The sequence below is a fragment of the Hordeum vulgare genome, chromosome 5H (genome assembly GCF_904849725.1).
Source record: "Hordeum vulgare subsp. vulgare chromosome 5H, MorexV3_pseudomolecules_assembly, whole genome shotgun sequence".
NCBI lineage: Eukaryota > Viridiplantae > Streptophyta > Magnoliopsida > Poales > Poaceae > Hordeum > Hordeum vulgare.
In genome coordinates, this window is record NC_058522.1 from 516,922,286 (window position 1) to 516,992,816 (window position 70,531).

Genomic DNA, 70,531 nt, shown 5'->3' on the forward strand with positions numbered 1-70,531 from the left:
GTCATTCCCTTTGTCCTTCGGTATGTTACTTGCCCGAGATTTGATCGTTAGTATCCGCATACCTATTTCAATCTCGTTTACCGGAAAGTCTCTTTACTCGTTCCGTAATACAAGATCCCGTAACTTACACTAAGTCACATTGCTTGCAAGGCTTTTGTGTGATGTTGTATTACCGAGTGGGCCCCGAGATACCTCTCCGTCACACGGAGTGACAAATCCCAGTCTCGATCCATACTAACTCAACGAACACCTTCGGAGATACCTGTAGAGCATCTTTATAGTCACCCAGTTACGTTGCGACGTTTGATACACACAAAGCATTCCTCCGGTGTCCGTGAGTTATATGATCTCATGGTCATAGGAACAAATACTTGACACGCAGAAAACAGTAGCAACAAAATGACACGATCAACATGTTACGTCTATTAGTTTGGGTCTAGTCCATCACATGATTCTCCTAATGATGTGATCCCGTTATCAAGTGATAACACTTGCCTATGGCCAGGAAACCTTGACCATCTTTGATCAACGAGCTAGTCAACTAGAGGCTTACTAGGGAGAGTGTTTTGTCTATGTATCCACACAAGTATTGTGTTTCCAATCAATACAATTATAGCATGGATAATAAACGATTATCATGAACTAAGAAATATAATAATAACTAATTTATTATTGCCTCTAGGGCATATTTCCAACACACCTCCCAATACCAGTCGGGCGGAGCCCAGTCCCGGACAGGGCCTCTCTGATCAAGCAGGTGTCCTCCGCCGAGTCGACGACGAGGATGCGGGATAGGCATCGTAAAATGAACTAAAAAAATAAACTAGTTCTATTAATTTTCTTGCTAAAAATAAACTATTAACACTTAAGCATATACAATAGAAAAATTAAACTATTAACACTTAAGCATATACAAAAGCAAAATTAAGCAATAATCTAAGAAACACTATTAACACTTAAGCATATACACTATACAATAGCAAAATTAAATGATAAAAAATATATTTCTTCTTCTTGTAACCCTAAACTAATTTTTCCTCTTCTTCTATTTCTCCTCTTCTTCTACTTCTTCTTCTACTTCTACTTCTCCTCTTCTTCTACTACTTCTCCTCTTCTCTTCTTCTACTTCTCCTCTCCTCCTCTTCTAATTTTTTCTCTTCTTCTACTTCTCCTCTTCTTCTATTTTTCCTCTTCTTCTCCTCTCCTCCTCTTCTTATTCTCCTTTTTCTTCTTTTCTTCTCCTTTTTCTTCTTTTCTTCTCCTTTTTCTTATTTTCTTCTCCTTTTTCTTCCTTTCTTCTCCTTTTTCTTCTTCTCTTCTCCTTTTTCTTCTTTTCTTCTATACTGGCCGGAGTGTTGGGGAGGAGGGGCGGGGGGCTTACCGGCCGGAGGTGTCGACGGCGCGGCGGCGAGGAGGACAGTGCGACGGCGAGGAGGACGGCCGGCGGCAAGGAGGACGGCAGGCGGCGGCGAGCAGGACGGCGGGCAGCCTGACGGCGTCGGTTAGTTCGTCGCTGTGTCGCGCCGGGCAGAAGAACAAGAGGAAGAAGAAGAGAAATGGATGAATTGGGTTGGAAATTTTCGAAGTCCCGCTTATATAGGTGGATCTATAGTCCCGGTGCGTGGCTCGAGCCGGGACTAAAGACCCCCTTTAGTCCCAGGTGGAGCCACGACCCGGGACTAAAGGCCTCTTTTCGGGCAAACCATGAGGCGGGAAGCAGGGGGTCTTTAGTCCCGGTGCATGGCTCCAGCCGGGACTAAAGGGTGTCTTTAGTCCCGGGGCGTGGCTCCACCCGGGACTAAAGCCCCTCCTCGGCTGCACGATAAGTTTAGTCCCACCTCGCCCAGCGAGAGGGACTAACACTTGTTTATAAGCCCCGTCGCAGCTTGTCCATCGAGCTCCTCTCTAAAGCAGGCTTACGGGCCTAAACTTACTGAAAATTGAAACTATATTCGAAATTGTGGAGAAAATTCAATCTGAATTCAAAGTGAATTCAGGTTGAATTTTGTCTATGATTTCTCATATAGTTTCAATTTTTTTCTATTTTCAAAAGTGTTTCAAATTGAATAAATAATGCAAAACTATTTTCTATTTTCATAATTAATAATTTTGACTGTCCAAACTATTATCTATTTTGTTATTTTCTATTAAAAACTATGTTTATTAAAAATTCTTTTTGCATATTTGAGAATTTAACAAAACTATGATAATGAAAAGTGTTTCAAATTGAATAAATAATTCAAAACTATTTTCTATTTTCATAATTAATAATTTTGATTATCCAAACTATTATCTATTTTGTTATTTTCAATTAAAAACTATGTTTATTAAAAAAAATTGCATATTTGAGAATTTGACAAAACTATGATAATGAAAAGTGTTTCAAATTGAATAAATAATGCAAAACTATTTTCTATTTTCATAATTAATAATTTTGACTATCCAAACTATTATCTATTTTGTTATTTTCAATTAAAAACTATGTTTATTAAAAATTCTTTTTGCATATTTGAGAATTTGACAAAACTATGATAATGAAAAGTGTTTCAAATTGAATAAATAATGCAAAACTATTTTTTATTTTCATAATTAATAATTTCGACTATCCAAACTGTTATCTATTTTGTTATTTTCAATTAAAAACTATGTTTATTAAAAATTCTTTTTGCATATTTGAGAATTTGACAAAACTATGATAATGAAAAGTGTTTCAAATTGAATAAATAATGCAAAACTATTTTTTATTTTCATAATTAATAATTTTGACTATCCAAACTATTATATATTTTGTTATTTTCAATTAAAAACTATGTTTATTAAAAATTCTTTTTGCATATTTGAGAATTTGATAAAAATATGATAATGAAAAGTGTTTCAAATTGAATAAATAATGCAAAACTATTTTTTATTTTCATAATTAATAATTTTGACTATCCAAACTATTATCTATTTTGTTATTTTCAATTAAAAACTATGTTTATTAAAAATTCTTTTTGCATATTTGAGAATTTGACAAAACTATGATAATGAAAAGTGTTTCAAATTGAATAAATAATGCAAAACTATTTTTTATTTCCATTTTTGTGTGTTCAAAATGCACCATTCTAAGGCACATCACAAAATTTCAACAATTTCTGACTTCATTTGGTATATTTCGTGCATTTACTTATTTTTTTGAGCTAGTTGATTCTGAAATTGAAAAGCACTACAAATGAACTCTGAAAATGTTGAAAGTTGGCATGCTATCATCATTTCACCCACATAGCATGTGTTAAAAAGTTGGGAGGGTTACGACAAAAACTGGATGCAGTTCGTGTACAAAACGGACAATCTCTCTCGAAGTAGCAGCGTTTCGAAGAAGGAGAAGCGACCCCCACAACAAAAGTGGTTCCGCTGCACGCCACGTGGTTCCGCTGCACGCCACGTGGCACTAATGGTCTTTCATTTTTAAATGACTGTTTTAATCAAAAACAGATCTGTTACAAAAGGGATTTCATTTTTTGAACTTATTTGAACTGAAGACTTTTTGTATATATATGTGGTCGAAATGCATGATACCATGAAGTTAGAAAGGGCTAAACCATTCAAAAGTAGCAAATGAAGTTAGAAAGGGCTAAACCATTCAAAAGTAGCAAATGAAGTTAGAAAGGGCTAAACCATTCAAAAGTAGCAAATGAAGTTAGAAAGGGCTAAACCATTCAAATTTGGAAACTATAATGGCACAAACAGAAACTAGACATATATAAATTGGTCCAAGAAGTACATGATACTAGTCCAAACAGTACATAATAATAGCTACCATATATATATATACAAGTGTTCGACGTTCAGAACACTACTCGTCTGAATCATCTGAATCAGAATGTCCACCTTCCTCGAGGTGACGCTGGCCATAGTGGACGACTCGAATCTTGCGGTACAACTCGTATGAAACGTATGCATCTTTTGTTGCATACTCAATGTTGATATCATCAAGTGGGCCCTTCTCCCAAAGCCTGTGCTAAGACTTTGGGAAACTGGTCTTCATATCACCATATGACTCGTCGATCAAGGCAACTGCCATATGAGCCATCGAAGTCCTGTCATGTCGAAGCCTGAATACCGTTTGGAGATCAACGAGGCAACCAGCTGGTATCTCAATACCGAAGCTGTGCCTCATCTTCAGCTTGTCGTTCCTTATGTCAACGGAATCAAAAGTGATGCCGCTGCGAAGGAACTCCATGAGTTCTGGACAATGCTTGTCACTCCTGCAACAGAAACAAATAAAAATGGAACAAATGTTACATACTGCTGCAATAAGGAAACATGTTTCACTACAACTAAAGAGAAACTTATCTTTACGATTCAAATAGAACATATGCAATGGAACCTAGAGAGATCACTATAGCTATCCAATGGAACCTAGAGAGATCACTAGCTATATGCAATTTTCATGACTATGACATATCATATTGCTATCCAATGGAACCTAGAGAGATCACTAGCTATATTCAATTTTCATAACCTTGGATCAAAGAACACCGCATAAAATTGTATCACTACAACTATGATTTCAATTGAACATATTGAACCAATCAGATTTTTCAGATTGTGGAACACTATTCCAATCAGATTGTGTTCCCTTCAACTAATCAAAATTGTTTCACTACAACTATTTGAAGCGAACCAACTATGATTCCAATGGAACATATTAAACACTAGTTGATTCTAATACGATTTTTCAGATTGTGGAACACTATTCCAATCAGATTGTGTTCCCCTTCAACTAATCAAAATTGTTTCACTACAACTATTTGAAGGGAACCAACTATGATTCCAATGGAACATATTAAACACTAGTTGATTCTAATACGATTTTTCAGATTATGGAACACTATTCCAATTAGATTGTGCTCCCCTTCAACTAATCAAAATTGTTTCACTACAACTATTTGAAGGGAACCAACTATGATTCCAATGAAACATATTAAACACTAGTTGATTCTAATACGATTTTTCAGATTATGGAACACTATTCCAATTAGATTGTGCTCCCCTTCAACTAATCAAAATTGTTTCACTACAACTATTCGAAGGGAACCAACTATGATTGAAACAAATAAACTTACAATGTCATTATCTTGGATCAAAGAAAACCTCAAAACTTACCTCGCCCATTGGAAGATCAAGACATGGCGTGCGAAGCATAGTTGGATGACGGCAACACCGCGTTGATCGGCCGTGTACTCCAGATCAAGCCCCAAGAACTTCTCATGATCCGCTGCGTGGTCAAACCATCGTTCCTTCAACTGTTGAAGAAAAAACGACACCTCCCTGCTCAGGTTCGTGTACAAGACACGGAGCTTGGTCGTGCCATGCGCGAGCACCTCATGAAAGCTAGTTGGCATGGTGGAGAAGAGAAGGGAAGAAGAGAGGAGAAGAACAAAGAGGGCGACGCGAAAGAGAAGAAGAACAGAGAAATGGCGACTGTACGCTTCGGTTCGTGCTTTTCATCGCCCGAAACGACGCAGGATGCAAACCGTTTGGGCCTTTAGTCCCGGGTTGAGCCACCAACCGGGACTAAAGAGGTATACCAAACGGTTGCCACCACTACGGCAGGCCACGTGTTAGGCCTTTAGTCCCGGGTTGAGCCACCAACCGGGATTAAAGAGGTATACCAACGGTCGCCACCACTACGGCAGGCCACGTGTTAGTCCTTTAGTCCCGGGTTGAGCCACCAACCGGGATTAAAGGGGGATATGAACGGTTGCCACCACCACTGCCCGCCGTGTAGCCCATTAGTCCCGGTTTGGGACACGAACCGGGACTAAAGGCTCCTTACGGGCCGGAACTAAAGCCTCGAGGGAGGCATTGAGAATTGGGGCGACGTGGCCGGGCCTTTAGTCCCGGCCCAAAGGCAGGCCGGGACTAAATGGTCCAGGCCAAAGACCCGTTTTCCACTAATGGTAGTTTTTTATCAGAACATTCAGGAAGATGGTGCTGTGCTGATTTTGATACTTTCCTGCTCGAAACTGCATCTGTGTAGTTTTTTATATCTAGTCTACACTAATAAGTACATACCAAGGTTATCTCAAATATTGTCCATCGCCAAGTGGGTGGTGTGGTAAGTGTAAGGTTTCCTTTAATACAAAGTCATTAGCAAATACTATCACCTGTTGCTACCTAATATTGTATTAGTTACTGATACAAAACGGTTTGCTTACACTATTTTAAAATGATTTTTTTAGCTTTCTTACAATTCATATAACATGTGGTCAGTATTATGGTACAATCCGCATAACATGTTTGCTTGTTTTTTTAAACAAAAAATTGATATAGATCTATTATCAAAGTTTACCGAAAATACAAAGCATCTCAAACATAATAAAAATTACATCGAGATTCCAAGATCATCGAACGACCACTGCAACTGCCATAACAAGACATTGTCGCCGCTCCCTTACCAGAGCCGACTTGACATTGTCAATGACGGCCGAGAAGTCATCATGCACATGCCTCTAAGGACCAGCACACTGGAGTCGCCGTCGTCATCGTTAAACCCTTGAATAGATCTGAAACACCTGACACCGAATCTTACCACATAACGAGAAACCCTAACCTCACCATCCCAAGGAAAAAAGCAGGAATCTACACGAAAGCTCCGTCGACTACGTCTAGTGAACAACCTCAAAGTGGACCTGTGCCCGAAAGACAAATTCAAAAAAAAAGTACCACAGCACCGCACCTGTAGGACTAAAAATCCTAATCTAAACTATACCATATTCGTTTGGTGTAGCATCTCAACGTAACTTATTTTCTTTGGGATATAAAAATATATAGCCTGGCAATATGATTGGTCATTAATCTTAGCTTATATCTTATCTTCTATTCTTAAATAGTTAGAACCCACTATCCATTTTTTCTCTCCATGCAACAATGCCACATCACCAAGTAATGCATGTAGTTATAAGTTACTTTTTTTATTAATCTCTTCATGTAAAACATATCCCCATGCATGAATCTTTTCTAGGTAATTAAGCAAGACATTTTTATAATGATTTTTTGCATTACCATTAGTTTTTTAGCATTTATCCATATATTTTTTAACAAGTTTTCGCAGCAACGCGCGGGGCATCGTCTAGTATTTTTAAAAAATTGATCACAATTTTCTCAACATGCAAAGTGTCCACCTCAACGTCCTCATTAAGCCATGTATTTAAGTTTTCTCTCCCACTAAGCCATGCAAAATCTGCCACATAAGCAAACTTACAACTTACAACTATTTTTTGCATTAGCCTATGCATGTAACGCTGCTATATCATATATGCATGTTAGTCATCCTTCACATCTTTGTTTGAAATGATATTTTTAACAGTAATTCAAAAGTTTTTATTCAATTTTTAGACACTTCCTTTTATTGATTTACAAGCTTATATGTTTTTTCATTAGATTTATTATTTTTAGCAATTATTTACGCATTTTTAACAAAGTTTCCATAGCAACGCGCGGGGGTCATCTGGTGTATTAAGTTATTCTTTCATTACGTCATCACCTGAGGGTGAACATTTTGGTGGGGCACACACACCATGCCTCTGTAAGAAGCATAGTTGTGCATCAATACGTAAAGGAAATTGGATAATTATTGGTTCGAAAACAAAGTAACTTTAGTTTTCAAGAAGTAAAATGTGGCCTTGTTTTGATGAAAAACGGTTTGCAAACTGTAGGCATGAGAGAAGTAGGCCGGTCGGAAAGAGAGTCAGGAGAGCGGTGTACAACACATCATCCCACCCATAGTCGCGGATGGGGTCGGACCCAAGGAATAATTATAAAGCGCAGACCCATTCTTGTTGTCACAAGTTACAGAAAGAAGCTGTGTCCTGGTACCCCTATATCTCGCTTAAAGCGAGACCTATGGAGAACTCGTGTCATGGGAAGCACAAGATTGGTCGGCCCAGGTGCGTTGGAGGCCACAGCATTGTTTTTTCCTTCTTTTATTTCCTTTATTTCTTCTTTACTTTTGTTTATAGTTCCAAATATTCTAAATAAAATATTTTACAAAAACAAATTCCATAAAACAATTGAAAAAACTATTAACCATGCATTTAAAAACTATTAATTGTGTACAGAGCAAATATTTCTCATGTATACAAAAACAAATATATATTAAAAAATACAATGTGCATGAAAAAATCTGGTCACATCTGAAAAAAATCTTAATCAACCATTTAAGAAAATTGTGTTAAAAATTATTTGAAAAATAATAATCAAGCATTTGAAAAATGCTAAACCTGTATAAAAAAATGCTGACCATGGTATTTAAAAAAATTAATCTTGTATTTAAAATTAATTAACAAGCATTTGTATGATATTAAATGTGCATAGAAAATTGTTGACCAATTATTCAAAAAGTGGGTAACCTTGTATCTGTATTAATCGAGGATTTGAAAAATATGAGATGTGTTTAGAAAAATATTAACAATGTATTAAAAAATATTAATCTTGTATTTAAAAATGTTAATCAAATTTTATGAAATTCTTAAAAATGCGAGTGATAAAATGTTGACTATGTATTAAAAAATGTTATTTCTATATTCAGAAAATATTAAGTGTTTATTAAAATTTTATTAGATATATATCCAAAGTATATAATGTGTATGAAAAATGTAGACATAATATCATATAAGTTTTTAAAAATTGTTAATAATATATTTAAGAAGTTTTAAGCATGTATATAAAAATGTTTCTAATGTATACAGTAAATATTGGATGTGTACTACAAAAAGTTAACATGTGGTGAACAAAAAAGAAAACAATTAAAATCGACAAAAACATAGAAGAAAAGAAGAAACACAATAAAAAGTTGAAAAACCAAATAAAATAGTGCAAAACAATGCAAATGGAGAAAACAAAGAGAGAAACCAATATAAGAAAGAAAACCATATTCTTAAAAAGTGGATCCCAATTCTCTCAACATGCAAAGTGTCCACCTCAACGTCCCTACTAACTGATGTGTTTAAGTCTTCTCTTCCACTAAGCCATGCAAAATCTACCACATAAATGGACTTATAAATTACAATTATTTACAAATCCCTACTAAGTGATGCGTTTAAGTCTATGCAAATAAGTATGCCACATCATAGATGCATGTCAGTCATCCTTCACATGTTTGTTCAAAATGATATTTTTAACATCAATTCAAAAGTTTTCAATCCATTTTTAGACACCTTTTATTGATTTTCAAGCTTATATTTAGTTATTTCCTTTTAATTATATTTAGTTAGTATTAGCAACTATTTACATATTTTTTGTTGAAAGTTACAGCAGTAACGCGCGAGGCATCATCTGGTGCATTAAATTATTCTTTCATTACATGACCGCATGAGGATGAATATTTTGGTGGGATGCAAACACCATGCCTCTATTAGAAGCATAGTTGTGCATCAATACTTCAAAAAAATATTCCAAAAAAAAGTAACCTCGGGTTTCAAGATGAAAAATGTAACCTTGTTTTGATGAAAAACAGTTTGCAAACTGCATGCCTTAGAGGTGTCGGTAATATAATAGTTAGTGGCAATCCAGATGGGTGTGGCACCGAGGAAAGCAGGCCGGAGGTGAAAATCAAGTAGGACAGAGAGTCAGGAAAACGATGTATAAAACATCATCCCATCCATAGTCACGGATGGGTATGGACCCAAAGGAAAATAATGCAGCCCAGACCCATTCTTGTCGACCCAAGTTACAGACAGAAGGTGTGTCCATGCACCCCTATATCTCGCCTATAGGAAGGCATAGGGACCCCTCGCGCTAGGGGGAGCGCTGGAGGCCACATCAAAGTTTCTTTGTTATTTTTTATTTTCTTTCTTTCTTTCTTTATTACTTACTTACTTTTTTTTACACTTTCAAATATTATAAATAAAATATCTTACAAAACACTTTACATAAAATATTAAAAAGTGTTAACAAAGTGTTTGAAAAATGTTAAATGTGTATAGGGGATATCATGTATACAAAAAATGTATACTAAAAGAGTATAATGTGTATGGAAAAAATTGGTCATATATTTAAAAGATATTAATCAAGCATTTGAAAAACAATGTTAAATAAGTATTCAAAAATGTTAATCGAGCATTTGGACAAATATTAGATGTGTATAGAAACAATGTTGACCATGTACTCCCACCGCTCCTTTATATAAAGTGTATTTATTTATTTATTTATTTAAATGGCATAATATAAGGTGCATTTTTTCTAATTTCTCCTAATTCTGCCGTTAGCCCTTTAAAAAAGAAAGTATATTTCCCCTGATTGCATGCATCTCTTCTTTTAAAGAAAAAAAGGAAGGCCTCTCTCTCCTAATTGTGTGTATCACTTAATTTACTATCCTAAATGATTTAGTTGTCTCTAATTAATGATTTAGCCAAGGTTAATTTCGTTTTAATATGTGTCTAATTATGTATCTTGATCACCATGCTAAAAATAATACACCTCACATAAAGGAATGAGGGACTATTAAACAATATTAATCTTGTATGTGTAAAATGTTAAGAGCATCTTTAACAGGCCCGTTATATCGCGGGCCCTTATAGTGCGTATACAGTTTGTGAAAAATCAATTTTGCGGGCTGTCGCGGGTTTGAAATATTCTGTTTTACAGTTCCGCTATGCGGGATCTATTCGGCCGCAGCCCGCGCTAGCCCGCAAAACGTGTGGTATTTTCTAAATTTGACACATATTACACAGAATTATAAATTCAACATAAGGTAAAATGTGAATATTATAATATAGCAATCATCCAAATTACAATAATTATTCAAATCACCGAATTAAACTAATAGTTCAATACAAGAAATCTCCCGAATATAACAATGATACAAATGACACATGAGTTAAATGAAATGAATGTAAAAATTGCAGGTTTTACCGCTCATGCCTTTGCCAATGGTGCCCAATGAGATCTTCCTGAAGCTGATACTGGATTCTTCATGATTCTACCATCTCCAATGATTCTGAAAAATCATGATTGTAATTTTGATGATAGTTTGACGAAGTATACAAAAAAACTTTTCATCATTGAGAATTCACATAGCAAAATGCAAACTTGTGGCCTAATTTTGATTATGTTGGCATCGAAAAACGCCAGTTCACTCGACCGCCGCCAACAGTCGTAGGCGACCGAGGTTCCATGGTGAGTCCATTGGTACTCCCAACACCAAGCTGTACTTTTAAATGTAGCAGAATGTAAGGGTAACTGCAAGGAGGCGATGGGGGAAACTTCTTGATTGTCTCCATATATTCAAGTGTGTTACTCTAGGTACTCTATTTCTTTACCTCCATAAAATAGATCTTTTGTCTTCCTTTCTCCTCAAGGTCAAGGTTATGCCTGTAAATTAATTAGTTCTATTTGAGCCTGTGCTCATGTGTTTTATGTCTTTTTAGTAAATTAGTTTTTTGTTTCCGTGAGATAGACAAAAGTTGTGAGTTGACTCCCTCTAATCCTAACAACCAATGATATAGAATATTAAAGTCGTAGTTCATGGTGAAAGAAGATGATTTGGCCTGGTTATGCTCATTTTCATGTTTAAATTAATTAGGAAAGTTTGGAGAGTCCAAAAAACATGAGTTGTCTTCATAATAATTTTTTTATGTTGGTGTGAACACTTCAGGATCCGGGAGAGGGTGTGGCACTGTGATTATGATACTTTAATGCTCGCTTTGCATCTATGCAGTTATTTCTATATATCTTAATAATAATCTCTCGCGGGTTCTTAGTCAAAAAATAAAAGATTTACCCAAAAGTGGGTAGAAAGGGGCGTGCAATATTTTTTAGGCAAAGACTCGTTCAAATGTTTCTTGTTACTATAGAATATTACAATGGAAGCAGTAGGAGAGGCTACTACAAATATTTAGTTAATATAATGCCAAGCAGGTTTTATTGCACCATTATACAATGAATTATTTCACCTACTATAGCAATTCGTATAACATGTGGTTTTTATTAATGCACAATAGGTATAGCATATTTTTTGGGTGTAGTACCTCGATCTAACTCTTTTTGAGAAAAAAAAATATTGCATGCCAATATGGTTGGTCACTAGTGAATTTAGTTCTTTTTATTACGACGCCTCATGGCATAGAGAGTGAACAATTTGGTGGGACGCACACAACATGTCTTTATAAGAAGCATAGTTGTGAATCAGTATGTCAAGCTTATTTGACAAACAACTAGTGGCCTGAACAACAAAGAAACCTTGTTTTCCTGAAAAAATATATGCTATGTAAAATGTAGGGATGAGAAGTGTCAGGATTTTAGCAATGAATCCCAATACAATTGGCTTTCCTACTATTTGTTCCAACTCCATCGTTGTATCCGTTTATGCACACACCGCTGGCGTGGAGAGCGCCTGAGATTTGTTGATGCGCGGTCTCTTTGCTCCTCATGTAATACCAGCTCCTTAGACTACTCGCTACTCAACGAGATTCTGCACTTTGGAGTAGCTCGATGCCACTGCAGAAAGAAGTCAGGGTAGAGAATGCCCGCAAATGGTACCTGCCGCTCGCTGTGTGCATTAAACACCGATGTACACGTCCCCATTGTATATGGGATTGGCCCATTTTAGTTGTTCCTTCTATTATCATTTGTTGCATGTCTAAAAAGTGAAATAAAATTATACTTCCTTTGTACCAAAATGTAAGACCATTTCTTACACTATCATGATATAAAAAAGATCTTATATTTTGGGATGGAGGAAGTATGTGTCGCCAGCTCTAGTGCTTCCTCTGCATGTACGTTGCAAAATTGCCTTTTCTAGGTTTGTATTTTTTAATCTATTTTTTCATTATTTTATTTCGGTTTTATTTTTGGTGCTTTTAGGATCATTTTTTGTATTTTTATTGTATATGTTATTTTACTTCTTTTTTAATACATGAATATTTTGAGAAGACAAAAGATAGCTAAATATGCAAAAAAATATTTGAAAGTTATGAATTGTTTTTAAAATATTTCAATATTCTGCAGACAACATATTTTGTGATACTTTGGTGGCATTGTTCATAGCTATTATCCACATTTTATTTTGTATGCATAAAGAACTCTTACAGGCCGTATTACAAATTTTAGAAACAGGAACACCATATTTTTGCTTAATCTATAAAACTTGCTTATGAATATTGTTTTTATCTCAGTACAAATGTTTTTACCAAAGTGTTGTTTTACTTAGAATTTTATTTTCCCAATGAAGGTTTACATTTGAACATTTTTTAAGGTAAAAATGTGGATATTCGCTAACTAGACCAAGATGAAAAAAAATGCAAGGAAGCGATCAGTGATGATGGAAGAGAAAAAAGAGATGTGAATTCGCACGGTAAAGATGGAAGGACATGAACTAGTAGTCTCATCCTAAATGAGCCAAATTATATTCCTGTCGGTGGTATGAGTATCTGCCGTGAGGGGCTCTTATTCCTTCCAAAACCCTGTCCGGCGCCTCAGTGTCAGTTACAGTGCATCCGATTAACCGGCGCACCCCCCTCCCTCGAGCTTGGGCTCGGTGGGCCATTCAACATAAGCGACATTGGTTTTTATCGAAAGCGTCCCGGCAAGTTTTCTGAAGGTTATGGAAGCTTACAACATTTTTTTGTTTTATTTTTTGTTCATTTGTTATTTTCCTTTTCCTTTTTTAGGTTTCACAAATATTTTTCGAATTGTGTGAACTTCTTTCCAAATTCATTAACTTTTTTGCAAATTTGTGAAAATTTTCAAATTCACAAACTTTCCTCAACTGCATGAACTTACATCAAATCAAACAAATCTTTTTTGAACTCGTGAGCTTTTTTCAGATCTACAATCGTTTTTTCAAATCCTGCATTTTTTTATCTCTTGAAAGTTTTGTCAAATTGGAATATCTTTTGAATCCCATGAACTTTTTTTTGAACTCGTGATTTCTTTTATATCAGTGAACTCTTTCTTGAACCTCTGATTTCCTTTTTGTATTCATGAAAACAAACTGTCTTAAAAATATTCCCATCTCGAGAAGTCGATGGTCAACTAGTCAATGGTGGACGGGTTAACCGGGATCACTCAACTATGAACGAGCAGCAGGTGAAACGGAGAAAACCCGTTGTGTCGTGAGAGAACGCGTGAGCCCTAACTCTCTTCCCTGGCGCTTAAGGCGCTAGGGAGGAGTTATTCCTCTCATTTCATTCTTTCCATATGTTTTCACCGTACCAATGGAATGATCGAGCACGTCTTTGCCTTGTCTCTGTTCATATGTGGAGGATTCGTTGCCACAAGTGTAGCAAGAATTCATCCCTCAAATGCATGAGTGGGTTACTGAGACCAAGACTGGTGAATATGACATGCCCAACTCCTCAATGAAAGAGCATGCAACCAACGTATGAAGCGAGTCTTCAGGTGCATGCCAGCAAAGCTGATAGAAGAGATTGTGGAGCCAACCATGTTTGGCAACATCGTCAACGGTTTAGCATTCCTTGAGCAGCAACCATACAAACAATTGGCATTTGAGTGAGGAATCGGACTTTCAAGTCAACGTGGAGAAATACGGCTGAATATAAGTGGTGAACAACAATGCATATGCTGAAGCAACACTAAAAAACCATCATCTCTCCAATGCCAATTAATAGAATCTTGCATATCCGGGGATAGCTGGAGCTGTGCTACCTCGTTCCTCGTATTAAGAAATTGAGCGATCTGAGTTGGCCGAGAGGTTTTCTTTGCAGTGAGTTAACTATTTATTTCCTTACAAAGCCGCTTGAATGCTGATATTTCCTAAAGTGCATTGCCGATGTGGAATTCCACATGCTAAAGGAGTACAAAAGGGGTCGATGTCATATATTTTCCTATGTCCATCGTTTGTTGAATGCTCTAACTCAATCCTTGAGAATTTGTTTGGTAGAAGTGGATTTGGGAGGTTTGGGGAGGAGAGGATTTGAAGGGATTTGATGAATCTCTTTCTTTCACCCAATCATCTTAAATCTTCGGGGCTTTGCTTTTACTAATCCCTCGAGGAGGGTTCTGAAACACATGAATAGGAAGGAATTGAAGAGGAACGGAGGGGATTCGGCTAAGCAAACCCCTTTTACCAAATGGGCGCCCGAGGTTTTGTGGGGTTTCTGACCCTTTCGAAGATTTTCCTCTCAAAACCTCTTGAATCCCCCGTACCAAACGAGGACTGAAGGATCTCTAGCAAGCATCATCACTTGCTGTTATCAGGTATTTACCTATGATGTCGAACAATTTCTTTTTCACTCATTTCATTATGTATTCTTTCAGTTACGTTCACAATTGGTACTTTCGCTAGCCACAAGGAAGTGTGCGACATATTTTTTGGGAGCGCCTATATATCCCTTGATGCGAGACTAAAGGAGGCTTCGCCTCAAGGCGTCCTCCTGTCACTACTATTGGGCCGGCCAAAGTAGTTCCCTGTATTAGTGCGGTCTAGTCCATATTTTTGAAAGAAAATATTCTAAATACATATATTCCAAAATCATAAAACTGATTAGAAATCAAATAATTAATTTGAAAAAAATTAATGCAGTGTAAAAACTTTGTTTACATAGTCTAAGAAAATATTGATATTATTAGAAACTGTTCATAGTATTAAACAAATGTACACACATTTAAAAACAATCCACATAAAATTCTAAAAAACAATTATACAACAAATTTTTTCATGTAACTAAAAATGTAGTCCTCCGATCCATAATATAAAAACGTATTTGGCACTACACTAATGCCAAAAATGCTCTTATATATTATAAAACGGAGGAAGTACTATATTACATCCCTACATGTGAGAAATAGTATTTTTCTAAGGTAGGCTAACAATATGTTTTGCCCATTATTTTAGCGGAGAAGTGGATGGAGTCGGGCCTGAGGAAAACGCAGCAGGGGCGGGAATAACTAGTTGGCGAACGCTCCCTCATGAGTCTTTCAGCGATCGCTTCCGTGTGCCGCCACTTGGCGCGTCTCCAGCCGTCGCCACGTGTCGCGCTTTGAACGTTTTCTTCGGATTTTATTTTATTTTTTCGCACGCGTTTTTGTCTTTTTTAAGTGTTTTATTTTTGATTTTTTTGGTGTTATGGTTTTTCACCGGTCTTTCGTAACTTTTGGATGGAAAAATATTTATTTTCCGAAAAAACGTGTTTTCTTTTTATTACGCGAAAAAACTCATTTTCTGTTTTTTTTACGAGAGACACGGTTTTGCTTCAGCAAGAGGCACATTTTTGCCTTCGAGAGAGACACAACCGTGCCTCTCGGAAAGGAAAAAAACACGTTTTCATTTTTTTTCGAGATGCACGGTTTTTGTTTCACGAAAGACACGATTTTGCCTTTGCAAAAGGCATGCCTGTGCCTTTTGGAAAGGAAAAAACACGTTTTCTGTTTTTTTGTCGAGAGGCACGGTTTTGCTTCCGCGAATGACACAATTTTGCCTTCACGAGAGGCACACCCTCTTCCGAAAGCGAAAAAATGTGTTTTCTGTTTTTTTTGCAAGAGGCACGGTTTTACTTCCGCGAAAGGCATGGTTATGCCTTTGCGAGAGGCACACCCCCGAAAAGAGAAAAACGCATTTTCTGCTCTCTTTTTTCTATGAGAGGCACGGTTTTGCTTCCGCGAAAGGCACGGTTTTGTCTTCGCGAGAGGCTTGGAAAGGGAAAAACCGCGTTTTCTGTTTTTTCCTATCATGGAAGGCACGGTTTTTGTGTCCTGGTTTTTTTCTTTCGGATTTGTTTTCATAAAAAAAAGTTTGTTAAAATATATCAACATGAGATCTAGTTTTAAAGATCTCAACGCGAGAAAGATAGCGATAAAAACGGTTCGAGATTTGAACGAATGGTTTAGAAAATAAAACATTTTGAAAATACAAATCTACGAAAAAAGGAAAACCCTGGGTTGCGACAAGTGACACACATGTAATGCGTCGTTTGTCACAACCTGTAAAGATGAGAGTAATCGTTGTAAGGTGTATTCGCTAAGTAGTGATTTGGAGCAGGGGCCCGTTAGGGCATCTCCAACAGTTTGTTGGTTAGCTTGTTGGTAAAATATGCCATGTCATCAGCCAACACCTTAACATACAACTACTCCAATGGGTTGTATCTAGTTTGCCCAATAAGATGTGATGTAATAAATAAGGTGCTCTCTCATTCTACATTGGCATCTTCAATGGTTGTAAGATAGTTGTTGGTAATTTTGACACATAGAATTTTTGATGATGTGTCATGCAATAAATGAGGAAAGAGAGCAAGGTTGTATGTAAATTAACCAACACCCTTGCACAAGCTCCAATGTAGAATGAGAGAGCACCTTATTTATTACATCACATCTTATTGGGCAAACTAGATACAACCCATTGGAGTAGTTGTATGTTAAGGTGTTGGTTGATGACATGGCATATTTTACCAACAACCTAACCAACAAACTGTTGGAGATGCCCTTATTGACACTAGACAGAAAGCATGGGCCGAAATCGAAATGTGATATGCTTGTCTTCTCCCTCCCATCCCATGTCCCCGACGGAAGCTCAGAAAAAATGTCCTGGACGGAACACGACGGCCGCCACGGCCGGAGAGAGTCCGGCGAGCGGCAGCGGCGTCGGTGGGCGGTCCTAGGAGATGGGGACGGCCGCTGAAATCCCGAAGACGCCTCCATCCCTCGCGGCCCTCCTCGTCGCTCATGGCGTCGACGGCACGTACCTCCATCGGTTCGGGAATGGCAGCAGCTAGTCGAGGGAGAAGATGGCTGACGAAGTGTATGGGTCAGGGCCGACCCCGTCCGCCGGAGGATCTGCCGCTGCGTCCTGCTGTCGCCTTCTTCTTCTGGAAGGCAGCTTCAGTACGCACATGGAGGCTGTGGGCGTAAGGTGCTCGAGGAAATGCCTCTTGCAAATCCTCGCCGCCGGCGGTACCATCCCCTGGGTAATGGCAGAGGAAGTGGTTGACTTGACTTCTTCCTGTGGATTTCCATGGTCTGGTGCTGGGCTTCGGTCCGTTGCTGGACGTTCTTTCAACCCGGAGACCGTCCGGCTCTATCAGATCATGCATGAAGCAGGCGTGTTTCACCTTGATTAAGCAACTCAAACACCAAATCATCCAGAGCTACTGGTCGATGCCTATCGTTTTTGCGCCTGCAGCAACAATCGCCATCATCGGCGTGTCCGCCACCGACTCAATCTGCATCCCCAGGTCAGTGTCTTTTCTTGGAAGTTTCATTTCTTGGCAATCCAATTCTTGGGTTCAGCCTACTGTTGCATTTGAGTTAGTGAGGTTTCTTGAGAATCTTTGGGCCTGAAGTTTTAGCGAAGTTGCTTCTCAGCAAGTGCAATTGTTGCTATTTTTATGGAAAGGAAACTCTATTTTTGCCAGAGGCATCTGGTTGTTTTATCATTCCTTAAACCTGATCAATGTATCACAGGATCGGTAATGCTCCCCCTCTCAACACTCAGCCAATTTCCCATACAAGGATTGGAGAATGCTGTGAACTTCAGTAAGGACTGTACGACCACACCATGTCAGGGGGGAAGATAAACCACACGGACCACAGTTCAGTAAGAGCTCTGGGCGGGGAATGCAATTAGGGACGATAGAATCACCAAGGTTTTGGGACAGGATTACGGTCGGGATTTGCGGCTTGCGGGGTGGTTATGCAGGTGGGATTTTTTTCCTTTTATTATTTACATACGGAGCAAAATCTGGAGTGTCGGATTTTGACCCAATCGATGACAGTCAAGTGGTCCGACACTCGCGTCTCTTGAGACTATAGATATGAAGGGTTCCCCATAAAGTAAACATGAAGCACCAGAAGAACAATGCGGCTAATAATTGCTAGGAAATCACACATACATTTAGGCACCATAAATTATGGCTTCCAACATTGTTAAATAAACTAACTATATTGCTGAACTCCCAATGCCTCTCAAGCCTCCAATTTGCAAACTACTCCCTCCGTTCCCAAATATAAGTCTTTTTAGAGGTTTTACTAATAGACTACATACGGATGTATAGACATACTTTAGAGTGTACATTCAATCATTTTGCTCCGTATGTGAAATTGCTTAAAAGACTTAAATTTAGGAACGGAGGGAGTACTTCTCATGAAAACAAGGGCTTAGTATATTCTTGTCGCCAATATTTGGTATTTTAGTTGAGGTTTTTCTTCAGAACATATGCCATAACTTTTGTGTAACACATTTAATTATTAACCACATATTCTAATGATCGCATGATGACACCATGCAAGGTTTTTTGAAACAACATTTGCAACTTTTGGTAAATCTGCTTAATATCCTAATTATGTTAGCAGTGTGCTCTTCTAGGCAAACGCTCCTCACTCTTACGCTAGCAACGTGCAAATTTGCGTACATGCTGCTAATTGTACAAATATAATTTTTTGATGTAATCTAGAAAAACCCACCTCATATAATTCCAAAACTAGGAGATGCAACTTTGATTCGGCTGCATTAGATGTATACAAGATTTTTAGGTCACAAAAATAGTACTATTTTGCCCTCTCTCAAATCAGTCCCCCCTCCCCCTCCTTTCGAACCTATACGAATCCATGTCCCCTGGATATCGATCGACAAATTAAGCAAATATGTTACAACTTTTGCGTACCCCATTTTATTCCTAACCACGTATTTTAGTGATCACATGATGACACCATGCAAGGTTTTTTTAGAAAGCATTTACAACTTTGGTAAATCTGCTTAATATTCTAAATTATGTTAGCAATTTGGCTTCCAGGACAAACCTGCTAACTATTACTCTAGCAGCATGCAAATTAGCGTACGCATTGCTAAGTGTATAAAAATATTACTTTGTTGCAATATAGAAAAAAGACACCTCATATAAATCCAAAATTAGAAGATGCGACTTTGATTTGTCTGCATTAGATGTATAAAAGATTTATAGGTCACAAAAAACCAGCACTACCTAGCCCTCTGCCACATCGGTCAGCCCCCCCCCCCCTTCGAGCCTATATGAATTGATCTCCCCTAGATATCCATCGATTTGTTAAGCAACATATGTCATAAATTTTGTGTAACACGTTTAATTATTAACTACATATTCTGGTGATCACATGATGATACAATGCAAGTTTTTTTCTCAGGGAACATTTGCAACTTTTGGTAAATCTTCTTAATATCCTAAATTATGGTAAATCTTCTTACCCTGCTAACTCAAATCAGCCATTCTCCGCATTAGAGTTATACAAGATTTTTAGGTCACAGAAAAAGAACACCACTTTGCCCTCCCTCAAATCAGCCATTCTCCACCCCCCCCCTCTCACACCTTCGAATCGAGCTCAGATGGATATTGATCGATAGGTTAAGCAACATATGTCATAACTTTTGTGTAACACATATAATTATTAACCACATATTCTAATGATCACATGATGACAGCATGCAAGGTTTCTTTTAGATAAACCTTTGCATCTTTTGGTAAATTTGCTTTATATCCTAAATTATGTTAGCAGCGTGCTCTTCTAGGACAAACGATGTGAACTCTTACTCTAGCAATATGCAAATTAGCTTACACACTGCTAACTGTATAAATATATTATTTTGTTGTAATAGAGAAAAATTCACCTCGTACAAATCCAAAATTAGGAGATGCAACTTTGATTTGTCTGCATTAGATGTATACAAGATTTTTAGGTCACAAAAGACCAGTACTGCTTTGCCCTCTGTTCCCCCCCCCTTTTCAAATACATATCATGGGAGTATGGTTGGTGTTGGTCACAGGTGTTATTCAATTATTCATTCATTCTATAGTTTCATGGTACTAGAGGGTGAATAATTAGATTGAGCACTCACACCATGTCCTTCTAAGGGACATCTCATTCTATAGAAAGGCGTCAAGAAAAATGAAAAATAGTGGCCTCAAGAAGTTTGTAGATCGTAGAATATGTTTGTGTTCGTAGTTAAATTATGACGTTGTGCGTTTGAATTTCTTAAGTTTGTGTTGAAATGTGGTAAATTTGTTTGAATGCTTGTGCGAAGGTTTGGAAAATTAGCAAAGATTTTTTTTTACATGATCAAGTTTTGAGGGAAGTGCTAGGTGCTCAAAAGTTTAATCCGTTAAAATTTATAGGGAACTAAAGGACAATGGGAAGTTGGAGGGATATTAAGGACAGTATAACCGCACCTAATCCCTGCCCTCACAGCGATATGCGTTTACGGCCGTCCGTTTTTGCGATCCGAGAGTTTTTGGCCGTCGGATTTCGTGTTAAAATGAATGTGATCTACAGTCTGTTTAATCTAGCCCAACTGTCCTGTGGGATGTTGCTCCAGGGGATGAAACCAAGCACTATGGTAAACTGGGCCTGATTGGTCAGTCCATTTACCACACCGAGTCGAGAGCGTTGCGTTGGAAAAGAAATACTCTTTGGTCGACCGAACTGGATTAACGCGGCCATGGAGATCTCTCCATGCGCCCCCCCTCCCTTCTCCAATTTCGCACCATGGCGCCCTTCCCGCTGGCAGGAACCCTATGACCATGAGATCCGTCGCTGCTGCCTTGTCCGGAAGACCCATGACTCCGTCACTGACCGTGACCGGAGTTCATATCAACCAGTGGGACATCTCGGCGCCATTCCAATGAGTCGCACCGAGCTCGCCTCCTATCATCACGACCCCTCACTGTTAGTACATACACAATTTTTCAAATCTCATATGTGTCTCATTAATCAATCGAATTTCGATAAAGCTGAGCGTGGGGCCTTAATGGCTATGCTCTAAAGCATGGATGAGGCAATGAGCACCCATCCGCCATAAAAATCATATCACTGCGCACACTTCTTATTCCGCCTCCTCTTCCTGATCCAAACAATCCCCATTTCCCTATCCTTCCTACCACCGATCGAGCTATTATCCCCTACAAGGAGAGGGCAGAGAACACACATACACTTTACTGCTTCGCGGGTTACAACAGCTAAATTAGGCTATAATGGCTCTAAGGCTGCGCCGCTGCGGGCGAGCACATCTGTAAATGCCCAAAAGATTTTAAGTAGTGGCGCCAGGGCTGCTGCCCCAGCCTATTCGATCTCCAGATACCTCTCCACTGGTACAGATTTGCAATGCATACTAGCTAATTATTTTGAGTAGGGTTCAGCAGGATGCTTCTCCTTTTTTGTAGATGGAGTGTGTAGTGTGCAATGTTCTTGTACATTCCAACTCTCTACAATCAATACATTGTGTTTTTGCCTGTATATTATGTCCTTGGACTGGTCCTTGCTGTTACATTCACTAGCATATACCGGAAAAAAGGGAAAGTTAGATGAAAAGTCATCTTCACGTATAGAAGGAGGAATACTTTTTAAAATAACTGAGTACTTTCTTTTAGAAATGAGAATAGTTGTTCAGTTTCAGCTTTTGACAGTAAATCAAGCTATGGCCATGTTTTAGTCAATTGTTTTGACGTGTGTTTGCAGTTCTTAATGGCTTGAAGTACACTTCCTCTCACGTGTGGGTCAAGAACGACATCTCCGTGGCCACAATTGGCATCAGTGACCACACCCAGGTGAACAAACAGCACACCCTACATGATTCTTCATACACCAGTCCGTGTCAGTAATAAAATAAGGTTGCACCTCTAGAACTATTAATTGCAGGAGCTGAAAATTAATGAGGTTATTAGAAACATTGCATTAGAAAGTGGATCATACCATTATCATTTGAAGGTTGATATCTATTGTTTTTATCATTGCAGGTTAAAAAAATTATCACGCCGTTTTTACCTATTAGAAATATTTCTCAAATATGATGCAAATTTACCTATTCTGTACCTGGACGGCTGGGTGATTTTCTAACTGATTGCCCCAGATGATATTTTCCCGTAGTTTTTCAACATTCAAAGTCATTGACCATCATCGAGGTATCTAACAGAGGACCTGCTAATGTCGTTGAGACATATTTTCTACTTTTTCGTGTATGCTCCTGTATCACATACATTTTTCATATCTATGAACATGTGCGCCCATATGCTTAAGTTACTTGGAACTTTACATGCTAAAACCATATCCTCCTGTCCCCGCAAAAACTAAATAAATAAAACCATATCCTCTTTGTGTGTAATTTTCTTGAAATGATAAGCCCATCATGCTAGGGTTCATGGTAAATACTTCCTCTGTTTCAAATTATAGGATGTTTAGGTAGGTTAAAATGGCCTAACAAAACGTCTTATAATTTGGGACGGACGTAGTAGTACATCGTCATGCCTGCTAGAGACAAGCATAGTGCATTATATTGTCCAGTGAAATTTGTAGTCCAATTTCAACCAATTGTATTTTTATTTGCAGGAACTGAATGATAATGTTGCAAATCATATGTGTGAGCATGGAACAATGCAACAATGCTATTCACTTATCGTCCAGGAAGTTTGGATAGCATCCTATTTCCTCACGGAGTTGCAGGTATGTTCAATGACACAAATGCATTTGCTCTGAATGATGTATTCTCTCCGTATGGCACTGTTAAAGAAGATATGAACCTTCTTAGACTCTGTTTAGTGTTAGATATGTGGGTTGCGTTGATTAGAAACCCCCCTCAGATTGATGGATTCTTTGAACACTCAAAGTAATATATCATCTTGTGACACAGAGATCTAAAGGATATGGTTTCAAGTACATGTGACACCGGAGAAGATGAGCTATGAGGTAAGGCAAATATAAATAATTTAAATAGCTTGCTGCTACTACACGGCCTACATTTCGCACCTTATCGTCCTTCGAAGCCCACACACTTGAGTCTGAAACTTGAATCAGCTTCAAGCGAATTAACCTAAAGAATAAATATACAGTTCTTCCTTACTATTGCACTCAGACAAATTAAAATCTCTCACTTCTATTACTGTGGACTACATGGGTTTAAAGTTAACTTCAACTTTAATGCCTTCATATATTTACCAAATTTCCTACCATTCTACAGGAATTTGGACCGGTGTACCAACAAGCACCATCATGAGGCAAAGAGTTGCACATTCGGATAAGCCGGAGTTAGTCGTACAATAAAATGGTAGATATGTCATTGGATTAGATAACAATAAATATTAAGATCTTAGGTATTTTCCGCAACAACCTTTATTCATATAAATAAAGAGTAACTCCGTTTTGTTTTTTGACCGGCGTTACCTTGCATATTTCGATTTGCTTATGTTTATGTATCTCCTCTTAATACTATATATATCCTGCCTTTACTTTACTTTGTTGTCCTGATGGACATTGACTTAGAAGTGAGCTACAAAGGAGAGAACAAACTGAACAAGACAACTAACAATTTTGGAAAGGCAATGGAGCTCAAACCAAGCTATGTGACGGTGTGGAACGCCCTAGACGATGTTTATGATCAGAGATAGGAACCTTAAGTAATTAAGCAAGAAACACCGTCTTCGAGGTACCGCTCCTTGCAGCCACCTGTTGATATGATTATATGGTTCCGTTGAAATTAGAAAAATCATAGTTGAGCGTCCAATTGTTGATATAATTAAGACGGTTGAAATCAGGAAAATCATAGTTGAGCGTCTATTTTAGGCTGAGATCACATTATCCTCAGTTTTTCGTAAACCTGATAAAAAAAAGCTGCATACGAGAGTGTTTGTAAACACAGCGACAAGAGATGTATGCCCAGGTGTAACTATAAACCCTTGTAGAATCTTTGTATGTTACACTACAATGTAGATTCGTTTTGCAGGCCAGCAACAATGTCACAAATGCATTGGGATTGTTTAAATTATAAATGTTGTCCAAAATTTCTGAAGTATCTGTACTGCATATTTTTATTTTCTCAAATACTGCTAATGTCTTTCGTAAAAAAATATATTTTACATGTCTTGTCCCGAGATTTTGTGAGATACCATTTGTAGGAGTTAAAAGACGGCATGATAAAAAACAAAGCATGTATTCATTAACCATCCCAATTCAAATCCCATACGCCTATACCAGAATTCAAACCAACTACAAGTCAAGTAGATCCGAGAAAAAATCTCAACACACTACTTCCTTGCAGTTCAATCAGATTTCTCTCTTCAATTACAAACAATTAATTTGAAAAATGGAAGAGGTATGTATAACCGAAAAGGAAGCACGATACTTCAAATCATTGCAAACAAATGTAAATACAAGTTATTTTATATCCCTAACAACTAAGATAGAAATCTAGTATCGATTAATGGATGGAGGAAGCCTAGCTAGAGATGCTCTTAGTGGCATCGCGTTATAACCTTTTCGTTTGGCCGTGTGTAGGGTTTGTATGAATTCTTTTTTCAGAAATGCTGATAAGAGAAGATAGAAGCGCAGCCATCACAATTTTTTTTTAGAAAAAAACAAACACACAGAGCCATCACACGCCTAATTTCCACACGCAGAATTGCTGGCAGAAGACGACCAGACTAGTCCAAGTCAATCCTTTGGACTGAACCGTGGAAATATGCCATTACCAACAGTACCAAAGCTCTCTTTATGTGAGAGTGGAGACCGGCTCCCATCTCATAGACAAAGTGACCAACCAATGGAGAAAACAACTGATTACATCTCGGCGGCAGTAGTGGGAGTGGCCATATTGATGATGGCAGCGGTGCTGATGTCCCCGCTCTGCTGCGCTGCTGCTCCAGGTCCGGCGGCCATGGGGCTGCCGGGCTGCGAGACCCGCTGCGGCAACGTGAGCGTGCCGTACCCGTTCGGCATGGGGCCGGACAGGTGCTACCGCTCGCGAGGGTTCAAGCTCACCTGCGTCGATCACGGAAGCAGCAAGATCCCGAGGCTTCTATTGGGAGACGGCAGCGTCAGCACGTACGAGGTGGTCGACATCACCCTGGAGTACAACACGATGCGCGTCATCGGCCACGGACTGCGCGCCATAAACGTGAGCGGCGGCTCCGGGCTGTGGAGCGTCGGCGACACCTGGGCTGTCGGCGTCGACGCCGTACTGCCATACAAGCTGAACCCGTGGCTGAACGAGTTCATCCTCACGGGTTGCAATGTCCAGGCGACGCTGGTGGGGAACGGGAGCCTCGTCAGCGGCTGCGCTTCTTTCTGCGCCCCCGATCCCGATGGCGATGGCAATGGTTACTACACCCCCGACTCCCACATCGGCTGCTGCCAGTCGTCCATCCAAGCTGCCAGCGCGTCCTACGGCGTGGAGCTCAAGCGGCTCGACGCCAGCGTGCCCAAGGCCAGCGATATTGATTTGCCCGTGAACGTGCTCATCGCCGAGTCGGGTTGGTTCAAATTCGGCGAGAACATGGAGGACCTCAGAGGTTTCTCAAGGAAAGCTGATCAACTCCGGGTCCCAGTTATTCTCGGGTGGGGGCTTGCGCACGGCGCATCAGCAACTGATCCAAACTCACTGAAATGCTCCTACGACGTAGCCCGGAGCATTTGCAAGAGCGCCAACAGCTATTGCAGGAAAGAATGGCAGATGGCTCTTGAAGTCGGAGGCTACTCGTGCCATTGCAAGGATGGCTATGAGGGCAACCCTTACCTCACCGGGGGATGCCAAGGTGCGTTTAAAACTTACGTGTGCACATCTCATCGCTAATACTTTGTAAACTTTGATTCTATTGTTGTTTTGCTTGACTTAATTAATTGTGTGTATGCAGATATCAAAGAGTGCGATCAGAAAGAAAAGTATCTCTGCTTCGGCGACTGCGAGGAACTGCAGGGATCGTTCCGGTGCAGCTGCCCGCAAGGAACCCAAGGCGACTACTTCATGCTCGGTGGCTGCGTCAAGTCCACGGACACAACCACAGGTACGATTATCCACCACACCAGCAGCTTGTGGATGACTACTACTGGATGCTCGTAGTCATGCATCAATCGAACGATCCTTTTTCTTTTCTAAGGAAAACAATGAAACACATGTAAATGTTGCGCGAATACTAATAGGAAACATATGTGCGCGTATTGTTCAATTTTCTTTCAGGTAACTATGGTTTGATCATTGGTTTCTCGGTTGCTAGTGGGCCATGCATTCTACTTTTGGCTTTTGTTGCGCTCCTAATCACCCGAGATGTTGAGCAACGCAGGGCGACAGCTTTGAGAGAGATGTTCTTTAGTCAAAATCGTGGACAACTGTTGAAGCAATTGGTATCTCACAGGACAGACATCGCAGAGAGGATGCTCATCTCTTTAGGAGAGCTAGAGAAGGCTACCAATAATTTTGATCAAGCTCGTAGGCTTGGTGGTGGAGGGCATGGCACGGTCTACAAAGGGATCTTGTCCGACTTACATGTTGTGGCTATCAAAAAGTCAAATATTGTTGTCAAGAGAGAAATCGACGAGTTCATAAACGAAGTTGCCATACTATCACAGATCAACCATAGGAATATTGTGAAGCTCCATGGATGCTGCCTCGAGGCGGAAGTCCCTTTATTGACTTACGAGTTCATTTCCAATGGAACACTCAATGACCATCTTCACACAGAAGAACGACCATCACTACCTTGGAAAGATAGGTTAAGGATCACTGGTGAAATAGGAAAAGCTCTAGCTTACCTTCACTCTGCTATTTCTGTCCCTGTAATACATCGAGATATCAAGCCTGCCAACATACTTCTTGACGATGCCTTGACAGCAAAAGTATCAGACTTCGGAGCTTCAAGGTACATCCCCGTGGAGAATACCGGAACAACAACTGCGGTGCAAGGAACAATAAGGTACTTGGACCCTATGTATTATTATACGGGGCGTCTGACAGAAAATAGTGATGTTTATAGCTTTGGGGTCCTTCTTGTCGAATTGCTTACTAGGAGGAAGCCATCTTTGTACAGATCTTCCGAAGGCGATGGGCTTATCATGCAATTTGTTGCATTAGTTGCAGAAGATAACTTGATCAAAATATTGGATCCACAAGTTGTAGAGGAGGGAGGTAGCGAAGTGAATGAAGTGGCTACTTTAGCTGCTTTATGCGTAAAACTGAAACCAGAGGATCGACCAACCATGAGGCAAGTGGAGATGACGCTAGAAGCTCTCCAAGCACCCAAGGAGCGTGTCCAGGGTGATTTGATAGAAGGAACTAATGAGATGAAATATGTATCAATGGGCCATCCATCGACCACCCAACGAGCAAAGCAAAGTGAAGCGACCAGGTGTTTTAGCTTAGAAGAAGAGTTCCTGCTATCCGCAAGACACCCTCGGTAGTTTTGCTTATTTACGAGCAAATATTCATCTATCGCACATTTTCATTTTTATCTTTAGTTGTATAACCCTCACTCGATGATCAAAAATATGTGTGAAGCTATAGTGTGTTATTAGTTATTTTTAAGTGCATTGTAAAGTACTCCCTCCTTTTCTGTTTATAGGGCTCATCTCAAATTTTTTAGATTTTCATTATATTAGGCTCATTTTGAATCTAATAGAGTTAAAGTGCTTTGAGTCCCACGCCATATTTAATTCATAGAGTTTAGAGAAAGGAGACGAGTGGCTATGCATGCATCCTTTTCTATATCCATCATGCAAGTTCAATGAGAAGAAGGATGCTACATTTATTGTCTTGGAAATTAAATATCTGAGAAATATTTCATTGGCTAGTTAAAACTAGTGTCATCCACTCACAATTCACCTTGGTTGTTGAGATTTCAGATTTGAGCCCTATAAACCGGAAAGGAGGGAGTATTTCGAAGCAAACAATTGAACTGTATTATATTAATTTTTGCCCTCGTCATCCAAATTCTCCTATTACAGAGCCACAAATTTGTGATGATGGCACTACTCTCTCTCACTCTCTCTGTATGGTTTATAAGTAGGGCATGGATTTTCAAGTCTTCAATTTAACTAACAAAATAAGTGCATTGTGTCTCAAAAATATATATTTCAAAACTTTCGGATCTAAAAATGTATTTTCAGCATATATCACATTTTTCAAGTCAAATTGAAGACCTAAAAATCTGGACCCAGCTTATAAACAAAACTTGGAATCCTACACCTAGTCATAAAGACCAACTAAAACACCACCGCTGCCAAAAGGAAGACCAGTCAATTATGTAGTACTCCAGCCGGACACTAGAGATGAGTCACAGCCAGCCAGGCGTTGAACACTATAGACTAGTCACAGCCAGCCGGGCACATGCATGCATGTATTGACTCACTGGACTAACAATGTCGACGATGTTGACTAGACGTTGAACACTTCCCTGCCGCCCGAATCCCTCATGCCTTGTTTGATACTAGTGTATTTTAGAAAATTAATGAGAATTATGTCGATTAAACTCTTAAATTCTCACATATCCCAAAATGATTTTAGTGTAGTATTTGGCAAGTTTCATCCTCATATTTTCTCACAAATCTTAAAATTCTAATGCATTTTTCTCAATACCCAATACACTACCCCTGTCTAGTGGAATGGGGATAAATGGGATTTGAAGGGATTAGGTGAAGGTTGGGGTTTCATCCAATCCCTGTGGGGATTATCCCCACCAATCCCCTAAAAAAACCTAGTACCAAACAAGGCCTGAGGGTTCTTGAATTTTTTCCTTTTCTTTTTTGAGAATGAGTGGTCTTGTTTCCGCAGCATATTATGTATACCTAGTTTATTGCCACTAGGCACGACGTGTTCTCTCGTGTCGCCTCACTATTCAATCGTCCGGAGGAACTATCGACTTGTACAATTTGTGGGTTTTAGCTTTGCAGGATTCTCCCGCAAGCCACCGTAAGGGCCTCAATCCTTGATCACGCTCATAGCTTGGACCATATGGAAGTACCACAACGGTTGCATCTTCGATGGTGCCACATCGTTTCAAACCCAACTGGTTCGCAACATCCAGAAGAAAGCTTGCACTTGTGCGAATGTCGGTGCTCCAGGGTTTAGTATAATCATCCTTGTAACCTGATAGTTGACATGTAAGGGGTTGAGCAACCCACACCCATGCTCACTATGACCTCGTGTATGCGCCTTGTGGTGCACATATCACGAGGATCGCCATTGTGTTTTTACTATCTTTTTTATCAATAAATGATAGCTCCACGTGTATTCACAAAAAAATTACCTAAGTTGTTGATCTCTACTATTTGCTTTTATCATTATATGTATATATGTCACATCATCACACATGCTATTTCAAGAAAGTCCAACCTCATTATCATGGATGGAAAAGTTTTTTCATTACCTAATTCCATTATTACTATTTAGAGACATTAAAACTATGCGGCTTTCCAGCCCTCCCAGGCCATCAGCATCTACGATCATTCCCTGCCAAATTTATGTATAGGGAGACGCAAAATCATGCGGCAACGGCTCTCCCCTAGAGCCTGGTGCACTGGAATCGAGAGACTGTCCTCTCTCCACAGGCAGCGATTGAAGGGGCTGATCTTCGAGACCTTGGAGACGGATGTAGAGCGCGGCAGTGGCAACAACGAGGGGATAATCGACGACAATGATGACGAGGTTGCACTGGTTCTCACTTGGACGTCGGCGAAGGAGTGCCGGCGATGGGCGGCCACGTCAGGGAGCTAGGTTTTGGGGTTCGGGCCTGCTGTGTTGTGGGGGCACAATATTGTTGCAGCCTTGGGGCGGAGCGGCAGGATGCCTGGCTGGTCGATGACTATGAGCTCCCGTGCTGCGGTTGCGCAAGAACCCTAGCGCTGGTGCAAGGGTAGTCATCAGGAAGAGGAGCTGCTCGTCGCGCGAGGAGAGAGAGAGAGAGAGGGGAGCGTCTCGCTCGTTTTCTAGAGCGTGCGTAAACGGACGAGTTAATGACCCAGCCCAAGTTGACCACTGTAAAAGATGGGCGTCAACTAGAGATGTATACGCAGAAATCACGTCGTACACAAAACAAAAGTAGAACAGCTAGCAATGCTTTCCTAGTCATGCATGCATGCATGCATCATATTGCCCTCTGGATTTAGATCTAATCTCTGGATTTTAACCTCCTTCTTCGAGATATAGAAGAATTAGAATGACAACGTTGTCTAAGTGATAGCTAATTTTTGGTCCAACTTCAATCTTTTTCGCAAACACTCTGTCGGATAACTATCTAGACGAGTCTGTGACAAAAAAACATCACATCTAGGCTACAACCTCAATGGACACCCAACAAGGCTCAAACCATCAAGGTGTTCCGAAGCCCCTAGGATTTCCAAGCTAAGATTTCCCTTATTCACGACGCTCTCCCATGCTGGGAGCCGTCGATCTGTTCGAATTTGGTATAGAAATGTTCACACCCACTGCTTTGAGTTAACACCTTTCTGTTTCTTCTTATTTACATTATATTTGGAGTGTTGGGGAGGTTTTGCACCGCCTATTACCGTACTCAAAACAATCCACAATTGCATCAACTACAGTGTTCTTGTCAAAGCCTCTAGCTCTCCCTCTTGCATTCCTTCCCTGGCCATAGCCCGAGCCACGTCCTCCGCCTCTATGACAGCCACTAGGGTGAAGTTACCCCACTTAAAATTTGACTCGTCATGCTTGCGGTTACCACATTCTTGACGCCTATTGTTGATTAAACCACAATTTACACACAACAGTGGCAACATTTTCCTACTTAACTTGATACCACCCCTTCTCAGCCCCCAACCCCTTCGTTATTGACACCAACCTCTTGATTTTATACTTTACTTTCATCTTATCACGAAGCCTCATAAATTCTGCCATGTCAATTAGCTTATGTACGTGTGCATGGATCGCAAGTTGTCAAGGATCACTGACTGTCCTAGAGTTCTGAAACCCATCATATTCGTCCATAGCTTGATTTCTAAAGAAGCATGAGCCGCATCATGAAAAGGTTGTCATCAATCCGTCTCCAAATCACATCTTTTATCCAGGTTTCATGCCGGCAAACAGAATGCTAGGGCTAAATAAAACCTCTCGTCGTGTGGATCTCTTCTTTCAATCAATCAAATCAAATCAAATCAAAGAAGAGAGGAATTGGTCGGCACATTCCAATCCCGGTGCAGACGAAGATGGCCCAACGTGGCCCAGCAGCTCCAACGAACGAACGAGCGAGCAGGCCCATCCCAAACCCGCCCCCTCGCAGCGTCACGAGCACGGGCAGGGCGCAGACCGCAAAACACCTAAACTCAAGGGTCCGCAAGGCAAAAAGGCGCAACCCAAAGGGACCCCACGCGTCAGCCTCCGGACCCAAGCACCACGCCATATTTACACAAGCCCCCCTCCGTCTCTCCCACCCGACCCCGTCATCCCCCCTCGGCCCAAATCGCACCGAGGACTCGCGTGCTCTCGCCGCCTCCTTCCCTCCCACCCGCGGCGTCGCCGAACGAAACCCTAGCCCCCGCGCTCGTCTCGCCGGAGAGGGGCAGAGAGGAGAGGGCTCGGGGGAAGCGGGAGGCGGGGGATGGGGAAGAAGAAGAAGCGGGTGGAGAAGGTCTTCTGCTACTACTGCGACCGGGAGTTCGACGACGAGAAGATCCTGGTGCAGCACCAGAAGGCCAAGCACTTCAAGTGCCACGTCTGCCACAAGAAGCTCTCCACCGCCGGCGGCATGGCCATCCACGTCCTCCAGGTCCACAAGGAGTCCGTCACCAAGTGCGCACCACCTCCAATCCCCTCCCTTATTACCCACGGATCCGCGCCACCTCCTTGCCGTAACATCACCCCAGATTCGGGATTACCCCGTGCTCGATTGGATCCGTGCCGCGGTAGATGGGGTTCTGATTAACTTAGTGTCTAATCTGTTTTTGTTTGCCCGCAGGGTTCCGAATGCCAAGCCCGAGAGGGACTCCACCGAGATCGAGATCTTCGGCATGCAAGGGATCCCCTCGGACGTGCTCGCCGCCCACTACGGGGAAGGTAACCGCGGCAGCTTGCTTATTTTCTCCACCCTGGTTTTTTGTTGTTTCTCTATAGACCAGTGTATTTGCTCTAGTTACTGTGATGTAGAAGAATCAGAATGGCAGCGCTGCTACTGTCATCTAGTTAATTTTGCTTATGACGATGGCTAACCACGCTCGGAATTACTGGATTCCTTCCTTTAATATCGTATATAAACAGCCAACATGGTTCACACCTGAGCATAATATCCATCCACCCCCCTCCTGCACTCGTAAGAGCTCAGTTTAGCAAGTTATTTCTATCCAATAGCATCTTGCCATGTAGTCTCCGGTAGCGCTGAACTTGCCACATTGTTTCCCTCCGATAGCATGTTGTTTAACCTTTACATATAACATTCCTTAAGTGCTGAACTTGCCTTGTTATTTCTCCAATAAGTATGCTGTTTAACCTATACATTTGATTCCTTATAAGTGCTCTACTTGCCACGTAATTTCCCTGCAACAGCATGTTGTTAACCTTTAAACGTAACATCCCTTTAAGTGCTGAATTTGCCATGTTATATCTGTACAATATGCAGTTTTTTAATTAACCATTAAATGTAAGTGCTGAACTTTTTTTTTGGCGGGCAGTGTATTCTCTTTTTTTTTGGCGGGCAGTGTATTCTCTTTTTTTTTTGGCGGGTAGTTTATTTTTTATAGAAAAATTGGCGGGCAGTGTAAGTAAGTGCTTGCCATGTTATTTCCCTCCAATACTATGTTGTTTGACCTTTCACGTGTGTTCCACATGCAGAGGAAGAACCTTCACCGAAGGTGCCCAAAGTAGAAGTGCCGACGATAAGACCTCCTATCATGCCTAATTATCCGATAGGCATGCCTTTTCCTCCTCGGCCTTATGGTGCAGCCCGGCCTATGTATGCAATCCTTTTTCTTCTATCTACAGTTTTAGTTCCAGTTTACTTAGAATATGCGTGTGCAATCGTATTGTGGACACCCCTTTTGGAACAACTTCTAATTTCTCTCTCGTTTTTTCACAGGTATAATCCTGCAATGATGGTCCGACCTCCGATTTGGCCTCTTCAGCAGCCGCAACCTTGGTTTGCTCAACAACCAGCGGTTTCAGTCCCCCCAATGATTGCTGGGCAAGCACCACAGCAACCACTATTTCCCATTCAAAATATGCCCAATCCTATGATGACATCAGCACCTGTTAATTTACTTCAGACATCATATGCTATGGTCACCACAGGGGTTCCTTCACCTGTTGCCCCTCAGGCTTCCCAGCCTTTGTTTCCCGTTAATACCACTGGCAATGGAGCAGCAAATTCCCCATTCAGCTCGTCAATTTCACCTGCAACTATTGCAGCAAATTCTCCAGCATCAGTTGCTACTGCAGGATATGGCTATGTAGCTAACAACCAAGGTATGTTGATTTTCCCAGAATTTTTGACACCAATGTCTAAGCACCGTTATATGCGCTAGCTTTTCATTCGAGATATACAAATATAGCACATCTACTAAATTTAGTATATGGAAAGGAAATCAGATTACAATATGGACTAATTAAATCTTATTCTTAACACCTGAGAGGAATTTAGGCAACATTTTCTCTGTTACTGCTTACTGAAAACATTACTTATTCATTAGGAGCAATATTTAGCTCATTTTATGTGAAGGGGTATTTCTGAGTTGATGTTTTGTATTTCCATCTGATATTTATGTTTGCTCTTGGTGTCAGGCATGGCCTTTGTGAATTCACTTGTGCATGCATCTGTTCCAGGTACAGGAGGTCCAGCAGTTGGACATCCACCTGCACCTGCCACTAATAGTAAAACCTCTGCTACTCAACCAGCTACGAGTGAGGTATATCTGGTGTGGGATGATGAAGCAATGTCGATGGTATTTATTCCCTTCTCTTTGTTCTCATTCTTACGGGTGACCTGGGAATTCGTCTGATCATCCAGATACAGTTGTAATGTCTGAAATGTTTGTTGATTTGTGTAGGAGGAAAGAAGGTTGGCGCTGCCCATGTATCAGGTGCATGACGAAACTAGCCAGGTAAGTTCTGTTTTTTATGTTTCCATTACCAATGATCTCTCAAAATCATTGGAGTACAGCACCCGTAGAACAACATATATGAGCATTGAAAAGAGAGAAATAGTTGGCTAGCTGCATACTTCCTCCGTTCGAAATTACTTGGAAGTTCTAGGTTTGTCCCAAGTCAAACAGCTTTATGTTTGACCAAGTCTATAGAAAAATATATCAACGTCTACTACATTGACTGTAGTATGAACTACACTATATCATGCACCGAATGAAACTAATATGATTCTATAGACTTGGTCAAACTTAAAGATGTTTGACTTAGGATGGACCTAGACCTTCAAGTATTTGGAAACTGATGAGTATGTGAGATGATTCCCTATTATACTACCGATTTACATTTTCATGACATCTCCTTGGTGTTTATTTGTTTGATCATCTATATCCTGCTGATTTCGCGCACATCAGGAGTTCCAAGTAGGTATTTACATTGTTCTTCCTGCTAGTAAGTTTTTTTACAATCTGACAAATCTCATGATGCTAATGACTTGAGGGTTATCGGCCAAGCCCTGGACAGTACGCAAACGTGTATGTATTAATTTCAGTTTAAGCATTACTTCTATGTATTACGAGTTTGTAACAAGAAATAGGTGGCTGAGCTTCTGCCAGTACCGTAGCATTTATAACTTAATTTTGATCGAGAATGTGCCGAGAGTTTGGTTCCAGGTCAGCTTTCATATGGCCCGTGAGCCATCAACTTTTGTTCATAAAGAGGAAACTCACATGCTCTGTTATTTGTTTCCAAGTTACAGAGATCGAATCTAATATCATCTTTCTTGTTTTGAAACTTATGTGGACAGATGGACTCGGTTGATGCTGCGTTCGATCGAAGAGTATCAGATCTTACGTTTACTACAAGTACCCCATAAACAAGCTGTGTCCCGTGTTCAGTAAACAGCTCGATGCGATTCACCAACGGGCTCACCTGCGCATCCATATGAGCGGCGCCGTGCAATCGGTGATCCTGGACCCCCCCCTGTTGTTGATTTATTTAGTTAGTGACTGGAGCTACTGCAGTTGAAAGATTGTATTGGTCAGCTTGGAGATTTTGATCCAACATCATTTGTCCTATCTTACCGTACCAAGAGTGGAAATCTGTTAGCCATAGAAACCAATTTCCATTGTTGATTGACGATATGTGTATCTTCAGCTCTGTAAACCCGACGATGAAATTAGCAGCTTCATTTCACCAGCTGTAGTAGTGTTTATGTTAGCACCATCATTTTGCTGTCTGCAGCATGATTGTGTATCGCAAAGCAAAACAGGATTATGTTGCTTGTTTCAGCAATATCTCAAAGGGAATGCAATTCTTCTCTCCGGTACTACTAATGTGTTCTTTGTACCTTCCGCAACACTTTGAGATGCCCGCTGTCTGCTGCTTTGTGCCATTTTTTTTGAGTTAATCCTGTGCCCTTTTAATTCCCGTCCGCAAATTTGAACTTTATGAAAACTGTAGTACGTACAATAAATAAGATCCTTGCGTGCATGAACACATTTTACAACGATATGCAGATGCTGTTTTTTTGTGTGGGGTGGGGACCTATGTTGAGTGGATCCGAAGCAAATGAGGAGGAAAAGGAGCCATGGAGTCGGCTGGAGGAGGAAGGAGGATCCATCCTCATTTCTCTCTGGGCGGTAGCAAGCAAAGCATCTGTGCCAAGACTGCCAAAGGAGAAAAGAACCTCAAACCCACCAACAAATCCAATCATTTCCGTGCTCTGCCTCTGCCTCAGTGTTTACCAAACACACTCTAAAGCTCACCCATCCCTCACTCTTTCACTTCACTGGATTCTGCTAGTAGCTTTGCTGCATTTGCAATGTCTCCTCCTTTAACCTTTAACCTTTGCACAACCATGCTCCATGGCTATATCAGCAGCCCCAGCTCCATTCCCCTCATTGCACAGGAAAGCACCGGCCATGGGGGAACGCAAGAGCTTCCGGTGCCCTTCACGCCCTCTCCTCCTCCCCGCCATTGTCGTCGTGCTCGCCTTCTTCGTCGCGCAATGCGGTATGTATGCTCCTGCTTCTTCCATCGATCTTAATACACTTCCTTAAGAGGACGCCGCACTTGAGCGAGAGGTGTGTGCGGGTCGTGTGTGTTTGCCACCCCATCAACAAAATTTTGCCCGCGCTTACCGGAGTTTTACGCCAAATTTTGCTGAAATTTGTGTGTCAATTCGTACTCACAATGTTGTGTACGTGCAAATCCGGTCGATCTTATAGCATGCTAACAGGTTGATCTTACTGAAATTCCTTGCCGCGAAATTTGTATACATTCGGTTAAGTTAGCTTATTAAGAAAAGCACTAACGTCACACTGATTGATGGTTATGTTGGGTGCACAAACAGGAGCGAAGGTGGTGACGGTGGACGAGCTGCTGGACCAGTACTCCGAGTCGGACCACCACTCGGCCTCTCCGCCTCCGGGATCACCCGGCTGCGCGCCGGAAGCCTCCTCGCCGCCGCCCGTCATCCCGGCGCCGTCCTTCGCATACCTCTCGCCGCCGCCGCCCATGCAGTTCTACTCCCCTCCGCCGCCCGAGGTAACGCCGAGCCCGCCTGAGGTCGTGCCCAGCCCGCCGGAGGTCGTGCCGAGCCCGCCTGAGATCGCGCCGCTGCCGCCGGTCGTCGCTCCCAGCCCGCCGGAGATCGCGCCACTGCCGCCGGTCGTGGCGCCCAGCCCGCCGGAGATCGCGCCGCTGCCGCCGGTCGTCGCGCCCAGCCCGCCCGAGATAGCGCCGCTGCCACCGGTCGTCGCGCCCAGTCCGCCCGAGATAGCGCCACTGCCGCCAGTCGTCGCGCCTAGCCCTCCGGACGTCGAGCCGTTCCCGAGCCCGCCGGATGTGACGCCGCTGCCGCCGATAGTGTACCCGAGTCCGCCGGAGGTTGCGCCCAGCCCGCCGGAGGTCGCACCGTTCCCGGGGCCACCGGAGGTGACGCCCAGCCCGCCGGAGGTCGAGCCGTTCCCGGGTCCACCGGAGGTCACGCCCAGTCCGCCGGAGGTCGAGCCGTTCCCGGGTCCACCGGAGGGCGAGCCCAGCCCGCCGGACGTCACGCCGGGGCCACCAGAGGTGACTCCCAGCCCACCCGAGGTCACGCCGTTCCCGGGGCCACCGGAGGTGACTCCCAGCCCACCAGAGGTGACGCCGTTCCCAAGCCCGCCAGAGGTGACGCCAAGCCCGCCCGACTACGCGCCGTACCCGCCGCCGGAGTCCTCGCCGGGGTCCGGGTCGGGATCGGGATCGTCCCCGAGCCCGCCGGGTGGCAGCTTCCAGCCACCGGTGGTGCTCCCGCCGACGACCGGGCCGCCGTCGCCGTCCGGGGGACACGGCGAGTGGTGCGTGGCGAAGCCGTCGGTGCCGGCAGCGATCGTGCAGCAGGCCATGGACTACGCGTGCGCGTCGGGCGCCGACTGCGAGTCCCTCCAGGCCGACGGCACCTGCTTCAAGCCGGACACCATGACGTCCCACGCCTCCTACGCCTTCAACAGCTACTGGCAGCGCGCCAAGTCCACCGGCGCCACCTGCGACTTCGGCGGCACCGCCATGCTCATCACCAAGGACCCAAGTAAGCCACATCATCTCCTCCCCTTCAACCCCATTGCCATGCATCTTCCATTCTTCTTTGCTGTTCTTGTGATTGACTGATGCTGTAACCATTAATTTCTTGCTGTCTTGATCCTCCTTTGCAGGCTATGATAACTGCCATTACAGTGTGATGTGAAGACCAGATCTAGATGCCATCAGTGGTTTTGGAAGCTGGACGCCATTTTCTGCTCAAGTTCGGAGGAAGTAGTGCAGACATATATACTTGTAGGCTGTGTTCTGAGTGTGACCATGTTCATTTTGTGTATGTATGTACGTAGCCACCTAACTTTTGCCTCCTTTTGACACATATTGTTTTGTGTAATTCAGAATAATGCTACTCCTATGTAACTTTCCATCTTGAATTTCATAATGGCGACCATGTTCGTCAGTTCATAAGTCTCTGACAACGAATGCTTCACTAACATGAACATCAGCAGACCACCGAGAAGCACATTCAACTGTTTGACCGATCGACAGACGTCGACTGAAGAACCAGATGGTATGAAATTGTTTGAGATGGAGGGCACGACGATCACGCTCGTCGAGCTTTTATTGCTAAGTTGAATTTACGTAATGTGCACACAAAATCAACCGACCCGGTCATCTCTTCGACGCACACATAAACACAGATACAGTACGTACTACCAAGCCCTCGCTCAGGCTGGAACTTCATCGGAAGAAGGGTATGTCTGAAGAACGTAAACCGGGTCGCCGACCTTGACGATCCTCCCTTTGCCCTTTGCTGATACCGATTCCTTGCAGACCAGATTTTGCCCAAAGTAGACCTGCAAAACAAGAGAGGTTAACTAACAGCTTGTTCTTCTACTCTTGAAGAGTTTGAAGGGGGCAATTAATTACCTTCTGCTTATTCTTGTGGCTCGGACGGAGCACTTCACCGGACCGGAATGTCAGCATGGTTTCTGTAGGTTCGGTGCCAAGTATTCCATTCTCTTGATTAACCGTAGGCACCTGATTAATCAGCAAATACAGAAACTAAGCATAGAGTATGTAGTCTTAATTATATTGCCTTGTGAATGTTAGGTGTGCACAACATGCTGTTGAATTCTGGTCGTAGCGAACAAGTTCATAATTATCAGCATTGTGAAACCTATGCCCATCACTCAATCTGGTGTTGAGTTACTTGCACACTTGGAGAGTTGGAGGTGCTTCTCAATTTCATCAAGATTACCTAAGGAGGCCAGGATTATGCCAACTCACATATCCATTAATCGCTTGCACTCAAATAACTAGAAGGCTATTCAAGAACTAAGCCAACTTAGGACTTCAGCCTGTGCTAATTTTTCTATGGAGAGAGTGGGACAGAAAAGAAGCAAGAAATTCACTATCGCCTATCGGTGATCAAGTTTATTTTCAGAAAATGATTGCAGAAATAAGTTTCAAGCCAGGACAAGTAAGAGCCACAACACTGGATCTGGAAATTTTACCTTGCAACGGTCGCATAACTTCACACCGTCAAATGTTAGCTTGTCTATCTTTATGGTTTTCCACAGATCCTCTGCGTAGGGGTGGCATCCATCCACTAAAATACTGTCAAACCAAACCATGTCTGTAAGAAGGTATACTAAGCAACCTGCTATCATAGCACGAATATATAACTGACTGAGTCTTGGTTATGTCTCAATCGACTGAGATTTAGCAAGACTGTAATTCATAATACATAAAACCGCCAGCAAAGAGGTTGTTCCGAATGTACAGTGTGCGGCTTACTTTGGTCTGAAGCGATTGATTGGTACAGGTTCCTTAAGAAGCTCATTTAGTGCATCCAGTGAGCCCTGCAAATTATTTGGACTGTCAACTTGAGCTTTGTGTTTAGCAGCAGTGCACTGTGCACACAGCCTTGATAGTTCATAAACAGGCAAGCAGTCTGAGCTGTGAAGTATGAACTGTACCTGGGATGCTATCAGGAACGGGAAGCAATCCGTGAAGGTGAGCTTGTAGCCTTGAGCATACTCAGGATTAGTCGGTCTGATTTCGGACTCTGTGAAAAAGGATGAAAAAGGAGGCATTCTCCATAAGTACCAGCGAGACGATCTCACCAAGAAACATTTTCTGAATATTTGTTGACAGGTATCCAAGGTATATTTTGTGACGAAAATACATCACAATTCACAAGGAGTAAACCTTCTTTAAACCGCACGAGCCGGCTTGGCTTCCCGAAATAGGCGGAGAGCCATTCAGCTGCTTCAGGGCCTTCATCATAAGCAGAACCAGACCACTCCCAGACGGAGACGTCGTCAAGCGTGGCGTGTTCCGCAGCAAGAGGGACCTTCAGCGTGTCCATCCCGGGTGCTCTTATAACTGCAATCAGCAGAGGATAAAATAAAATCGATGTTTAGGATATTTCTTCTGAAGCATAAAAAAGGGAGGACATCACACTTCACATCCCAGGTGCTCTTATAACTGCAGTTAGCGTCTGTGAAGCATATAGAAAGGAAGCGGCGTCGCAAGTCACAGTGTATCAAAGAGTATATACAAGTTGGAATCCCCAGTAATCAAATTTTTTACGAAGAAAAACACAGTTACTTGTGATCAAATCTACTAGCGTTAGTGTATTGCTTGGTCAAATAACAGGCAGTATTTTCAGCAACACATGGGAGAGAACAATTTTGCAGGAAACTAAATTAGTCTGAACAAACTGTCTGTGAAAACAAAACAGAGAGACAGTGCCTAAACTTTCTCTGATGACGCTCCATTGTGGTTTACACAACTTAATTTCGAAAATATTTAGTTACGATGAAAATTAGAGCACATCTTCTGTACCAAAATTACTCTAGTATATATACAACTTATAATAAACAAACAACTCTTGATAAAAATTAAATTACTGCAGCCCATCTTCTCCTTTGGTTGAACATATCATACTCTAGTACTAGATCAGCTGGAACAAATCAAATGTCTAATGTAAATGATCAAGAAAGAAAGAAAGGAAAAGAAGAGTACTACCCAGGCAGGAGTCAGGGGCGGGCTGCCAGTCGTCGTCGAAGGCGGCCGGCGGCAACTCCACCTCGACCAGCGCCATCTTGGGCTCCACCCGCTGCGTGAGCGCCCTGCCCTTGGCGTTCACCACCAGCCACTGCCGGTCCCACCTGAACCCTGCAGTCCGTCCACCGGAGCCATCAGATCAGAGCGAGCTCAACAGGACAGAGGAAAAATGATTGGTTTCCGTGAAGCTGGGGGACAGCAGTAGCTAGTACCGGTGGCGGTGACGGGGGCCTGCGTTACGGAGACGCCCTTGCAGGACTTGACGGGGTATATGAGGATGGACGCCACCGTCGCCGCCGGCTCCCCCGACGGCCCCTCCTCGCCGCCGGTGCCGAGGAGGGAGGAGAGGAAGGACGCCGCCTTCTCCATATCAAGAAGTAGGCGAGGAGGGAGTGAGTGCAGTGCAGAGAGTGGTGACCGGAGAAGCGACAGCGACAAGCGCCTTATCTCACCGCCTCCCTACCCACCTGCTGCGGCGCGCCATTCGGCCGGTTTGGCACGCAGCGTCCGATTTTTTATACATGGAAAGAAACGAACTGTGGCTTCCCTTTCTCATCCCCGGACGAGCTGCTGCTAGTGGGGGTGGGGCGGGCAGTTGCGAGTTTCCCTTTCTTGCCACGGTAGTAACTGCAGGTAAACGACCCGATACATGATGTGATCTGCGCCGACACCAATCCCGCGCGCGTCCCGACCGTTGGATCTCCATGCAACATCCCCTCGATGCAGCAAAATTTTGATGCGATGTAGCAATTTTTTCGACGGTTATAACAAAAAACAAAATTTATGGTAAAAAAGTAATATCTACGTGATCGTAGCAAAAAAAACGAAGCTGATGATGCGCGGTAGCAAAAATGAAACGCTGGTTGTAACAAATATTTACGTGACGTGTATGCAACTTTTTTAGTGAACGATTGCAGTAAAAAATGATGCCGGTTGTAGCAAAAATTAACACGGTTGTAGCAAAAGTAAAAAACATCGATTGTAACGAAAAATCCGACGAACTGAAGTCGCAACCAAACGTATATGTAGCTTTTTTACTGGATAAATGTAGCAAAAAAATAACGCTTGCAGCAAATATGTCGCTGATTGCAACAATTTAAACGAAAAAAATGCTGCATGCCCAGTCAGCGGGCGCGCGCGGTCGCGTGCGGCCGGCCGAACGGTTCAGCCGACGCACCCGCCAGAAACGTTTCCCATACATGATGTCCACAAAATCCTATCATTAATTTAAAAAAAATCATTATGGTCCATATATTTTTAAATATTGTGAACTATCAAACCAATCTATATTAAGAAACGGAGGGAGTATACGACGACAGCCTCTTATATTGGCCGTCGATTCCGGAGTCAAAGCCCACATGAGTGCTCGTCTTGCTGCACTTGAGCCTTACCTTTGCTCTTCCATCACCTCGAGGGCAATGCGCAACAAAGCCAAGAAGCTCGATCTTGCTGCTGCCTCCAAAGATCTCTCCGATGTCCTCATCCATGCCAAGCTCTGTGACGAGGATGGAATGATTGAAGATAGTGACCGTGCTCCCGCCTCTCCGACCGCACTGGCGGCCATCGCTGCTGCTTGTGGTCTGCCCTCTGATGAGGCGGCCAGCGTTGCCTCTGGATCGGGTGCCACCGCCTCTCCATGATGCTCTGCATACTGACTGTGGGGTTGCTTCTATTCGACTGCATCCTGCTATAAGTCTATCTACTTGTTCGCGCAATTCTGTCATGCGTTGTGCCCACTACTATCTGTGTTATTGTATGTGTCTGTATCTGCTCATTTCTCTACCTATGTACCTATGAGCCGAAGCTATGTAAGAACATCTTCAACAGGCGCGCTTCGACCGGCGCCCAAAAGACGGATTTACAGCCTTTCCCCGAGATGCTGGTTGAGGGTGATCTCCCCCTCTTTCTGTACCACTTCAATCCCAAGGTAGTAGCTTAGAAGGCCAAAGTCACTCATCTTGAACAGTTGCTGCATTTGTCCCTTGAACTCTTGTATGGAGGCTGCATCGGTCCCAGTGATGATGAGGTCGTCTACATATACTCCCGCCAACAGATATGACTCACTGTTACCGCGCCTGTAAACTGCATGTTCAAGTGGACTCCGTGCAAAGCCAAGATCAAGTAGAGTCTCATCCTGTTTAGCATACCATTCCCGTGAAGCTTGGCGCAAACCGTACAGAGCTTTCTTCAGTCTAAGTACAGCTTCTTCTCGACAAGCGGCAAGGTACCCCGGCGGCTGCAACACATAGACCTCCTCCATCAGTTCACCATTGAGGAATGCGAATTTAACATCCATGTGATGCACTTCCAACGTGAATGAGCTGCGAGGGCTAGGAGGAGCCGCACTGTTTCCATGGGCGCCACTGGTGAAAAGACTTCTTCAAAATCCACTCCATCCTTCTGAGCATAGCCCTTTGCGACGAGCCGTGCTTTGTACCTGACAATGTTGCCTGCTGGATCTCTCTTCACCTTGTAAACCCATTTCAGTCCAATGGCCTTGTGACCGGTAGGTAGAGTGGTGATCTCCCAGGTCTGGTTGTCGGCGATGCACTTCATCTCTTCATTCATGGCTGCTTTCCATGCCGAGTCATGTAGGGCCCATATTGCGAGGCTCCTCCGCACTAAGCAGACACCGCTGCATCTGTCCGCGAACCGCCTCTCCCTCTGTCTCATCCAAGACACAAGAAAGACGTCGGTAGCGGAGAGGTCCAGTGTTCGTGTCCCGGCGCTCCTCGTCGTGAGACGGGGGCGTAGCCCAGCGGATCACCCCATCAATTCCTGCAGTGCGTCTCTCTGGCTGATGTGTTTCATACCTAGGAGATGGCGTCGTAGGCGTCGGTGAAGTGGGCGCCTCCTCGACGCGTCGTGGTGTGGTCGCCACAGCGCCACCCGTGTCCAGCTCGTGCACGCCGTGGTCTGTGGTAAACACCACGGTGAAGGTTGAGGGAGCGACGGGAGCTTTGTCTGGTGCTGCCGCGCTCGGAGAGCTCCATGACCATGTCCTGCTCTCTTGAAATATCACATCACGTGTCACCTGAACCTTCTTCGATGATGGATCATAGACGCGATAAGCTTTGGATCCTTCTTCATACCCCACAAAAATCATGGGAGTGGAGCGGTCCGAGAGCTTGGTGATGCCTGGTCCAACCTTCTTCACGTGTGCCATACATCCAAAGGTTCGCAGATGCTGAACACTTGGCTTGCGGCCATGCCAGGCTTCATACGGAGTAACACCGTCCAAGCTTCTGGTGGGGGCTCTGTTCAGAAGATACACCGCGGTTTTCACAGCTTCTCCCTAGAAGTATGATGGCACGCTCATGCTCTTCAGAAGACACCGTGCCATCTTGACCACAGTTTGATTTCGCCGCTCCACCACACCATTTTGTTGGGGTGAATAGGGCGCTGTGGTGTAGTGCTTGACTCCAAGCCCTTCGCAATATTCCTTGAATTCCATTGAGTTGAACTCGCCTCCCCGATCTGAGCGGAATGCCCGTAGTTTGCACTGACCCTCGGCCTCGGCCATGGTCCGAACTTTTCTGAAACAAGCGAACGCTTCATCTTTTGTCTTGAACAGCTCTAACCACATATACTTGTTGTGATCATCCAGAATCAGAAGAAAATAATTATTCCCACCAGGTGTGGTTGGCGAGATTGGGTCGCACAGATCCGAGTGTACCAGCTCGAGCCCTCGTTCCGCACGGTACGCGGTGGCCTGAGGAAAAGATGCTCTGTGCTGCTTGCCGAGCGCGCACCCATCGTAGTATTCTTGTACGTGCTCTATGGATGGCATCCCTCTCACCATTTTCTTGCTGGACATGGCCCTGAGATCATCTCCCTAGCATGCCATCCTAGCATGCCATCGCCACGTCTGATCATCTCCCTGTGCTAGCAGGCAGGCTGGGTTATCAATTGACAGAGTGCCGGTGTACAACCTGCTGTCAGACCGTCTAATGCGCGCAAGGACATGGCCGCATGGGTCTCTTGGACTACCATAACTCTGTCCTTGATCTGAATGTAGCACCCAGCCTCATCCAACTGTCCAACGAATATGATGTTGGTTTTCAGACTTGGGATAAAGAAGACGTCGGTGAGGGCTCTTTGCTCGCTGTCCTTGCACCGGAAGACTACAGAGCCTCTCCCGCGTATTGCCACCTTGGACCCGGCGCCGAATCTCACCGTTCCATGCATTGTCTCATCTAGCACTGCAAACATGCCTGATGCCCCTCTCACCGGTCATGTGACTGCTAGCTCCGGTGTCGAAGAACCAGGTACCATCAGGTGAGGGAGCGCGGAGCACTTTGTCCTCGTTCAGGAAGACAGCTTGAGGCGCAGCGAGCTCAGTGGTAACCAGGTTAGTGACCATGGCCATGAGCAAACTTTGATCATGCTCATCGCCGCGGACAAGGTTGACATGCTCCTTCTTGCCCTGCTGCTCTTCTTCCTTGATCCGGTTCCAACAATCCTTCTTCCAGTGGCCTGGTTTGTTGCAGTAATGATACTTGCCTTTTTTCTTTCTGTTGCGGGAGCCGCCAGACCCGCCGGCACCCGCGTTACCAGGCGTGCCCTTGCCGCCGCCCTGAGGTTTGGGCTTTGCAGGTGACTTGTTCTTGTCGCTGCCGCCCAAGGAGGACGGCCCGCCGCCACCGCCATGTCTTTCTCGTGCCAGCCACTCCTCGTGGGTGAGCAGGAGACGGCCGGTGCCCTGCGTGCCGTCGTCGAGGTCGTAATGATCTTCGCACGCAGACAGACGCCCGGTGAGCTCCTCAATCGACAACGTCTTGAGATCGATCAGGGACTCGATGGCCATTGCCATCTGAGGTACTTGCGCGGCACCACCCGCAAGAACTTCTGGACGGCCTTGTGCTCCGTGACTGGGTCGCCGTACAGCTCCAGATCGGCCACGACTCCGCTGAGCCGCAGCGCGAAGTCTTCGACGGACTCGCCGTTCTTGAACCGGCCGGAGATCCTCAAACTCCCGGCGGCGCACCTGCGCCTTCGCCTCGCGGACACGCTCGCTCCCCATACGCAGGGTATCACTCGAGCCAAGTCTAGGCTCCCATACCACGCTCTGCAGGAGCATCCCCGTGGCCACGTATGGCAACGCCCGTGGATCGCGCCAAGCTGGCCGCCGCGCCCGCAGCCGTCGAAAGATACGCGATCATCGCTCCTGTCGTAGCGGTCGCCACAGCATGCATCACCAGATCTGTCAGCGCTGTACTGTGATCTTCGTGCTGGATGCATGGCGAGCACCGAGCACATGCATGGGTGCAGGCGCGCTTGTCCAAAGAGATGTTGGCCAGGACGAGCCGAGACCTGGACTGGTTAAATCGATCACAACATCTTGAAATCGATCACGCTGGCAAAGAGGGCAGGAGGTGGGGCGGGGGAGGAGACTAGTCGAGCCAGAGTGCTCGTTGGAAGAGGGAGTGTGAGGACGTGCGTCACCAGAGGAGCCTGCGTGTAACGGCAAGTGGTAATAATATGTACTCCCTCCGTTTTTAAATATATAAGTCTTTTTAGGGATTTCATTAGAGGACTACGTACGAAACAAAATGAATGAATGTACAGTCTAAATAGTGTTTATATACATCTGTATGTAGTCCTTAAAGTGAAACCTCTAAAAAAACCTTATATTTAGAAACGGAGGAAGTAGTTTATTTCTCTCATGTACTGACATATTGGCCGGGCAAGTGGAGGGGATCTTCTTCCCTATGGGCAGAAGAACAGTAATGTCCCGGGGCAGATTTATGAGATCTGCAAGAGATGCTATTAAAACCCCGGGCAGAAGAACAGTCATGTCCCGGGGCTTTATGTGGCCTTGAAATAAAGCATATCGCTCACCTCTTTCTCTATAAACTCTCTAACCAGGCTCTCGTTCATAACATCCGTCACTCTCTTGTCCAGAGTATCAATGAGTACACAAGCATACAGATGACTGGAAATATTTGTTGTCATCTCATAAAATCCCCTTTTCCTTCCACCCATTCCCCATTTTTTTCAGTTTGTCAATGGTATTTTTCTTCCGTCTCCACCAGGAGGCTTTTTGCTGGAAATAACAAGTATTCCTGTCGCCTTCACGACCGTTGCCTCCGAATGATCTCTTCCCGCAGAAGCACCTCATCAAGTTCCTTTGACACCTTGCTAATGTCTCGGTCTCTAGCCATTGTAGGCTGCTTCATCCAGACTTTCTCATGTTCCTTGCGCAAGGAATTATACACAGAATCTTGAAAAATGTTAATCTTGCATTTGCGAGAATTTAAACATGCATAAAATGTATAAATGTGAATGTGAAAAGTATATAATGTAAATCATTTGTACGAAGAATGTTAATAATATGTACAGAAAATGATATGTGAAAATTAAAAAATGTCATAGATTTCGAATGAAATGTACGTAGCATTCTAAAAAATGTTTATACAAATGTAAAAAAAATATTGTTTAATTCAATAAAAATGTGTCAAACTTTAAAAGAATGTACGATACATTTTAAAATAAATCAAAGGTTCCAAAAAAGTGTTTGTGGCATTTCCAAAAAATGTTTGTTCAATGTACAGAAAAATGTTTGCCCAATTCAAAAAAATATGTTTTCCATTAAACCATTGTTTCAACATCTATTTAGAATTTTGTTTAACACATATTTGAAAAATATATTCATAATATATTTTGGTAAAAAATATTTACTTTTATAAAAGCATGAGTATTTTATTACAACCATGAACATTTCTAAGCTTATATGAGCATGCATTTAAATATATAATAGTAAATTTTAAAGATTACTTGTACACATTTCTAAGAGGGTGTTTGGATACGTTTTAGTCCCATGACTAAAAATAATGAGACTAAAACTTGCTAGCCTCACCCATGCTTGGATCCAAATACTAAAGAGACTAAAATTAAGTTAATGAGCATTTATTATCCTCCAAACCCTCCAATCCAGAACTTGCCTGAGGAGTTAAATGAGGAGAGAGAGGACTAATGCACATTTTAGTAGGGATGCCCCTGACTAAAAGATTTTAGCCTCAAGACTAGTTTTAGCCTCTCTTTAGTGAGGGGTGCTTGGAACTTTAGCCTCTTAAAGAGACTAGTTTTAGTCCCTTGGATCCAAGCAACCTCTAAGCTTATACGAGCATGGTAAACGGATGTTTCAAAACAAGTCTACCAAAGAAACTGAAGGTGAAAGAAATACTACCGGATTCACTTCATTTTTAGAGCATTTCTAGCAGATCCCGTATAATGTCCTGATCCGTAAAATAACCGTCAAAATATGGTTCCGCGCAAAAAATATTACGGATCAGACTCCGCAAACGCGCCAGATCCATAAATATTTCTGCGGGACGCGGCAAAATTCCCACCCCAACCCATGAAAATGCATGTTCTCCCCCTTGTCCCGTCTATGCCCTGTATATAGCGGGGGCTGTTGGTGGTGGGACTTTTCAGCCCGCGCTTATCCCCAACCACTGTCGTCGGGCCGCCGCCTAGGATTCCGGCCATACCAGCCATCGGGATCATGCTGGCGGGCCGCCACACGCTCGAGATTGACCTCCACCACTTCCTCCTACCTCGGCCGGCCTAAAAGTTGCAGATTGCCGGTTGTAATTAGTTGCGCTCGCCGGATATGTTGGGGAGCACCCCGCACATTCCGGCAAAGCCCCAGCGCCGCGTGCAAGTACTAGTTCGTCCTCTAGCCGTCGATGTCGGTTTGTCGACAAGGACTCGGCCGACCGTCGCTCGGGCTCGGCGCTTGCCCAGCGGCTCGCTGGCTTGCCTATGCCGCTCATATAGTGCGAAGAGTGCACACAGACAGTGCCGTGGCTAGCATCTAACACGCCGCAACACCTCAGATGGGTATTCTTCAAATACGAAAATGACGGGTATGTTCTTATTTTCATTCGGCTTTTTCAACCTATTCAGTTCGATTTCGGTAGCTTATTGAGATGGTCATGCGTGTAGGAAGGTGGATGTTCATTTTGATATTGAAAAGAAGAATACACTGATTTATTGATAGAAAGAAACTTAATAGATGTTCGTGTAGCGCCTGCATGTGTAATTAGAGAAGAAACTAGAGGGAAAACCACGTCTAATTCTTTAAAATCAAAGGCGAAGAAAGGATAATGCAAGATCAAGAATTCGTACATCAAGAATGAAGGCATGGAGAAGATGTTGGTCCTACTTGTGGGAGCAGTTATGGAAGTTGGTTATCTTCTAACATGCCTATTTGTGATTACAGTCTTCTTTGGTCTTGCTATTCTAACAAAGATTTGATGAATTATTATGTATCCAATGCCCTTGAAGAAAATAAAAAAGCAAACAAATATGTTTTGATGTCCAAAATAAAAATGTAAATTACTGATTTACGGGTCGGCGGCGGGCGGCGGCCAAGCAAACCCGGTAAACCAGACCCGTAAAAAATATTCACAAACAAATGTGTTTTCATGCCCGAAATTGAAATTACTGATTTACAAGCCGGCGGCCAGCGGCGGCCGAGCACACCACGTAAACCGGACCCGTAAAAAAAATATCCGCAAACGGGGCCCGTGAAAAAGATATCAGCAAGCCGGACCCATAAAAAATGATATTCTGCGAATATCACATTTTACCGGTCCGTTTTACGGGGTCTGCTCGGTAGCCGTGCCCACAAAATCATTTTTCCGCGAACTGTAAATGCATTTTACGGGTTGACATTATACGGGATCTGTTAGAGATGGTCTTAGCTTCTAATATTGTGTCCTGGCTCAGGTTCCAACTCCATGTTCTTGGTTGATAAGCTCGTTAACTTCATTCTTAGCTTTTAATATTGTCTCATTAATCTTCTCCATATTACCAGCCTCCGGAATCGTATCCCCTGATGTTGATACTGAAATCATGTAAGAGCATCTCTCGCAAACCCCACATTTTTACGATCTGCAAAAGTCGTTTACAGTTTGACGAAGCGGGATTTTACGGAACGAAATCTTACGCTGCACAACAGACCCCGTATATGAAACTACATATTTTTTAAAAAGCTTTCACGGACTAAATTGTAATCACGGTCATTCATAGTTCATCACATACACATGATCATACATACTACATTTCATTATGCACAACTACTAGAGGAAGTAGAGCTAAGTTAATCCTACCGGAGCTAATAACTACCCTACCGCACTACGCAGAATTAAGTTCATCGGAGCTCGTGCGGTAGAAAATACAGGAGCGCTCAGTCGTCGTTGTCTGAGGAGGAGAGGTGGACGTAGATGCGCTGCTGCGCAGTTGGCGTGGTCTCGTGGTCAAGATCTCTCACGAAGAGCTGGACACAAATATGGAAACAGAAACACCCATGGACTCTGCCTCCACGATTAGACTCGCGCGGCCGCCATGACCTTACCCTGCGCCATCCGAGTCGGCCTCGGCCTGCTCACCTACCAGTCGCCTTGCCGCGTCTCCCCACCGGCCGCGCGCCCGCCGTAGCTCACCTCACCTCGTCCGAGCGAGGGTCACCTTGCCTCCACCATGACATCATCGGCCACGGACTCGCCCCGCCTCGATCAGGCCCTCTGCTGCCGCCGCGCCATGGTCCCTCGCCCCGCCGCGCGTGCGCCACCGTTGTGGCTCGCCTCGCCGCCATGTCTGCACCCGCCGCGCCGCGCCTCGGCTGCACGCCGCCTCCACCGGCGCCTGACCGAGTCGTGCTCGGGTCGACCTCGTCGCCAGTCTCGGACTCGACCTCGTCCCTGAGCCGCCTCGTTTCGCCTTGGCTCGTGCTGCGTCATCCACATCTGCAGCTTCCGATTCGTGGTGTATGGGCAGGGATTCGTTAGACGCATGGACGTCCTCAACGGCTGGTTCCCCGTCCTCGCGATCTGCAGCATAGCTGCTCTCTCCACACCACATCTAACATGGATGATATGAGCCGAGAGCAAAAGTAAACAACAATGCAAGAAGCAAGAAACAAGCTATCTCATCGCTCAAAGAAATTTTGGTTAGATCCCGCATTAGCAGTATTGCACACAAGACGACAACTGTCGGAGGGATAACCCTCAGGGTAGGCTCATCAAGCATATTCCTTCATTTTCGGTTTAATGGACATGAACGTATACAGATTTTCAAGACCCAAGTCTTCTGGCCGGCTAGGCATCCCCTACCGGCTAGAGGACAAGGCGGCCATCCTTTTGGCCGGCCAGACAACCCTTGCCGGCTAGAGTCAAGGCGGCCTCCTTTTCTGAGCCGGCCTGGTCCCGCCAGCCAGACTGGGGAGCAGGCGGCCGCACTTAAGCCGGCTAACCAAGCGGGCTAACCGGTTGAAGATCACAGGTCACATCAGATCGTAGGTCAGGATAAGACCTCACGATTAAAGGTAGCTACGCGTCAGCAAAGGTACTGGATCGGGGCGCCCGACAGGTACGAGCGTCGGCGGCCACGCCGCTGACCTATCCCGGCTCTGATCCATTACCTAGCATAGTGTCGGACCGTCACACTCCCACTCCATTACTGCACTCGGCGTGGGGAACAGTGGAGGCGGCCGTACTACCTGTCCATGAAGAATCTCGCGGGGCGACGCTTGACGTACAGCGCGTGCTCGGCGTCAACCTTACGTGAGAGCCCCATTGGCCAGCCGGCGGGTCCCACAGGCAATCAAGACCATGCAGCCGACGGGCCCCCCCAATGACAAGATAAGACTCTTGTGGGCCCCTGGCCAGCCGGCGAGGCTGCCAGCCGGGTCCCACACTTGTACCCTTTATCCATATTGTAGGACGGCGGGTTCGTCTATAAAACCCCCCGGTCACCCTCATGCAGGGGGGCTGATCATTCACCAGTCATACAACACAACACCTTCACCAACCACAGAGAGAGAGATAGAGACGAGCCGGCTGCTCCCCTCTTCCTCCCCCGAACACAGCTCCAGGAGCGACATTGTACTCTGTTTATATACATCAAACACTCCGGCAGGATTAGGGGTATTATCTCTAAGGAGAGCCCTGAACCTGGGTACATCGTGCGTCCCATGCGTGTACCAACCTCGTTCTCAGCGTCCACCTTTGTCCCTTCGGTTCTCACCGACTTTAGCCTACCTATGGCATATGTTGTGAGTATTCACCGACATTTGGCGCCCACCGTGGGGTCGATCGCGGCATCAGCTGGCTTTACGCGCTGGGCGGGGCCCCGCACCTACACCACCAGATGCATCGCGTCCGGATAAGTTTGCAAGCCCGTGGAGCCCGCTTTCGACGAGGCGACACCCATGATGATCGACGTCCCCGTCCGCCATGCGGATTCGGACGAAGATTCTGATGACAAGGCGCTCCCTAGCGTCGTCGTCGCCGCTATGGAGAACCTCAGCGTTCTCTTCAGCGACCTTCGTCTCAACGATGGCTCACGCTACTTCGGCGAGGACTTCGACGTTGATACACTCTGCGCCAGCTTCAGCAAGCTCTCTATCGCTGAGATGCCTGCCCACGACGTATATCCCAACAACGTCCTCATCTTGGACAGCCCTCCGCCGTCGGTGGGGTTCTTCACCCCATACCACGTTGCTGCCGTCTCCAACACCGTGGAGGTGATGGTTATCGGTGCGGGCACCAGCACGGCTCCCGGCAAGGCCTCCACAGGCGCTGGCGAGCCCGCTGATGCCACCGCTGATACTCTTTGGGACGCCATCGCCGGCCTGAAGACACCCGTCACCACTTCCGCAAACCCTGATGATGCTCGGGCCTCGCTGGAGGAGGCTCGCAAGCGTATCTTGGAGGAGGGCATCGCCGGAGCTTCGGCGAAACGTCGGTTGGAGGCTACGCAGCGCGAGTATAACTCCGCATACGGTCTCACTCCAATTTCCGAGCCCCCTAGCCGGCTTGGATCGGTCCGCAGCCGCGGCCGGTTCATCGCCGAGGTTCTAGGCGGTGATATGCCCACCTACGAGACTCCTGCGGCCAACATGCGAGCGGCGCAGGCAGCCATGGAGGAGATGGCAAGCCTGGAAGGCGAGGAGCGCACTTTCCAGGAGAAGCGGGTCAAGGACCTCCTTGACGCCGCCAACCAGCAACACGCCCGGCTTGACTCCAGTCAGGCTCAATCGGAGTCCCCCGGACCCAACTCCGGGGCACGCCGGAACCCTAGCGGTCAACATCATGCAGAAGGATCTTCCTCGCATCGCCCTTCCGGCCGGAGGGGCGAGGGAAGCCACGACCGACGCTCTCAGCGCCAGAGCGAGCACACTTCGGGCTTGCGTCGCGGAGGTGATGAGGGCGATTCGGAGTGTGAGATTCTTCCCCCGCGAGGAACTCACGTCTCCGGCTCACGAGGCGCCTCCCCTCTCGCCACCAGGGCTGGCACTCACGCCACCCAGGATGAGCGGGACGCCTGCCGGCGTCTCATCGTCCTGGCCGAGTCAGCCCTCCTAGAGGAAGACGGACCCGTCGGTCCGGCATGCTTCGGCCCCCGGATCCGAGGGGAGCCGTTCCCCCGAAGTTTCACCCTACCTCGGGACACGCCGAAGTACAACGGCACGGCCAAGCCAGAGGACTGGCTGATTGACTACACCACGACTGTCGGCATCGCCAGGGGCAACAAGCGCGTAGCAATCCGCTACGTGCCCCTCATGTTGACCGGCTCGACTCGGACTTGGCTTAACAGCCTCCCGGTCGGCAGTGTCAACTCCTGGGTGGACTTCGAGGAGGCGTTCGTCCGCAACTTCACTGGCACCTACAAGCACCCTGGCCGGCCCCGCGAGCTGGCCATGTGCGTCCAGAAGGCCGACGAACCCCTTCGCGACTATGTCACCCGGTGGACTGAGCTCCGCAATTCCTGCGAGGGGGTGCATGAGGTACAAGCCATCCAGTACTTCATCGACGGTTGCCGAGACGGCACCCTCCTCAAGCACAAGCTCATGTGCACCGAGCCCACCTCTCTGGCGGTGCTCATGGCCAAGGCGGACAAATACGCCACGGCCGACTCAGCAATGCGCGTCAAGGTGACCGCCTCGGACAAGGTTGTGCCTACGTCGGCTACTCCCAAGCCTGCTGGGGACAACCGAGGCGGCCAGAACTACTACAAGCGCAATGCGGATCAGATGGATCCCCGCTCCAACAGCAAGTTGGTGGCAAGTGTGGAGGGCGATGCGTCGGCTCCTCAAGCCGGCCCTCCACGAAAGCATCCCAACCAGAGCAACACCAACTGGCTTCCCAAGCAATCCTTCGGGCAGCTGCTCGACGCCCCCTGCAAGATACATTCTGGGGCGCAGCCGTCTACCCACACCCTTCGACAGTGCAACTTTGCATGCCGGCTATCGCAAGGAGATGGCTTGCCGGCTCCTCCAGGTGCGCAGGCGGTCCCTCGTGCACCGGCTCCGAACCACGCTCCGGCTCCGCCGCCGCCGCCTCGCGACGACGGTCACCACCAAGACGACTACCCTCATCAAGATGGAGCGTTCGTCGTCTTCACCAGCGAAGGCGACGACAAGCACAGCCTGCGCCAGAGGCGGCGCGAGGTAAACGCCATAGTCCCCCCGGTTCCCCAGTACATGCATTGGTCTGACAAACAAATCACCTGGAGCCGGGTGGACCATCCTGCGGTGATGCCCAACCCGGGATCATACGCACTCGTCCTCGACCCCACCTTCGCCTCCAAAAGGCTCACCTGCCGATTCTCCCGGGTGCTGGTTTACGACGGCAGCAGCATCAACATCCTCTACCTCGACACTCTCCTCAAGCTCTGGCTCAAGGAGACGGACGTCCTACCAACCAGTACTGTCTTCCATGGCATCGTGCCTGGGCAGTCCTGCTCGCCCATCGGCAAGATCCAGTTGGACGTCCTCTTCGGCGACAAAGCCCACTTCCGCCGAGAGTCCATATGGTTCGAGGTAGTGGATCTCAGTAGCCCGTATCATGCGCTGCTGGGAAGACCGGCTCTGGCCAAGTTTATGGCTATTCCGCATTACGCCTACCTAAAGATGAGGATGCCGGGTCCCAAGGGCATCATCACTGTTGTTGGCGACTACAAGAAGTCGCTCGAGTGTGCCCAAGATAGCAGCCGCCTCGCCGACGCCTTGGTGATTGCCGAGGAGAAGCGGTAGATCGACCGGCTCGTGGCCCAGGCTACCGAGCAGCCGGCGATTCCTTCTCCTCCTTCCCAATCGGCCGGCGAGGGCTCTTTCAAGCCGGCTAAAGAGACCAAGCAGGTCCCACTTGACCCTGCCAACCCGAAGCAGTGCGTCACCATCGGGGCTGGCCTCATCCCCAAATACGAAGGCGAGCTCGTCGTCTTCCTCCGTGAGAATCAGGACATCTTTCCATGGTCCCCCAAGGACATGTCGGATGTTCCGAGGAAGTACGCCGAGCACAAACTTCACGAGCGACCGGATGCAAAGCCAGTGAAACAACCCCTGCGCCGCTTCTCCGAGGGGAAGCGGCGCATGATCGGAGAAGAAATCACCCGGCTCCTTGAAGCCGGCTTCATCATGGAGGTTTTCCACCCGGACTGGCTAGCTAACCCAGTCCTGGTGCTGAAGAAGAACAACACGTGGCGAATGTGTATCGATTACACTAGCCTGAATAAGGCCTGTCCGAAAGACCCTTTTGCGTTGCCTAGGATAGATCAAGTGATCGACTCCACTGCAGGCTGCGAACTGCTGTCGTTTCTGGATGCTTATTCAGGCTACCATCAAATCAAGCTGGATCCAGCTGATCGCCTGAAGACCTCCTTCATCACGCCCTTCGGGGCCTACTGCTACACCACCATGACGTTCGGTGTGAAGAACGCAGGTGCGACATTCCAATGCTGCATGCAGCAGTGCCTACTGCCATAGATTGGCAGGAACATCCACGTCTATGTGGATGACATCATCGTCAAGACGAAGCAGCACTTCAGCCTCCTGGACGACCTGCGGGAGACATTCGCCAATCTGCGCGAGTACAAGATCTGGCTCAACCCTGAGAAGTGCGTCTTCGGGGTCCCAGGCGGCAAGCTCTTGGGGTTCTTTGTATCCGCCCGCGGCATCGAAGCAAACCCTGAGGAGATCGGCACCATCGAGCGGATGGTGCGGCTGGCTCAGATCCTCGACGTCCAAAAGTTCACCGGCTGCTTGGCGTCCCTCAGCCGGTTCGTCAGCCGGCTTGGTGAGAAGGCCCTTCCACTCTACCAGCTCATGAAGAAGACGACAAAGTTCGAGTGGAACGACCAGGCGGACGAAGCCTTTCCGCGACCTCAAGCGGGTAATCTCGAGCCTGCCGATCTTGGGTGCCCCGTCTGAAAGCGAACCCATACTCATATACATCGCGGCGATCACTCGCGTGGTTAGCATAGTGTTGGTAGTTCAGCGTAAAGAGGAAGGCAAGACCCTGCCAGTGCAGCGCCCTGTCTACTACCTTAGCGAGGTCTTGTCCGCCTCTAAGCAGAACTACCCACATTATCAAAAAATGTGTTATGGTGTTTACCTTGCCGCAAAGAAATTGAAGCAATACTTCCAAGAGCATGCCATCACTGTGGTGAGCACTGCTCCGCTTTCAGAGATCATGGGCAACCGTGATGCCACGGGCAGAATTGCCAAATGGTCCATCGCCATGGCGAATCATGATATTCGGTACGAGCCTCACACCGCCATCAAATCGCAGGTGGTGGCCGACTTCTTAGTCGACTGGGCCGAGTCCCAGTTTGAGCCACCGGCTCCAGACTCTACGCATTGGCGAATACACTTCGACGGCTCCAAGGAGATCGACATCCGACGGCTCATATGCTTCGGCGATTCAGACTTAGTGGTGCAGCAGGTCTCTGGCGAATGGGACGCCAGGGACGCCAACATGGCGAGCTACCGCTTCCTCATCTAGCAGCTCAGCGATCCTTTCGAGGGCTGTGAGTTTCACCACGTTCCTAGGGCAGAAAATGAGGCGGCCGATACACTGGCGAAGATCGGCTCCACGAGACAGGCCATTCCAGCCGGCGTCTCCCTCGAGCAACTCCATAAGCCGTCTATCAAGCCATCTCCCGAGTCGGCATCGATCTTTGTACCGGCCGACTCTATGATGCAAGCGTCGTCGGCTCCATCAGTTACGCCGGCTGCGGACCCCACGCCAGCTGCGTTGGCGGCACCGACTCCAAATGCGGCACCGACTGAATCCACGGTGCAAGCGCCGTCGGCTCCACCAACCACACCGGCTGCGATTCCTATACCGGATCCATTGGTCCCACCGACTCCAATGGCGGTGCCGGCTACAACAACAACCCCGGCTCTGCCCGGGCTCGAATCCTCCCAGTGGGTGGACGTCATGGAGGTAGACGGTGAGCCGGTTGAAGTGACAGCACCAGAGACACCATCAAGCTCGAGGGCTGCAGAAGCCCCCAACAGTCAAGTTGAAGCGGAGGCGACCCTTTTGTCGGCTCCATCATGGGCTCAAGCTATTCTGGCCTTCCTTCTTCGCGACGAACTTCCTCAGAACGAGGCGGAGGCGAGACAGATCCAGCGCAGATCCGCCGCCTATGCCATCATCAATCGCGAACTGGTACGACGCAGCGTGAGTGGTGTGTTCCAACGCTGCGTCGAATCAGAAAAAGGGCAGGAGATCCTCAGAGACATCCACCATGGGGAGTGTGGGCATCACGCCGCCTCCAGAACCCTGGTGGCCAAAGCATTCCGTCATGGATTCTACTAGCCCATGGCCCTCGAGGAGACCATGGATCTGGTTGACAAGTGCGAAGGCTGCCAGCGCTTCAGCGCGCAGAGCCACATGCCGCCTTCGGCCCTCAAAACCATTCCCCTGTCATGGCCATTCGCCGTCTGGGGACTGGACATGGTAGGGCCCTTTAAGACGGCTCGCGGAGGGATGACACATCTTTTGGTGGCCGTCGACAAATTCACCAAGTGGATCAAAGCCAGACCTATCAAAAAACTTGACGGCCCCACGGCTGTCGTGTTCATCACATACATCTCTGTCCGATATGGTGTTCCCCACAGCATCATCACCAACAATGGCACCAACTTCGCCAAGGGCGCCCTAGCGCTCTACTGTTCCAAGGTAGGCATCCGGCTCGACTTGGCTTCAGTGGCACACCCTCAGTCGAACGGCCAAGCAGAGAGGGCCAGCGGCCTGACTCTAGCCGGCATCAAGCCAAGGCTGGTGGCACCACTGGCCAGGTCAGCCGGCTGCTGGATTGAAGAACTGTTGGCTGTGCTATGGAGCCTCCGCACCACACCCAACCGGTCGACCGGCTTCACTCCATTCTTTCTGGTATATGGGTCTGAGGCTATTATTCCAACGGTAATCGAGTTCGACTCGCCTCAGGTCACCCTATACACAGAAATGGAGGCGAAGGAGGCCAGAGAAGACGGTGTGGATCTCCTCGAAGAAGCAAGGGACTTGGCCTTGAGACGGCCATCTATCAACAGAAGCTGAGATACTACCACAACAAAAAGATCAAGCCTCTCTCTTTCAGGGAGGGAGACTTGGTCCTCAGAAGAATCTAGCGCACTGCCGGCCAGCACAAGCTCTCATCCCCATGGGAGGGACCCTTCATCATCAGTAGGGCGCTGCACAACAACGCTTACTACCTGATTGACGCCCAAAAGCCAAGGAAGCGCAAGAGGGACAACTCCGGCCAAGAAACGGGACGTCCATGGAACGCGGCGTTGCTTCGCCTATTCTATTGCTAAAAGGCAAAAGTCAAGCAAAGGAAAGAGCATGCACATGTATCTTTCTCCCTCTTCAGGGAACAACAAATGCAATAAAAAGAACATGCTTCATGTTTCTTTTTATTGAGAGTTTTCACTCAATGTACGCCCTATGACTCGCTTCAATAAGCTCGGGGGCTACACCGCATACACCTCTTGCTGGCTTAATCAAGCTCGGAGGCTACGCAGCGCACGCCCCTTGCTGGCTTTAACAAGCTCGGGGGCTCGCTAGCTGCTCGAACGCCTTCCCTATTGTAAATGAACACATAGTGTAACCGGTTGATCCCTGGTCACCTCGTACGAGCCTGCGGGCTGGCTTCGGCCGCCTGGTTTGCGAGGTGACGCCAGGTCAGGTCGGATACATGCAAAGTTCGGCTACAAAGGGTCGCCGGCTCGGGCTGGCTCGATTATATATACGATCTCATTCAAGTCGGCCTCTGATTGGCTTATGTCTTGTTCTTTAAGTCTTGATGGCTTCAAAAAAAGGAGTCAACCAGGAATCAAAAGACAAGGTCATAAGACAACACGCTTGGCATACGAATATAATGCTGAATATATACATTCACAAAAGCATTGGCCCACGACCCACGTTCATTACATCCCTCCGGGGGTAGAACAAAACACAAAAGGACACCGGCTACGGGGCTGCGGCCTCACCGGTCGCCCCGGGCACTCCTCCTGATGTGGTAGCATCGCCAACTCCGTCTGCTCCCGAGGCAGTTGCACCGTCTTCCTCGCGAGGGCTCCCGGCTCCGTCCACACCGGAGTCGGCATACGCCGCACCGCTGGAGGCGGCGGCAGATTCCGTAGCTCAGACCGCTTCGTCGGAGCTGCTGTCGGCGTCCTAGGGCTGAAGGCCGTGGAGATCTTCAGCGATCACACCGCCATCTTCACCCTGCTCCAAAACAAAGTCGTCCCAGGCTGCGTACTCGGCGACGGGGCTGGCCCTCACACGAAGCTCCTCCTCCATGCCTTGCAGCTCTGCCTTCGAGCCGTCATGCTGGGCAGCCAGCTTGCCCAAGTTCAGGTTCCGATACCAGGACTTGGCCAAGCGTAGGGCCATGTAAGCCCCAGCCCGTGCTGCAGAGGCACACCAGGCATCCAGGCGCTCTCCATCCACTTCAAGCCAACGGGCGAGCCGGCTCATGGACGCCGGCTCCACGCCCTCCGGCCACAAGGCCCTGACGGGGATACAACCCTAGGGTAGGGTCATAGGCCTGACCTATATGTCCTACCCAAGGGCACCTCATTATTAGGACTACAAGGGAAATTCTAGCTGGATCGCGACAACATCTAATCCACTCGGACAAGTACACACTATCCACTCGGACGACGGTAAACCACTCGGCCATATGTCTCACTCGGATATGCGAAGACTAACAGGGTAGTCGAAGCATCACACTCATAGTGGAGATTTCTTAGTGGGTTGTCATTATGGCACTAATGCTCCATCTTGTAACATAGGAGGTGAGGGGGTGACAGACTCTATATAAGCCACCCCCACCACGTAGCTTAGGAGATAGTTTTCTTCTCCCCCGGCGGTCTCATTCTTTCCTTCGAGCTCCGACTCTCTCTATACCATGTAACTCATGTCTATGACAGATAAAACAAAGCCTCTCCAGAGCACGAGACGTAAGGTTGTTATCTCCACTGTGAGAGGCCTGAACTCGCTAAAACCACCATGTCACCCATGTGCATCTTGATAGATCATGCTCCGTTATCCTACTCCCTTTCTATTGTCGGAATCGTTACCACGACAGCCGCCACCATTGACGAACCTGCGACCTGGAGCTGAGCCACATACTCGCCCAGAGCGCGCAGGCGGGCCCGAAGGCCCACCCCAATCTCCTCCACACTCCAGCCAAAGGTAGTGTCTACCTCCTGCGGCGCTCCTCACGGCACACCTCGACAGCGGTGTCGGCCGCGATCTGGGTCTCGGGGAAGAGACCTGGAGTGACGGCAACCAGCACGTAAGAGCACAACAAACACTAGTGGAAAACGGGCCTTTGGCCCGGACCCTTTAGTCCCGTCCTGCCTCTGGGCCGGGACTAAAGGCCCGGCCACGTCGCCCCAATTCTCAATGCCTCCCTCGAGGCTTTAGTCCCGGCCCATAAGGAGCCTTTAGTCCCGGTTCGTGTCCCAAATCGGGACTAAAGGGCTACGCGGTGGGCAGCCCGCATGTGCGCCACCTTTAGTCCCGGTTTGTGTCTCAAACCGGGACTAAAGTCCTCTGCCTATATATAGCACAACCCCCCTCTCCCTCTTCCTTGCATTTTTCTTGGATGGAGGATTGTGGGTGGGTGCTTGCTCTCCACTTTTTTTGATGCACTAGAGGTGTTTGTTGAAATGTGTGTTAGAGCGATGCCGCTTCAGTTCACCGAACACAACTACGATATGAGATGCCTGATCCACGCTTAAACCTCTTCCTCTTTATTTCTACTTATTCTAAAAGGTTAACAACTATATTTCCTCGGTTAGACCGTGCGGTACTAATTTTTAGGATCGTGATTGTATTTGATATACTATCGTATAACACAGATGAGCCATCCATGGATGTACGGTGATCGACGCACAACCGCTTACAGAGAAGGCGTGCGTTCTTTTCGAGATGCAGCCGATGCGAACAATCATGGTGGTGGCTATATGTTTTGTCCATGTGTTGAATGTCGGAATGAGAAGGATTACACTTCCTCAAGAGTCATTCAGAGCCACCTGCTTCGGTCCGGTTTTATGTCGGGCTATAATGTTTGGACCAAGCATGGAGAAAGAGGGGTTATGATGGAAGACGATGATGAAGAAGAAGAGAACGATGATGACAACTACCGATCTATGTTCCCTGAGTATGCTGATACCGCAATGGAAGACAATGAAGAAGAAGATCAGGATGAAGAACGGGAACCAGATGAGCCCGCTGATGATCTTGGCCGGGTCATTTCTGATGCACGGCGAGGTTGCGACACAGAAAAGGAGAGGTTGCAGTTCGAGCAGATGTTACAGGACCACAACAAATTGTTGTACCCAACTTGTGAAGATGGCCAGAAGAAGCTGGGTAGCACATTGGAATTGCTGAAGTGGAAGGCAGAGACCGGTGTGACTGACTCGTCATTCGAAAAGTTGCTGGTACTGATGAAGAAGATGCTTCCAAGAAAGAACGAATTGCCCGCCAGCACGTACGAAGCAAAGAAGCTTGTCTGCCCTCTAGGATTAGACGTGCAGAAGATACATGCATGCCCTAATGACTGCATCCTCTACCGCGGTGAGAAGTACGAGAATATGGATAAATGCCCGGTATGCACTGCATTGCCGTATAAGATCAGAAAAGATGACCCTGGTGATATTCTGGGCGAGCCACCCAGGAAGAGGGTTCCTGCCAAGGTGATGTGGTATGCTCCTATAATACCACGGTTGAAACGTCTGTTCAGAAATAAAGATCATGCGAAGTTGTTGCGATGGCACATGGAAGATCGTATGAAAGACGATAAGTTGAGGCACACCGCTGATGGTCGGCAGTGGAGAAAAATCGAGAGAGAGTTCCCGAGATTTGCAGCTGACGCAAGGAACTTATGGTTAGGTCTGAGTACAGATGGCATGAATCCTTTTGGGGAGCAGAGTTGCAGTCACAGCACCTGGCCCGTTACTCTATGTATCTACAACCTTCCTCCTTGGTTGTGCATGAAGCGGAAGTTCATTATGATGCCAGTGCTTACCCAAGGTCCAAAGCAACCCGGCAACGATATTGATGTGTACCTAAGGCCATTAGTTGATGAACTTTTACAGCTGTGGGCCGAACCAGGTGTATGTGTGTGGGACGAGCACAAACAAGAGGAATTTGACCTTCGAGCGTTGCTTTTCGTAACCATCAATGATTGGCCCGCTCTTAGTAACATTTCAGGACAGTCAAACAAGGGCTACAATGCATGCACACACTGTTTGGATCAGACAAAAAGTATATATCTAAAAAAATGTAGGAAGAATGTGTATCCATACAATCGTCGTTTTCTTCCGCCCAAGCATCCCTTAAAGAACAAAGACAAGCATTTCAATGGCAAGGCAGAACCCCGGGGGAAGCCTGTCATCCGTACTGGTGCTAAAGTATTTGATATGGTAAAAGATTTAAAAGTAATCTTTGGAAAGGGTCCTGGCAGCCAACCTGTTCCTAACGGCCCTGATAAGCGCGTACCCATGTGGAAGAAGAAATCTATATTTTGGGAGCTACCCTACTGGGAAGTCCATGAGGTCCGCTCGGCAATCGACGTGATGCACCTGACGAAGAATCTCTGCGTGAATATTCTAGCCTTCCTGGGCTTGTATGGGAAGTCAAAAGATACACCGGAAGCACGGGAGGACCAGGAACGTCATAAAGGAAGAGATGGCATGCATCGAGGGAAGTTTCAAGGGCGTGCCAGCTACGCTCTTACTAAGGAAGAGAAGGAAATCTTCTTTGAAGTCCTTTTCAGTATCAAGGTCCCGACTGGCTTCTCGTCGAATATAAAGGGAACCGTAAATATGAAAGACAAAAAATTCCAAAACCTAAAGTCTCATGACTGCCACGTGCTTATGACGCAATTGCTTCCGGTTGAATTGAGGGGAATTCTACCGGAAAATGTTCGCCTGGCAATTGTGAAGGTATGTGCATTCCTCAATGCAATTTCTCAGAAGGTAATCGATCGAGAAAGTCTATCAGGGTTACAGATTGATGTGGTCCAATGTCTAGTCAGCTTTGAGTTGTTGTTCCCGCCATCCTTCTTTAATATAATGACACACCTCCTAGTTCACCTAGTCGAAGAGATTAGAATTCTCGGTCCTGTGTTTCTACACAATATGTTCCCCTTCGAGAGGTTCATGGGAGTCTTAAAGAAATATGTTCGTAACCGTGCTAGGCCAGAAGGAAGCATCTCCAAGGGCTATGGAACAGAGGAGGTCATTGAGTTTTGTGTGGACTTTCTTCCTGACCTTAAGACGATTGGTGTTCCTGAATCTTGGTATGAGGGTAGGCTGACAGGAAAAGGCACACTAGGAAGGAAAGCAAAAGTATGTATGGACGGGCATTCTTTCTCTCAAGCACACTACACAGTTCTACACAATTCCACCGTGGTGGCTCCGTATATCGTGAGACACAAGAATATTCTACACTCCGAAAACCCGGGGAAGGCTGACTCTTGGATTAAAGGGGAACACGAGAAGACTTTCGGCAGTTGGTTGCAGACACATCTCATGAATGACAACACCGTTGGAGATGAGCTGTACTATTTGGCCAGGCCACCATCTTCGACTATATGTACTTTCCAAGGGTATGAAATAAATGGGAATACATTTTACACGGTTGCCCAAGATAAAAAGAGCACCAACCAAAATAATGGTGTCCGCTTTGATGCAACAGACGAGAATGGGCACTGTTTGGAAACATATTACGGGTACATAGAGGAGATATGGGAACTTGACTATGGACCTACTTTTAAGATCCCTTTGTTTCGGTGCAAATGGGTGAAGCTGACAGGAGGCGGGGTAGTTGTAGACCAAAAGTACGACATGACAAAAGTGGATCTCAACAATCTTGCGTACATGGACGAACCATATATCCTAGCCAATGATGTCGCTTAGGTTTTCTATGTGAAGGACATGTCTACAAAAACGAGAAAAAGAAATCAGCAAAAGAAGATATCGTCCGATGAGCCAAAACGCCACATAGTTCTTTTAGGGAAAAGAAACATCATGGGAGTAGATGACAAGACAGACATGTCAGAAGATTATAATAAGTTTCATGAAATTCCGCCCTTCAAAGTGAAAACTGACCCAAGCATCCTACTTAATGATGAAGATTCTCCATGGCTACGACCCAGAAGAAAACAGAAATAATAGATAGGAATATTGGTGCAATAATGTAATAATGTATTAAACCTTTTATGTAATGCATGTATGGAATGTACTAAATTTCAAACACTTTTCATTTTCATAGTATCCATGTAAGAGATGAGTTCTCGTTCGAAACCCTGATACTTCGAGATAGATTGTCCGTTTTTACACGAAGTGCATCCAGTTTTTGTCGTAGCCCTCTCAACTTTTTAACACATGCTATGTGGGTGAAATGATGATAGCATGCCAACTTTCAACATTTTCAGAGTTCATTTGTAGTGCTTTTCAATTTCAGGGTCAACTAGCTCACAAAAAAAATAAGTAAATGCACGAAATATACCAAATGAAGTCAGAAATTGTTGAAATTTTGTGATGTGCCTTTGAATGTTGCATTTTGAACACACAAAAAGTATGGAGTTCAAATAAGTTCAAAAAAAATGAAATCCCTTTGTAAGAGATGAGTTCTCGTTCGAAACCGTGATATTTCGAGAGAGATTGTCCGTTTTGTACACGAAGTGCATCCAGTTTTTGTCGTAGCCCTCTCAACTTTTTAACACATGCTATGTGGGTGAAGTGATGATAGCATGCCAACTTTCAACATTTTCAGAGTTCATTTGTAGTGCTTTTCAATTTCAGGGTCAACTAATTCAAAAAAAAAAAGTAAATGCACGAAATATACCAAATGAAGTCAGAAATTGTTGAAATTTTGTTATGTGCCTTTGAATGGTGCATTTTGAACACACAAAAAGTATGGAGTTCAAATAAGTTCAAAAAAATGAAATCCCTTTGTAAGAGATGAGTTCTCGTTCGAAACCCCGATACTTCGAGAGAGATTGTCCGTTTTGTACACGAAGTGCATCCAGTTTTTGTCGTAGCCCTCTCAACTTTTTAACACATGCTACGTGGGTGAAATGATGATAGCATGCCAACTTTCAACATTTTCAGAGTTCATTTGTAGTGCTTTTCAATTTCAGGGTCAACTAGCTCAAAAATTAATACAAGTTCATCATCACATTAAAGCCAAAGAACAGTAGTGGTCAAATGTATTATTGCAAAAAATAAATACATAAAGTTCTCTCATAAAACAACATACAACTATGTAAAACATTTAAATGCAACAACAAACGCGATCAAAATCGCAACTAAGGTAACAATTGACCCAACAACATAATGATACCAAGCCTCTATATCAATGGCATATTTTCTAATACTCCTAATCTTCAAGCGCATTTCATCCATCTTCAAGCGCATTGCATCCATCTTCAACCGCATCGCATCGATCTTCATCTTGCGATCATCGATGACATCGGCGACATGCAACTCTAGTTCCATATTCTTGTCCTCAATTATTTTCAATTTTTTCTTCAAGTATTTGTTTTATTTTTCAACTAAATTTAACTTCTCGACAAGAATTTTTATGTGGGTTGGAATTTCCGGTTCACATACCTCCTAGATTAAACAAATATATGTCACATTGGTCGTCATAATTGTCATAAACACTAAATAAAACAAATAGTTATAAAAGATAATATATACCACATCCGAATCATAGACAGGGCGAGGGCCGACGGAGGCGGATACCAAAACCATCGCACTATATAATAATAAAAAATAATGAAAGTGAGTAATTTATACAAGTATGTATCTAAATCATACAAGTAAGATTTTTTTTCTTTTAAAAAGAAGATAAGAACAAGAGGCTCACCACGGTGGTGCTCACGACGAGATCGGCACGGGGCGATCGACAATGGTGAGGACGGGCACGGGACGACACCCTACACATGTGCAGACTCTGAGAAGTTAATTTGAGCATTTGAAATGAGCTACACTAGCAGTGACAAATGAAAGGATGAAGTAGCTAACCTTTTAAAACACTTGTGCAGTTGGTGCACGGCCAAACCTAGACAAATATTAAGGAAAATGGAGCTTGGAGGTCGAGCTTGGAGAGGAGAAAGCTTAAGTAGAGTGGCTCGGGCATTTCATCGAACACGTCATGTGCATGAACTAGAGTGGCAAGAGCATGGCATGGTCACACTTCAACAACCAAAAAACAGGGGATATGGTGGGCAGGGGCGAGGGTTTATATAGGCAACACTTTAGTCCCGGTTCTTGCCACGCCCCGGGACTAAAGGCCCCTGCTTCCCGCCTTCTGGTCTGCCGAAAAAGGGCCTTTAGTCCCGGGTCGTGGCTCCACCCGGGACTAAAGGGTGTCTTTAGTCCCGGTTCGAGCCACGCCCCGGGACTAAAGGACCCTGCTTCCCGCCTTTTGGTCTGCCGAAAAAGGGCCTTTAGTCCCGGGTCATGGCTCCACCCGGGACTAAAGGGGTCTTTAGTCCCGGATCGAGCCCCGAACCGGGACTAAAGATTCACGTGTATAAGCGGGAGTTGGAAAATTTCGAACCCAAATCGTCCATTTCTCTTCTTCTTCCTCTCGTTCTCCTGCCCGGCGCGGCACAGCGACGAACTCGATCGACGACGCCGTCAGGCTGCCCGCCGTCCTGCTCGCCGCCGCATGTCGTCCTCCTCGCCGTCGCCGTCGTCCTGCTCGCCGCCGCCGTCCTCCTCGCCGCGCGCCGCCCTCCTCGCCGCGTGCCGTCGACACCTCCGGCCGGTATGCCCCACGCCCCCTCCTCCCCAACACTCCGGCCAGCACAAGCAAAGAAGAAAAAGGAGAAGAAAAGAAGAAAAAGGAGAATAAAGGAAGAAAAAGGAGAAGAAAGGAAGAAAAAGGTGAAGAAAGGAAGAAAAAGGAGAAGAAAGGAAGAAAAAGGAGAAGAAAGGAAGAAAAAGGGAAGGAGAAGAAAAGAAGAAAAAGGAGAAGAAAAGAAGAAAAAGGAGAAGAAAAGAAGAAAAAGGGAAGAAAGGAAAAAAAAGGAGAAGAAAATAAGAAAAGGAGAAGAAAGGAAGAAAAAGGAGAAGAAAGGAGAAGAAAGGAAGAAAAAGGAGAAGAAAAGAAGAAAAAGGAGAAGAAAGGAAGAAAAAGGAGAAGAAAGGAAGAAAAAGGAGAAGAAAGGAAGAAAAAGGGAAGGAGAAGAAAAGAAGAAAAAGGAGAAGGAAGGAAGAAAAAGGAGAAGAAAGGAAGAAAAAGATTTTTTTTGTCATTTAATTCCTATTGTTATTAGGTTTGTGCTAGATTATTAGGGTTAGTAATATGTAGAATTAGGAAAAAGGAAAATAAGAAGAGGAGGAGAAGAAAAGAAGAAAAAGGAGAATAAGAAGAGGAGGAGAGGAGAAGAAGAGGAAAAATAGAAGAAGAGGAGAGGAGAAGTAGTAGAAGAAGAGGAGAAGTAGAAGTAGAAGAAGAAGTAGAAGAAGAGGAGAAATAGAAGAAGAGGAAAAATTAGTTTAGGGTTACAAGAAGAAGAAATATATTTTTTGTCATTTAATTTTTCTATTGTATAGTGTATATGCTTAAGTGTTAATAGTGTTTCTTAGATTATTGCTTAATTTTGCTATTGTATATGCCTAAGTGTTAATAGTTTAATTTTGCTATTGTATATGCTTAAGTGTTAATAGTTTATTTTTAGCAAGAAAATTAGTAAAACTAGTTTAATTTTGCTTTTGTATATGCTTAAGTGTCCGGGACTGGTGATGGGGTTATAGTCCTAGGGTAGGGTCATAGGCCTGCCCTATAGGTCCTACCCAGGGAGTACCCCTCACAGAGGACAAGACCCTTAGTCAACTCCGACTGAATTAAGGAATCCCTGTCTTCCAGTCGGTAACATACCTTCGGTCCTCCAGTCGGCGACTAGCATTCGGAGGACATCGAGTCAGCCGACTGTATACCACTCGGTACATCGTAACCCCCGTGGAAGGGAACGGTCTTACGTTTCCGGGTGCATTTATTAGCATTTAGGGCGTATGTTACCTGTAACGTACGCATTCAATCGTCACTACTCCACCCCTGTACCGGAACCGTTGTGGAGGGGAGCGCACTCTATATAAGCCGCCCTCCCCCACTGGTGTAGGGGTTAGCAAATCATTGTATTCCATATTACACTCGACAACAAGCTCCGAGAGCACTGAGACGTAGGGCTGTTACCTCCACCGCTGAGGGGCCTGAACTCATACAACCTCGCCGTAGCTAGGACTCTGCCCATCTCATTCGTACCCTACACATCTACTGTCAGGCTTATACCCACGACAGTTGGCGCCCACCGTGGGGCAAGCGTCTAAGCGACTTCCGGCGAGTTTGCGACTACTTCCTTTCGTCATGTCGTCCGGTGGAGATTCGAGCATGGGTCACCAGATCTTCTTCGGCGCTCTCTCCTTCATCGTCGATGATTCGGCGTGGCTTCGGAAGGCTCCTCTCGACGTCGAGGCGCTTCCCCGTCGTGGGGCTACGCACTTCCGTGCCGGCGCCCGCGGCATTCTTCTTCTCCAACAATCGGCTCCGTTGTCGACCTGCACCTCCATCATGCGCCGCAGCAAGCGGTCTCGCCGTCTGCGTCTCCAGCGTTGGCTGCAGCACGCCCAGGCGCGCCAGATCGCGTCTTCTCAAGTGGCAGTTCTGGAGTCTGTTGTGGTTGCCTCGCGTTCCCAGCGCTCGGGCTCAGTTCCGACCGAGTTTCCTTCCGAGTACGCGGGTCGCGGGCCTGCAATAGAAGTTCACATGGCCAACTCCCATGAAGATCCCCTTTAAGCTGGCCGAAGCGAGCGCGAGGTCGGCGAAGCATCCGGTGCGCGCCGTCCACCTCGCCGTTCTGCCAGTCGACACACTCGACGGAGCAACGTAGAGTTGTTCCGCACGCCCCTCCTCAACTTGGCTGCAGCTGCCAAGATAGTCGATTCCCTCCAGCCGACTGATTCAGAGGCAGGAAGGGGGATCGAGCAGATCCGAGCCCTGTTGCACACGGCGCAACAGCAGAATTCGGCGGTCTCCCAGTCGCACAACCGGATCTATAGTAGTTCCGTTCTGACATCCCGCCCAACTTCCGATTGGCAGCGGGAATCAGTAAGTTTACAGGAGAGTCCAAGCCGGAAACATGGCTGGATGACTACCGAGTGGCAGTCCAGATCGGAGGAGGGGACGACCATGTCGCCATGAAGCACCTCCCTCTGATGCTCGACGGCTCAGCGCGAGCGTGGCTGAACCAGTTGGCCCCCTCGAGCATTTACAGTTGGGCAGATTTGGCCCGAGTGTTCATCAGGACCTTCGAAGGGACGTGCAAGCGCCCTGCAGGCCTCATGGAGCTCCAGCACTGCGTCCAGAAGCCGAATGAGCCCCTGCGCGACTTCATCCAGCGTTGGACAACTCTCTACCACACGGTGGAGAACGTCACCGAGCATCAGGCAGTATGCGCCTTCAAGGCAGGCGTGCGGTACAGAGAGCTGTACCTAAAGTTCGGTCGAACAGGCGACATCTCCATGAGCAAGATGATGGAGATAGCAGCTCGCTACGCAAATGGCGAAGAAGAGGACCGCATCCGAAGCGGCAAGCACAAGACAGTCGGTGATGGAGATGGGAGTAACACTCGGAAACAGAAGCATAAAGCTCCGTCCACTCCGCAAGAAGAAGCTGCAGCCGTGACCAATGCCAAGTTCAAGGGCAAAGGGAAGGCGCAGTTTACACCCAAGAAGAAGCTGTTCAACAATCCCATCCTGGACCAGCCTTGTCCGGTTCACACGAAGATGGACGAAGAGGG

The 70,531-nt window shown here is 45.6% G+C and overlaps 4 protein-coding genes and 1 long non-coding RNA gene across 13 annotated transcripts; 4 read left to right on the forward strand and 1 right to left on the reverse strand.

The window, feature by feature from the left end:
- Positions 1-17,477: 17,477 nt before the first annotated feature.
- LOC123452007 lies at positions 17,478-24,108 on the forward strand. 7 transcript variants are annotated; one of them, XR_006632551.1, is made up of 7 exons: positions 17,478-18,173; positions 18,403-18,637; positions 22,423-22,511; positions 22,701-22,919; positions 23,290-23,403; positions 23,591-23,646; positions 23,918-24,108. It is a non-coding gene; the product is annotated as an uncharacterized LOC123452007 (long non-coding RNA). The 7 variants fall into 7 exon arrangements; XR_006632549.1 differs by having other exon boundaries at positions 22,701-22,865; XR_006632553.1 differs by having other exon boundaries at positions 22,814-22,865.
- A 1,354-nt stretch (positions 24,109-25,462) lies between these two features.
- On the forward strand, positions 25,463-28,227 carry LOC123452008 (wall-associated receptor kinase 5-like). 2 transcript variants are annotated; one of them, XM_045128580.1, is made up of 4 exons: positions 25,463-26,486; positions 26,586-26,735; positions 26,909-27,641; positions 27,756-28,227. In XM_045128580.1, the coding sequence occupies exons 1-4, from the start codon at positions 25,496-25,498 to the stop codon at positions 28,123-28,125; spliced, it is 2,244 nt and encodes a 747-aa protein (XP_044984515.1). In that variant the 5' UTR covers positions 25,463-25,495; the 3' UTR covers positions 28,126-28,227. The 2 variants fall into 2 exon arrangements, with proteins under 2 accessions (XP_044984515.1, XP_044984514.1); XM_045128579.1 differs by having other exon boundaries at positions 26,909-28,227.
- Positions 28,228-32,110: 3,883 nt separating this feature from the next.
- Positions 32,111-36,134, forward strand: LOC123452012 (protein SUPPRESSOR OF FRI 4). 2 transcript variants are annotated; one of them, XM_045128585.1, is made up of 7 exons: positions 32,137-32,467; positions 32,634-32,731; positions 33,503-33,623; positions 33,747-34,132; positions 34,490-34,608; positions 34,714-34,767; positions 35,613-36,134. In XM_045128585.1, exons 1-7 carry the CDS (start codon positions 32,277-32,279, stop codon positions 35,679-35,681), a joined length of 1,038 nt encoding a protein of 345 aa, XP_044984520.1. In that variant the 5' UTR covers positions 32,137-32,276; the 3' UTR covers positions 35,682-36,134. The 2 variants fall into 2 exon arrangements, with proteins under 2 accessions (XP_044984519.1, XP_044984520.1); XM_045128584.1 differs by having other exon boundaries at positions 32,111-32,467; positions 34,714-36,134.
- A 457-nt stretch (positions 36,135-36,591) lies between these two features.
- LOC123452011 (extensin-like) lies at positions 36,592-38,799 on the forward strand. The gene is made up of 3 exons (XM_045128582.1): positions 36,592-36,820; positions 37,161-38,378; positions 38,503-38,799. The coding sequence occupies exons 1-3, from the start codon at positions 36,673-36,675 to the stop codon at positions 38,532-38,534; spliced, it is 1,398 nt and encodes a 465-aa protein (XP_044984517.1). The 5' UTR covers positions 36,592-36,672; the 3' UTR covers positions 38,535-38,799.
- Positions 38,800-38,908: 109 nt separating this feature from the next.
- On the reverse strand, positions 38,909-41,893 carry LOC123452013 (mitochondrial amidoxime reducing component 2-like). The gene is made up of 8 exons (XM_045128586.1): positions 41,614-41,893; positions 41,363-41,512; positions 40,541-40,717; positions 40,309-40,397; positions 40,127-40,191; positions 39,844-39,946; positions 39,257-39,367; positions 38,909-39,183 (listed from the first exon to the last, which is right to left on the reverse strand). The coding sequence occupies exons 1-8, from the start codon at positions 41,768-41,770 to the stop codon at positions 39,055-39,057; spliced, it is 981 nt and encodes a 326-aa protein (XP_044984521.1). The 5' UTR covers positions 41,771-41,893; the 3' UTR covers positions 38,909-39,054.
- Positions 41,894-70,531: the final 28,638 nt, after the last annotated feature.

What these genes read in the sequence shown, in the direction of transcription:
- LOC123452011 (XM_045128582.1), top strand. Translation starts at nt 36,673, where the DNA reads ATGGCTATATCAGCAGCCCCAGCTCCATTCCCCTCATTGCACAGGAAA. An exon ending in CTTCTTCGTCGCGCAATGCG is followed by an intron (nt 36,821 to 37,160) that starts GTATGTATGCTC and finishes GTGCACAAACAG; the next exon opens with GAGCGAAGGTGGTGACGGTG. An exon ending in GCTCATCACCAAGGACCCAA is followed by an intron (nt 38,379 to 38,502) that starts GTAAGCCACATC and finishes CCTCCTTTGCAG; the next exon opens with GCTATGATAACTGCCATTAC.
- LOC123452008 (XM_045128579.1), top strand. Translation starts at nt 25,496, where the DNA reads ATGGAGAAAACAACTGATTACATCTCGGCGGCAGTAGTGGGAGTGGCC. An exon ending in CCTCACCGGGGGATGCCAAG is followed by an intron (nt 26,487 to 26,585) that starts GTGCGTTTAAAA and finishes GTGTGTATGCAG; the next exon opens with ATATCAAAGAGTGCGATCAG. An exon ending in GTCCACGGACACAACCACAG is followed by an intron (nt 26,736 to 26,908) that starts GTACGATTATCC and finishes ATTTTCTTTCAG; the next exon opens with GTAACTATGGTTTGATCATT.
- LOC123452013 (XM_045128586.1), bottom strand. Translation starts at nt 41,770, where the DNA reads ATGGAGAAGGCGGCGTCCTTCCTCTCCTCCCTCCTCGGCACCGGCGGC. An exon ending in ATCAATCGCTTCAGACCAAA is followed by an intron (nt 39,947 to 40,126) that starts GTAAGCCGCACA and finishes TTGGTTTGACAG; the next exon opens with TATTTTAGTGGATGGATGCC. An exon ending in AGTTATGCGACCGTTGCAAG is followed by an intron (nt 39,368 to 39,843) that starts GTAAAATTTCCA and finishes CTGATTAATCAG; the next exon opens with GTGCCTACGGTTAATCAAGA.
- LOC123452012 (XM_045128584.1), top strand. Translation starts at nt 32,277, where the DNA reads ATGGGGAAGAAGAAGAAGCGGGTGGAGAAGGTCTTCTGCTACTACTGC. An exon ending in TATGGTGCAGCCCGGCCTAT is followed by an intron (nt 33,624 to 33,746) that starts GTATGCAATCCT and finishes GTTTTTTCACAG; the next exon opens with GTATAATCCTGCAATGATGG. An exon ending in ATGATGAAGCAATGTCGATG is followed by an intron (nt 34,609 to 34,713) that starts GTATTTATTCCC and finishes TGATTTGTGTAG; the next exon opens with GAGGAAAGAAGGTTGGCGCT.